General features: G+C 47.6%; 1 protein-coding gene and 2 non-coding genes across 3 annotated transcripts; 1 reads left to right on the top strand and 2 right to left on the bottom strand.

Moving 5' to 3' along the window:
- Positions 1–25326: 25326 nt before the first annotated feature.
- LOC140421206 (protein Wnt-11b-like) lies at positions 25327–45875 on the bottom strand. The gene is made up of 6 exons (XM_072505736.1): positions 45532–45875; positions 45291–45440; positions 44909–45141; positions 31507–31784; positions 28736–29028; positions 25327–26520 (listed from the first exon to the last, which is right to left on the bottom strand). The coding sequence occupies exons 2-6, from the start codon at positions 45362–45364 to the stop codon at positions 26346–26348; spliced, it is 1053 nt and encodes a 350-aa protein (XP_072361837.1). The 5' UTR covers positions 45365–45440; positions 45532–45875; the 3' UTR covers positions 25327–26345.
- A 16350-nt stretch (positions 45876–62225) lies between these two features.
- trnap-ugg (transfer RNA proline (anticodon UGG)) lies at positions 62226–62297 on the bottom strand. The gene has a single exon. It is a non-coding gene; the product is annotated as a tRNA-Pro (tRNA).
- Positions 62298–63069: 772 nt separating this feature from the next.
- trnap-agg (transfer RNA proline (anticodon AGG)) lies at positions 63070–63141 on the top strand. The gene has a single exon. It is a non-coding gene; the product is annotated as a tRNA-Pro (tRNA).
- The last annotated feature ends 8948 nt before the right edge of the window (positions 63142–72089 follow it).

Raw genomic sequence — 72089 nt, 5'->3', positions numbered from 1 at the left:
GGGCGGCCCTTGACCCTGAGTCCCAAGTGATTGGACTTGTTCCCAATCACTGGGTTCGATATGTCCAATAACGGGGCGATTCCTCGATCGAGGGGTGGTCGTTCTCCTGTCTTTGTTTCGGCCACTGCAGGCGCCGACAGGTCTGGCCCGGCATTCAATTGCTAATATGTTGCAATTGTTCCCGGGGATAGCCGATTAAACTGCAGATGTCTGGGTTGATGCGCTGCTAATAGTCTTGAGTATCGATCTGGACCGACTACCCCAGAGCCGAATACGCTATTCTGTCTGCAGCTTTCCGTTTGTGTCCTGTTGGCTGCTTTTCCCATCAGCCTTTTCGGTTAGCCATTTTAAATCGGGTCTTGGCCAAATTAATTGGGAATCAGCCATTTTAGGTGGCTACAGACCCTCCTTGTGATCCTAACGCGAAGCGTGAAGGATCACATCAATTTTGTCCTTTCCGTTCCCTGACCGGGGGGGGGGGGAACGGGACACCTTCTACATGGCCACTACTCTGACCTTAGCTATGCACAAAGATTTACCTAAACAATTCTTGAGGGCGCTATGTCAGGCAGGGGCATGTATCTACAAAATAAAAACTTGGAACCTCTAATTTTACCTAAATACACTCATCAAGCATTGCATCATCCTATCTCTCTAAAACATACAACAACAATCATAACATTCCATATATTCTTTCCTGGCTTGGACGTCAAGCTCAGGAACATACATTTTTTTTTCATGAAAGTTTTGTACATCTTTTTATTTACAGGAAAACGCAAGTGCTTGTTCTTTATTTTTGTATTATAGGTCGCGGGGGTCTGGGGTCTGGTCATACCCAAACATAGGGGATTGGATCCGATATACCGGGGTTCGAGCGCGGTACGCTCTCCTTCTCCACTTGCGGAGGCGCATAGTCTGTACTGCACAGCAGAGTATGGCCAACGCTAATAGTGCTTCAATTACGTACGACAGGGAGTACCAAGTTATGAACTTGGCACACCAGGATAATGCAGCGTGGCTGGTGACTGGGCCCTCGGTACTGCGGGGCAGTGAAACATTAACGGCAGGGGGGGTTTGGAGTAATGGGGTCCGCGTTCCCGCGCAACCAAATGTTCAGTATAAAAATCTTGATCACGATGAAAGAAGTCCTCATGGCTGTCCTCTTTCTTTTTCTTTCTTTATGTTCTGTTTTCTCCGGTCCTGGAGCTTCTGGAGTTCTATAAAACAGGCATAGTATCTGTAACTACCTTGGTATAATATCCGGTATGTTAGTGTGTCTGTCCTGCGGGGCCAATTATTCCCTTAGAATTGGTCACTAATTGTGATTCCCTCATTTCTTTTTTTCAAAACAAATGTTAGGACACGGCACACTTCCCAATGGTGGACCAGTGCTGATTTATCATCCAAATGTTCTAGGATGTAAATAGCATTTGGCAGCAACCCAAAGGTTGCCTAAATAAATAAAACTGTTTTTGAAAGGAAATGGTTGAATGAGGTGAGTATGGGCCGCGACGGATAAGATTTAGATGGATTCCCCGGGTAGGACGGCTACCAATACCGTATCTCCCCTACCCGAGCGTTTTTGACCAACGGGGGGGTCCCCAGGCAGGGCGGGTCTCACGCCGTTTCTCCACTGAATGAAATGACCGACAAGAACAGGCAAAAATGTAGTCATCATGGTGGGGTTGCTGCTGTGATTCTCCCGTCAAATCAGATCGGGCATCTGGCACTTGGACCAGTACCAGCTGAAAAGCTAGTGCTGTGCTTCTACCATCGAATCAGAACGGGCGTCTGGCACTTGGACCAGTACCAGCTGAAAAGCTAGTTCCTCTGAACGAGCGTGTGGTGCTGACCAGGTATCTGTGGACAAGTTGGTAGCATTGTGGTATCTGTGGACAAGTTGGTACCATTGTGGTATCTGTGGACAAGTTGGTACCGCTGAAGAAGCGTCTGGCCACGGTGGGTCTCTGAGGCAAGTCCTCAGAGGTTTCGGCAGAATGGGCGTGTGAGAAAAATTCTCCTGTCGGACGAACAACACTTAAACAAACATACAAACAACGTAAAACATCCTGCAGGTTCCATCAGGAAGGACAACACTTTTCACCAAGTGTCCCCTTTAAATCATCATGTGGACACCTCAGTTCTCTGTTGCGAACAGGGTCGCAAAGGGGTTGGCGGATTGGGGGTCAGAGTCGGGGTCGTCCCCTTCTCCCGGGTACCAAATTCTGGAGTGAATAATGTTGAGAGGGCTGCGTGGTATGAGTTGGGGTTGCTCTCGTCGTTGCGGACGAGTCTGTAGTTCGTCAAGTTGAGTGGGGATAAAGTCGGGGTCGTCCGTGTGGTTCGATGGTCAGTGGTGTAGTTTATTTAAGAAAGTGATGAGGAAGGGGTCACTGGAGTCAAACTCGGGTTCGCTGGGTGTGGGACCAGGGAGGCGTGCTGTGGCTGTCGTCAGAGTCACAGTCGCTGTCTCTGCTGCTGCAGTCTGTGGGCGTTCCGGGGCGGAGTGTAAAGTTTGTGGGTAGAGTCGGGGGCGAGTCCGTGTCTGGGCTGGACGTGGAGGGGGTTGGTGTGGTCACGCTGGCTGTGGGCGGGGTGTGGTCTGCTGCGTCAAGCATGACGTGGTGGGCGTGGTTTGACTGTGCTCCATAAGCCTTTAACTGGTTTATGTGAAACCACACAGTCTTACCATTTTGGTATTTGATTTTGTATACCGATGGGCTTACTTTATCCGTAATGGAGTGCGGACCCGAGTATTTCGGAGACAGAAATGTGCTGGGGTTATACACAGACAACATCACTTGTTGTCCTATATTATACTCCGTTGCATGTACTGCCTTATCAAAACAGGCCTTGCTCTGTTTTCTCTTAGGGAAGGGGCAGTACTGGACCTGGTATTGGGGAATGAGCCCGGCCAGGTGGTAGATGTTTCAGTAGGGGAGCATTTCGGTAACAGTGACCACAATTCAGTAAGTTTTAAAGTACTGGTGGACAAGGATAAGAGTGGTCCGAGGATGAATGTGCTAAATTGGGGGAAGGCTAATTATGACAATATTAGGCGGGAACTGAAGAACATAGATTGGGGGCGGATGTTTGAGGGCAAATCAACATCTGACATGTGGGAGGCTTTCAAGTGTCAGTTGAAAGGAATACAGGACAGGCATGTTCCTGTGAGGAAGAAAGATAAATACGGCAATTTTCGGGAACCTTGGATGACGAGTGATATTGTAGGCCTCGTCAAAAAGAAAAAGGAGGCATTTGTCAGGGCTAAAAGGCTGGGAACAGACGAAGCCTGTGTGGCATATAAGGAAAGTAGGAAGGAACTTAAGCAAGGAGTCAGGAGGGCTAGAAGGGGTCATGAAAAGTCATTGGCAAATAGGGTTAAGGAAAATCCCAAGGCTTTTTACACGTACATAAAAAGCAAGAGGGTAGCCAGGGAAAGGGTTGGCCCACTGAAGGATAGGCAAGGGAATCTATGTGTGGAGCCAGAGGAAATGGGCGAGGTACTAAATGAATACTTTGCATCAGTATTCACCAAAGAGAAGGAATTGGTAGATGTTGAGTCTGGAGAAGGGGGTGTAGATAGCCTGGGTCACATTGTGATCCAAAAAGACGAGGTGTTGGGTGTCTTAAAAAATATTAAGGTAGATAAGTCCCCAGGGCCTGATGGGATCTACCCCGGAATACTGAAGGAGGCTGGAGAGGAAATTGCTGAGGCCTTGACAGAAATCTTTGGATCCTCGCTGTCTTCAGGGGATGTCCCGGAGGACTGGAGAATAGCCAATGTTGTTCCTCTGTTTAAGAAGGGTAGCAAGGATAATCCCGGGAACTACAGGCCGGTGAGCCTTACTTCAGTGGTAGGGAAATTACTGGAGAGAATTCTTCGAGACAGGATCTACTCCCATTTGGAAGCAAATGGACATATTAGTGAGAGGCAGCACGGTTTTGTGAAGGGGAGGTCGTGTCTCACTAACTTGATAGAGTTTTTCGAGGAGGTCACTAAGATGATTGATGCAGGTAGGGCAGTAGATGTTGTCTATATGGACTTCAGTAAGGCCTTTGACAAGGTCCCTCATGGTAGACTAGTACAAAAGGTGAAGTCACACGGGATCAGGGGTGAACTGGCAAGGTGGATACAGAACTGGCTAGGCCATAGAAGGCAGAGGGTAGCAATGGAGGGATGCTTTTCTAATTGGAGGGCTGTGACCAGTGGTGTTCCACAGGGATCAGTGCTGGGACCTTTGCTCTTTGTAGTATATATAAATGATTTGGAGGAAAATGTAACTGGTCTGATTAGTAAGTTTGCAGACGACACAAAGGTTGGTGGAATTGCGGATAGCGATGAGGACTGTCTGAGGATACAGCAGGATTTAGATTGTCTGGAGACTTGGGCGGAGAGATGGCAGATGGAGTTTAATCCGGACAAATGTGAGGTAATGCATTTTGGAAGGGCTAATGCAGGTAGGGAATATACAGTGAATGGTAGAACCCTCAAGAGTATTGAAAGTCAAAGAGATCTAGGAGTACAGGTCCACAGGTCATTGAAAGGGGCAACACAGGTGGAGAAGGTAGTCAAGAAGGCATACGGCATGCTTGCCTTCATTGGCCGGGGCATTGAGTATAAGAATTGGCAAGTCATGTTGCAGCTGTATAGAACCTTAGTTAGGCCACACTTGGAGTATAGTGTTCAATTCTGGTCGCCACACTACCAGAAGGATGTGGAGGCTTTAGAGAGGGTGCAGAAGAGATTTACCAGAATGTTGCCTGGTATGGAGGGCATAAGCTATGAGGAGCGATTGAATAAACTCGGTTTGTTCTCTCTGGAACGAAGGAGGTTGAGGGGCGACCTGATAGAGGTATACAAAATTATGAGGGGCATAGACAGAGTGGATAGTCAGAGGCTTTTCCCCAGGGTAGAGGGGTCAATTACTAGGGGGCATAGGTTTAAGGTGAGAGGGGCAAGGTTTAGAGTAGATGTACGAGGCAAGTTTTTTACGCAGAGGGTAGTGGGTGCCTGGAACTCACTACCGGAGGAGGTAGTGGAAGCAGGGACGATAGGGACATTTAAGGGGCATCTTGACAAATATATGAATAGGATGGGAATAGAAGGATACGGACCCAGGAAGTGTAGAAGATTGTAGTTTAGTCGGGCAGTATGGTCGGCACGGGCTTGGAGGGCCGAAGGGCCTGTTCCTGTGCTGTACATTTCTTTGTTCTTTGTTCTTTGTACCCAGTATAACAGCGGCTGCTAACTGAGCCGTTTTAAAATTTACAAGTAATTGTTCAACGGCTTTCTCGTGGGTGAGGGCCGTAACTTCAGGGCTGGTCAGGTATAAACCCAACAAGTACTCTGTCCCTTTCATGGGGCGTCCGGTCATGAGTGTGTGTGGGGTGTAACCTGTGGAGGTGGAAACAGTGTTACGCAAAAACATCAGCGCAAAGGGGAGGACAGAATCCCAAGTGGTGTTCTGCTGGACCATTTTTCTAAGGGTGGTTTTTAGGGTCTGATTCATGCGCTCCACTATACCACTCGATTGAGGGTAGTACGCAATGTGAAATTTTGGGGTTATGCCAAATATCGTGAGGACGTTCTGCATGACCCGTCCCATAAAGTGAGAACCTTGGTCCGACTCAGTACTGCGGGGGAGTCCCCATCTTGTAAAAATGTGGTGGGTTAGGATTTTGGCTGTGGTTTTCGCGGTGTTGGTGCGGGCTGGAAATGCTTCCACCCACTTTGTGAAAGTGTCTATGACCACCAGAACATATTGATAGCCATTCCTGCAAGGGGGCAATGGACCGATAAAATCGATCTGGAGGTTAGTCCAGGGGCCGTTAACGGGTCGGGTGTGGCTGAGATGTGCCTTTTTGGCATATCTATCTGGGTTGTTCTGAGCGCAGATGAGGCAATTCTCAATGTAATGGGATACATCCTCTTTGAGATTAGGCCACCAACAAAGCTGTTTGAGGTGGGTTTGATTCCCTGGTGTCCATGACCATCATGGAATAAACAGATTATTTGGTTCCTATCCTGCTCAGGAACTACATAAAGGGTGTCCTTTAGCACCGCACCGTCATGTGTGGTTATTGTATTTCTGTACCTCTCGTATGAGGCTGGAAACTTCCCCTTCACGATTTCAGTGAGAGCGCTATCCTGCTTCTGGGCCTCTACTAGATCTTCGATCCTGGTCTGTGCGACATGAACTTCACTCACTGGCGCACTCACTGGGGCGCACTCGGGGGGCTTCCAAAAATACCCATGCCTGGATCCTGCCTTAGCCAGTGCGTCGGCTTTTACATTTCCAGGGGGGGAGGAACGATGGTGGCTGCGGACTTTTATAATGCCAAACGTCCGGTTCTTGGCTTTTTTCAAAATATGGCGGAGTAATGGGGCTGAGGGGAGGGGTTTCCCATCCGCGGAAACAAATCCTCTCGTTTCCCAGAGGGGCAGAAATTCAGTGAGGCTGTTGCACACGTATAGACTGTCTGAATATATGTCTGCTGGGCTGGGGAAGGAATCTGGGTGCTCTACAATGTAAGCGATGGCCGCAAGCTCTGCTGCCTGCGCGCCTAAGTGTCCGGGTAATTTTAATGCGATTTCCTCGAGGCCGCGTCCCTGCGCGTCCTCCACATAAATCCCACAACCTGTTATGCGTTGCCCATCCAGGACTGTGGAAGATCCATCCACATAGATCCTAATGGGGTCACACGTGTCCGGGTGAGGGGGGTTCTGAGATGGAGTGGCTAATTTTCTGGGGGGTGTTTTAGCTATAAAGGGGCCTGTATTATGGTGGGGCGAGATGATTTCACACTCATGGGGGGTTCCGGGGTACTGTAGATTGTCCGCTAAGTATGTGAGTGTTTTGGTTCGTTTGACTGTGATGTCCCGTCCTTGTAAGAGAAGGGTCCACCTAGCAGCGCGGATTTGGCTGACGGTACCGTCTTTAAGTCGTCCGTCTAGTAAAAGTTGGGTGGGGGTGTGCTCGGTCAAAATGGTGATGGGGTTCAGTCCGGTAATGTATGAGAAGTACTGGACTGCCCAGAAGACTGCGAGCAGGTGCCTCTCACAGGCTGAGAATCCCTGCTCCACAGCATCTAAAATTCGGGAGGCATGAGCCACGGGTCTTAGCTGGTCGTGCCGTTCCTGCAGGAGCACGGCTGAAAGAGTGCGGTCTGTGGTCGCTACCTCTATGGCGTAAGGGGAAAGAGGGTCGGGAACTATGAGCTATGAGCGCCTATTTTAATGATTCCACAGCATTCGTATGCTGCAGAAGTCATTCCCAGGGGGTTCCTTTCTTTAGGAGGTCTGAGAGGGGTGCTGCCTTGCTGGCGACCCCGTCAATGTGGTTTCGGCAGTAGCCAACCAGTCCTAAAAACGACCGGAGGGCTGAAACGTTCTGGGGAACGGGCAATTTAGCGATCGAGTCAATTCTTTTATGCTCGATCTTGCGTTTGCCGTGTGTGATAATAGTACCCAAATATACCACTTTCTCTTCCAATATCTGGGCCTTTTTGGGGTTTACTTTACAGCCAATGGAATGTAGTAATTCCAGGAGTTCGGACAGAAGCTCAATGTGCTCCTCCTTCGTGTCTGTCTGCAGTAGTAGATCGTCTACATACTGTACCAGACATTCGGGGCGAGACAATTTTGCGAGTCCATTTGCCAGCTGTCGGTGGAAAATGGAGGGGGTGTTGTGGAATCCTTGTGGCAGGCCTGTCCACGTGTATTGCTGCGCTCTGAAAGTGAAGGCAAATTTGTACTGGCACGCCTTTGCCAATGGAATGGACCAGAACCCATTACTGACGTCCAAAACCGTGAAATATCGGGCATGGAGTCCCTGTTTGAGCATGGTCTCGGGACTTGTTGCTACGGTTGAGGCTGCTGCGGGGGTGACTTTATTGAGTTCCCGATAATCAATGGTCAAGCGCCATGATCTGTCGGGCTTCCTTACTGGCCAAATCGGGGCATTATTAGTTGAGGCTACCGATCTTAGGACGCCCTGCTCTAATAAACTTTCTATAACCTTGAGGATTTCTCCCTCTGCTTCTAGGGGGAACCCGTACTGCTTTTGGGGTCTAGGGTCTGGTCCTGTTATTTGTACGGAGCCAGTCATCCGTCCACAGTCGTGTTTGTGGGTTGCGAATGCTGCCCTGTTCTTTTGCAGGACTGCCCTAACCTGTCGGTCCGTGCTGAGTGTGGTGGGGTTGAACCAAAACTCGCCTACTGCGCTAATTTTGTTCATATAATTCCCTATATTGAGCGTTGCGGGGGCTCTAGCGGATTTTGCCATCTTCCAGACACACTGGTTGACTGGATCGAAAGAGAGGTGATGAGAATTCATGAAGTCGATCCCCAAAATGTGCTCTGCTGTTGGGGGCAGGTCGACTAACACTACGGGGTGTTTTGTATGAATGGTTCCGATTTGGATGGGTACAGGGGTTGTGATATGTCCCTGTTGTGAGTGGCCTGTGAAGCCGCTGAGGGTGATAGTGATTGTGGTGGGCCACGTGTCCTTACCAAGGGTGGAGGAATTTAAGGTTGTGGGGGACCCTCATGTGTCCCAGAGAAGCTCGATCGGCTGTCCCCTAACCTTTGCTGCGACTACGGGTCGTCCTGACCTATCACAAAGGGTATCGCAGACCCAGCTGGGGGAGCCTGTACACCGTCAGTCCGTTCCGGTCAAGTCTGTCTGATCGGACTGGGCGCTAACGCTATGTATGGGTTCTGCTTTTTTCTTATTGATCGTGCCTGTCTGTTGGGCTCTCTGTGGCTTTTTAGGGCCATTACATTCTTTGGCAAAATGTCCCAACTGTCCGCAATTGTAGCATTCTTGCGGTTTTGCTGGGGGGCTGCTCTTTCCCTCGTTTACCCAGGCGGGGTTGTGAAGAGTGGTTCTTACTGCCTGCACGTCTGTGGCGGCTTGTTTTTCCTCAGGGGTTCTAGCTGCGGGTTTACTGTGAGCCGACTGTTCCCAAACGCGGGACAATCTTTTGACCACCCACTTCTCATTTTGAGCCTCCTCTGAGGGGTCATAATTACTACAGGCATTCTGTCCTGCTTCCATGGCATGGGAGATAAGGGCGCGGGGTCCATTTGGCCATATTGTCTGCGGACAAATGGGCACGGTCTACATTTCCGAAAACTGCTTCAAAGTGAATCCACAAGCGTCCTGCGAACGCTGTGGGGTGTTCAGACTTTTTCTGTCTGCACTTATTTAGACCGTCTACGGGGTCGCCCCGGTTATACCCGATCGCATCCAGGATCGCGGTATGCATTTCTGCAAGGGTGCCTCCTCCTACATTCTGTGGGTCGGGGAGGGCTGCTGCGACCGATGGGTCTAAGCTGAGGACCGTGAGCTTTACCTGCTCTTTCTCATCCAGGCCGTACATGGTCGCCTGGTGTTTGACGGTGGCAAAGAAATGGTGTGGGTCTGAAGCGGGGAGGAACGGTGTGATTTTAGCACACGCGTCCCGTAATTGGGTCACTGTGAGGGGGGTGGAATATAAGATTTCCGCCTTGTCTGCTGTGGCGGTGCGGTGGGTTGTTACAGGGTTCATGGGAGCCTGTATTACCTGCTGTGTGGGGGTTGGAGGTGCTTTCCTCCTTTGGGGCTTTCCCTGCGCACATGTTCCCTGAACATATCTCTGCGCTGTCTCTTGCAGTTCTTCCCAATCAGGGCCGTCTTCCTGTTCTAAACTTTCCCCAAAGGTGTCTTGGAATCATTTTTGGACAGAAAGCATTGCTTGCAGGTCTGCAATTTGCTTTCGGCACTTCGCATGGTCTAAGGTACTCTGCCTTTGTTCCGTGGTTGCAGCATGGAGCGCTCTCAAGGCTGCCTTGAGATCACTACATTGCTTCTGTAGCGTTTCCACCTGCTTCTCTGTCTCTTTCTTAACCAGGATCTACGCCGGGTCTCTGCTTGCCCCCTGCAGGGCTAGGAATATGTGGCCCTTTCACTCCCGTTTTTCTGCCGTGAAAGTCCGCAGTCTTTAAGGCGACGTGGGGACCTAGTCCCAATAATAGAGAACCCAGACCCTGTTTTTTCCTCTGACTCTCAATAGACTTATTGTCTCAACACCAACTCATCTAATAAGAAGTCTTTCCCTTTGAACAAACTTTGACTTTCCACAGATAGTTTTTGAAGCACGTTTAATTTAATAAAGACCAGGGCTAAAAGTTCTCTGCCCCAATTTGATAAGTAAAAGTACGACAGAAGGACAATCCGTGTTTTATCTCTTGCTCCTCATGGCCAGAATGGGTAGGCCTACCGGACCTCCTGCCTCCTCACTACGGCTACCAACCATTCAGGGTTGGCCTGGAGCCTCCAAGATTTGAGGATCAATCTCCTGGACACTGAAGTGCGGGGTGGAGGGGTGGGTGAGGGGGGCGGGGGGGGGGGGGGGGGGGGCATCATCCAATTGGATAATGAGTCTTTTTAATTTGCAGTTGGTGGAGGAAGGCCTACATCACGAAGGTGGATGTGTTGGCAGACGAGTGACTGGAGTGTGGGGCAAGTCATGTGATGAAACCTCCAATAATCCACATGGTCATAGTCGGCAACCCAAGTCTCAGGCCTCATTGTAATGCTGGCACTTGCTGCATCATCGAAGGCAGCTCCCCAATGAGGGCAATAATCCTTGGGCAAGTTCTGGAAGATAGGGGCTGATTATGAGGTGGAAATAGGGATGTGCTGTGGAGCTGGCTCCATATGTTTGGTGCTGCCTGCTGCCTGCTCTGCTTGTTGCTGACCAATTTAGTGCAACACCTTTATCCCCGCACCCCCTCCCCCCTCCCACAATTATATATGTAAGAGGCTTAACATTTATATCAGGCTGGCACCACGGGCACTTGGGCAGTTCTCGATGCCAATGTAGCAGTGTTCATAATTATGCTCATCGGAACTGTGCTGATTCCCAAAACTGGCCCTTGCAGCATCCCTTTTTATATCAGTAAAACTGGCCCAACAGGAGCCAATTTGTATTCCACCCTCTTGAGAGTAGAATACTGGCAGAACAAAATTTCCATTCACCACTTCGAGCCTGTCCCAAACCAAATCCATTTTCCGGGCTAGGGCATATTATTGATGCATTACAGACTCTTGGGATGATTCCCATTGCCAATAGGGAGGCAACCTTCAGCTCCAAGGAAAATCCCGTCAGCACTGCAGCAGGAACACCACAAGCTAGGAGGTGAGGTTGGGGAGGTCGGACAAAATTAATGGGGCAGCAGTGCCTGAGGACAGCAGGAGTTGCAGCCTTGTAGACACAGGAGAGAACAAAGCCAAAAAAGGTGAGTTCTAGGAATGGAATACAAGACAGAGGACCTTTACTTGGCCCACTCTCTAAAAGGGGTCACCTCTGGCAATTATTGCTGCTGCCCAGAGTCTGCTCCCTCCTTCCCCATGGCTTTTCACAGAAGTAGTATTAACATGCATGATGCGACCATCAATTCACTGAGACACACGTTGAGAAGTAAACCGTGGTTTTAATCAGCTTACAACTGAGCCTGCCTGTGACCGGTACAACAATGAATGCGGCCCTGCATGTCAGCTGCCTTTATACTTCCTGTAAGGGGTGGAGCCATGGGCGAGCCTGTACATGCCCCGACATATCCCCCTGTGGGTGAAGCCGTACAATGGCCCGTAGGTGGAGCCCACAGGGTTAAACACATAACGTAACACGATACAGCAGTAACATGATATCACAGTGCACTGGTGAATTAACAGTAGTTCCATTCACCCCCTGTTTAAAAAATGAAGTCCGGCGGGGGTGACGGGTTTACAGATTCAGTCGGTCTAGTGCCCGGATCGTACGTTGCGATCGCCGAAGCACTGGTGTTGCAGCCGTTTTGGGTGGTTGTGGAGCTGGGCCCGGAGCAGGCACAGGCGTGGACTCCTGGAGCGGCTCTTCCGGAGCTTCATTCCTGTGGACCGGTGCGGCGGGTGGGAGAGAGCGCGGGAGCCGTATAGGGGTGGGGGCGCTGAACATGGGAGGTTGGATAGGGGTAGGGGCGCTGAACATGGGAGGTTGGATAGGGGTAGGGGTGCTGAACATGGGAGATTGGACGGGACCTAGTGTGGAGGATGCAGTAGTGGTCGTGGTGTCGGAGCCTGCGGGCGCCAGGTCCCGGAGGGAGGCGGTATCCTGCCGGCCTTCGGGGTGCCTGATATACGCATAGTGTGGGTTGGAGAGCAGGAGCTGGACCCTCTCTACCAGGGGGTCGGTCTTATGGCTCCGAACATGTTTTCGGAGGAGGACTGGACCTGGTGTCATCAGCCAGGGCGGAAACGAGGCCCCTGAGGTAGCTCCCCTAGGGAAAACAAACAAGCGGGTCATGAGGAGTCTGCTTTGTGGCAGTGCAAAGGAGGGACATAATAGAGCGTAGCGCATTGGGGAGGACCTCCTGCCAGTGAGAAACCGGGAGATTCCTGGACCGTAGGGTCAGTAGGACGGTCTTCCAGACCGTCGCGTTCTCCCTCTCCACCTGCCCGTTTCCCCTGGGGTTATAACTGGTCGTCCTGCTCGAGGCGATGCCCTTACTGAGCAGGTACTGACCCAGTTTGTTGCTCATGAACGACGAGCCCCTGTCGCTGTGGACATAGCTGGGGAAACCGAACAGGGTGAAGACACTATGCAGGGCTTTGATGACTGTGGGAGTGGTCATATCGGGGCAGGGAATGGAGGCTCGGAAAACGGGAGAACTCGTCTATGATGTTCAGGAAGTACGTGTTGCGATTATTGGAGGGGAGGGGCTCTTTGAAATCGATACTAAGGCGATCAAAGGGCCGGGACGCCTTTACCAGATGGGTCTTATCCGGTCGATAGAAGTGCGGTTTACACTCCGCACAGATTTGGCAGTCTCTGGTTACAGCTTTGACCTCCTCGATGGAGTAGGGCAGGTTGCGAGCCTTGATGTAGTGGGCAAGCCGGGTGACCCCCGGGTGGCAGAGGTCATCGTGGATAGCACGTAATCGGTCATCTTGCGCGCTGGCGCACGTGCTGCGGGACAGGGCATCTGGGGGCTCGTTCAGCTTCCCAGGACGAAATACTATATCGTAGTTATAGGTGGGAGTTCGATCCTCCACCTCAAGATCTTGTCATTCTTGATCTTGCCCCGCTGCTTATTGTCAAACAGAAAGGCAACCGATCGTTGGTCGGTGATGAGGGTAAACCTCCTACCAGCGAGGTAGTGCCTCCAGTGCCGCACGGCTTCCATGATGGCTTAGTGTTCTTTTTTGACCGAGGAGTGTTGAATTTCAGAGGTGGTGAGGGTGCGGGAAAAGAACGCTACCGGTCTGCCTGCTTGGTTGAGAGTGGTGGCGAGAGCAACCTCTGAGGCATCGCTCTCCACCTGGAAGGGGGCTGACTCGTCCACCGCGCGCATTGCAGCTTTGGCGATGTCCGTCTTGATGCAGTTGAAGGCCTGGCGAGCCTCGGCTGCCAGTGGAAAAATGGTGGCCTTAAATAGTGGGCGGGCTTTGTCTGCATACTGGGGGACCCACTGGGCGTAATAGGAGAAAAATCGAAGGCACCTCTTCAGGGCCTTGGGCAGTGAGGGAGGGGGAATTGGAGGAGGGGGCGCATACGGTCAGGGTCGGGCCCTCAGACCCCGTTTTCCACGATGTAGCCGAGGATGGCTAGCCTGGTTCTGCGGAAAATGCATTTCTCCTTGTTGTAGGTGAGGTTGAGTTTTTGGGCGGTTTGGAGAAATCGGTGGAGGTTGGCGTTGTGGTCCTGCTGATCATGGCCTTAGATGGTTCCATTGTCCAAGTACGGAAACGTGGCCCGCAGCCCGTACTGGTCCACCATTCGGTCCATTGCTCGTTGGAACACCGAAACCCCGTTTGTGACGCCAAAGGGGACCCAGAGGAAATGGAAAAGGTGGCCATTTGCCTCAAACGCCGTGTAGTGGCGGTCCTCCGGGCGGATTGGGAGCTGGTGATATGCAGACTTCAGATCTACCGTAGCGAACATACGGTAGTGCGTGATCTGATTTACCATGTCTGCAATCCGGGGAAGGGGGTACGCATCGAGTTGTGTAAAGCGGTTAATGGTCTGGCTGTAATCATCCACCATCCGGAACTTTTCCCCTGTCTTGACGACCACCACCTGAGCTCTCCAGGGGCTATTGCTGGCTTCAATGACCCCTTCCCGCAAGAGACGCTGGACCTCGGACCTAATGAACGTCCTGTCCTGCATACTATACCACCTGCTTCTGGTGGCTATTGGCTTACAATCGGCGGTGAGGTTCGCAAAGAGGGGGGGGAGGGTCGATTTTTAGGGTCGCGAGGCTGCATATGGTGAGCGGGGGCAGGGGCCCCCCAAATTTAACAGTTAGGCTCCTGAGGTTGCACTGAAAATCAAGTCCTAAGAGGAGAGGAGCGCAGAGGTCTGGGAGCACATATAGTTTAAAATTAGTGTACTCAGCGCCCTGGATCGCTAGGGTTGCAGTAGTGCACCCTTGGATTTGCACCGAGTGCGACCCAGAGGCGAGGGAGATAGTTTGTCGCGTTGGGAATATTGGGAGTGAACAACGTCTTACCATGTCCGGGTGAATGAAGCTCTCTGTGCTCCCGGAGTCGTAAAGGCAAGGCGCCTCGTACCCGTTTACCCGGACGGCCATCATGGAGCTCCGGAGGTGCTTCGGTCGCGACTGGTCCAGGGTGACCGCGCTGAGCTGGGGGTAGCCGGTGGCGTGATCGGAGGTTCTGGGGCGGCCCCGCGATGCCTGCTGTCCATGTCGCTCGTACATCTCGGGCGGTGTAGCAGATGGCGGCCAAGCTGGCGGCCCCCGTTGGTCAAGCATGGCGGGCGGTGAGGACGATGGCGTCCAAGATGGCGGCACCCGTGGATTGCATGTGGCCGGCCGCGTGGGGGAGGATGGCCAAGGTGACGGCCCCCATGAGTCGCACGTGTTGTGCGGAGGCAGAGTCGGCAGACACACTGCCACTTTGCGGGATCTGCGGCCTGTGGGTCTGGCGATCGGGTCTGTGAGTTCGAGTTTTTAGGCCTGGCCAGGCAGGCCTTGGTGGTGTCCTTTTCGCCTGCAGTTACTACAGTTCGTGTTGCGGGCCGGGCAGTGCTGTCGGAGGTGTTGGGACTGGCCGCAAAAATAGCAGGGCAGCCCCCCCATGATGGGCGGGCGGCCGCGCGGCACAAGCCTGGGGTAATCTCTGGTCAGGGGCCCACGAGGGGGTCGCGTGGTCGGCGGGGAACGCAGTAAGGCTCTGAAACGCAACCTCCAGGGAGGTAGCTAGTGTTACCGTGTCCTCCAGGTCCTGGGCCCCTTTTTTAAGCAGGCGCTGTCTTACATAGTTCGATCGGACCCCCGCCACGTAAACGTCTCGGATAGCAAGCTCCATATGCTGAGGGGCCGTAGCGGCCTTGTAGTTACAGTTGCGCGCGAGGGCTTTGATGTCGCGTAGGTAGTCATCTAGCGACTCCCCGGGGCGCTGGGGGCGAGTGGTGAAGATGTGTCGCGCGTAGACCTCGTTCACGGGCCGTACATATATGCGTTTGAGTAGTGCGAGGGCCTCTGTATAGGACACGGCGCCGTTGATCTGGACAGAAATACGATGGCTCACCCGTGTGTGGAGAAGACTCAGTTTCTGTTCGTCCGTGACGGATGGCATAGACGACGCGGCGAGATAGGCCTTGAAGCATCGAAGCCAGTGCAAAAACATTTCTCTCGCCTCCGCGGCCTGTGGATTTTATTCCAGTCTATCAGGTTTGAGGGCTGATTCCATAGTAGCATTTTAAGCTGATTAAATTGATGCGACCATCAATTCACTGAGAGACACGTTGAGAAGTAAACCGTGGTTTTAATCAGCTTACAACTGAGCCTGCCTATGACCGGTACAACAATGAATGCGGCCCTGAAGGTCAGCTGCCTTTGTACTTCCTGTAAGGGGTGGAGCCATGGGCGAGCCCGTACATGCCCCGACATATCCCCCTGTGGGTGAAGCCGTACAATGGCCCATAGGTGGAGCCCACAGGGTTAAACACATAACGTAACACGATACAGCAGTAACATGATATCAAAGTGGTCTGGTGAATTAACAGTAGTTCCATTCACCACAATGCACTGACAAATGATCATTCTTCCAGGGCACTGGGCAGTCATTTGCATGCGGCACTTAAGAATTAGGAGTAGTAGGCCATTCAGCTCCCAGAGCCTCCTCCGTCATTCGATACGATCCTGCCTGGTCTAATCGTGGCCTCAATTCTTGTCTGCACCCCATAACACTTGACTCCCTTGTCGATCAAATATCTTCTTGAATCAGCCTTGATTACATTCAATGACCCAAAGTAGGGCAACAGTGGTCAATGGGTGTCACAGTGTGGCCACATAAAGGAAATTACTGCCTGAGTAGCTAGGAATATAAGAACATAGGAGCAGGAGTAGGCCATTCAGCCCATCGAGCCTGCCCCACCATTCAATACGATCATGGCTGATCGGGGGGTGGGGGGGGGGGGGGGGGGGTGGGGGGCTGCCGGCAGGACCTGAATATCCCGCCGGCCGCTAACAGCCGAGGAATTCCGGCCAAACATTTTCAGTATCGACAGTATGTGTTCCATAAAACGTGAGCTCTGCTATTGTGCTCGACAGCCGCAGTATCCTCAGAGCTTGCAATTGATTAATAAGATACCTTCCAATGGAATGAGCATCTTTTATTACACTCCTGCTTGGCTGCTCCAGAGTTGGATGGTGGAATAGTTTCCGACAAGCAAAATGTTAAAACAGTTTTGTATCACTATAACAAACTGGGAGAGTGTGGGAGAAGCCGGGAGAAGGTCTGTCGTGGCCAGGAGTTTGTAATTTAGAGGGAAGATCGAGTGAGAAATTGAATCTCAGGGAAAACAGCCGCATGAATTCTGAGATCTAATTCTCCTGCTGCTTTGCAGTGTTCCTATTTAATTACTTGTTCTTCTCCTCCTCAGTGACATAAAAGCACAAATTCCATCCAAGTTGGAGTGCAACACACTTGCTTCGATTGATATTGCCCCATAATCTGGGCAAACCTTCAGAAGATCTCCTTTCTTCAGAATATCTGAGGAATTATCTTGATGGTCACAGAGGATAAATGTACCAGCCGGTGTGGTAGGAAGGAATGCAGGCTGCCTGGCTGGACTCAGTATGCAGAATTATTTCCTGGGCAGGTTACATGGCTGCCAGCACGCAGGGAACCATACTCTGGTCAGAGTCAGCACCATCAGGATAGGAAAGGACACAACTGGATTTGATTGAGGGGAGCAAGTGCGCATAAAACCCAAACTCATTCACCTGCGTAATACTTACTGTGTTATTTCTCTGACCCAAGAAATGTATTTCCACAGATGCTAAGAGTCCAGGGTCTCACCCTTGTGGTCACTCTTCATATGACCATACTCTAGCTGTCAACAGTGTCATGTGAGAGTACCTTTAAGAAATGGATGTTTAAGCACTATACCTTTAAGAAATGGAGCTGGGCAGCACGGTGGCGCAGTGGGTTAGCCCTGCAGCCTCACGGCGCCGAGGTCCCAGGTTCGATCCCGGCTCTGGATCACTGTCCGTGTGGAGTTTGCACATTCTCCCCGTGTTTGCGTGGGTTTCGCCCCTCCAACCCAAAAGATGTGCAGGATAGGTGGATCGGCCACGCTAAATTGCCCTTTAATCGGAAAAAATGAATTGGGTACTCTAAATTTAAAAAAAAAGAAATGGAGCTGATCATATTACTGAAGTGATGTCAGAGGGTGGGGGGAGCTGAGCTTACTTCTGTTTTTTGAGTTTCAGTTTGAGAACGCAGCTGGGAGTGTCTGTGTGTTTTGCTGTGAGCTGCAGGAAGAAACACAGAGCTGGTCTGTTGATTTCTGCAATCCAAAGACTATAAATATATTGAATGTAACCTAATGTGCTCCTATTTTTGAAGGTTTGAAGTCTTTTGAATGTTTAAAGGAACAGTTAGAAGGATTATTTAGTGTTGTAGTCTTTTGAGGTTATCTTTGAAGTAATGGGTGTTAAAATATTCAATGTTTGTTTTAAAAGGTTAACTTGAGTTCATAGAATAAACATTGTTTTGTTTTAAAAAAAACCCTTGTCCATTTCTGCTGTATCACACCTGGAGAGTTTGCCGTGTGCTTCCCACACAACAATCGATTTAAAGTTGTGGGTCGGTTGAACTCCATGAAACACTTTGGGGTTCTGTAAACCCGGACCCATAACAACAGGTTGAACTATGCGCACATCATAATTCAGTTTGGTCCGAGCATACGCTTCCCATGAGGGAATCAATGTGATCAGGGTTGGGAACTCCGCCTGAATTTTCTCCCCCTCACCCATCAAGTCTAGGAACACACAGGGCCGGGTATCACTCTGTATCTGAGGAGTAGTAACCGCGGATAAATCAGAGGTTAAAATTGCAGGAATTGAAAGGAAATCCGTGCCAATTTACTTTTGTCCAGTTTGGCAGCATTTGGACACCAGCCAATCCTACCTAATGGCGCTGATCGCGCAATTATTACTCAAAATGTCGATACTGTGTGAGAACACCCTCAGAAAGTAAATGACATTGACTGGTAAATTCTAACAGTTCCTGTGACACTTAGCAGAAGTAGAATTGGGGAGCAATATTGACAGTGAGATGCTATTAATCTGTGTCAAAGATACAACATTTTCCAAAAGACCATATGATTATTTTTAGAAACCAGTAAAGTTTATTAGGCCATTTGTTCTTGATTGCAGTATTCAGCACCATTCATAACTCCTCAGATGATGAAGCAGTTTGCGGCCTTGTCAATTCCAGACCTCCACGGCATTTAAGCTTGGGCTGAAAACCGGAAAGTAACATTCGCACGACACAAGTGCCAAACAATGCCCCCAGTAGAGTCTTAAAACCTCCCTTTGACATTCAATAACATCACTGAATCCAGCAGCATCAGCAGCTTGGGGGTTACAATTGAGCAGAAACTTAACTGGACAAGTCGCATAAATATTGTGGTTACAAGAGCAGGTCAGACGTAAGCAGTCTGAAAGCGATTATCTCACCTCCTGACTCCCCATTGCCTATTCACTAATTACAAGACACTGGTCAGGAGTGTGATGGAATGCTCTCCACTTGCCTGGGTCAATGCAGCTCCAACAACGCTCAAGAAACTTGATAGCATCCAGGACATCGCAGTGAAGCATTCTGGGTACAGTGTCTTGCAGTCAACTTTGGTTGAAAAAAAGTAACTGAGAAGCACCAGGGATAAGTAAACGTCAGAGGCAGCATAATAAAGTAATGTGGTGAGTAATTATAATAAATAACGCAAGGGTAAGTATGCCAAAGTACAATTAGACAAGGGGACTAAGTTAAGGTAAGAGGGGTGTCTTTTAAGACTGCCCCTGTTGATGTTCGTTCATCATCACTAGTTCAAAATCTTGAAACCTCACACTAACAGCACTGTTCGAACACCACCACCTGGAGGTTCCCCTCGAAATCACTCACCATCCTGACTTGGAAATATATCGCCGTTCCTTCACCGACGCGGGGTCAAAATGCTGGCACTCCCTCCCGAATAGAACTGTGGGTGAAGCTACACCACAGGGACTGCAGTGGTTCAAGAAGGCAGCTCACCACCACCTGCTCAGGGGCAATTAGGGATGGCCAATAAATGCTGGCCTTGCCCGCGAAGCCCACATCCCTTAAAAATTGATTTTTTTTAAAAGAGATAACACAGCACTGCCAAATAGGGGTGGCCAATAAAGATTGGCTCTCTAGTGGTTCTCACATCCTGTGAACAAATGGAAAAAGCCTTCCTCTGCAAACATTAGACTAACTGAAATTAACTCATTTATTCCACACGCATATTTCACAATCTAATCATTTGATGAAAAGCTTTTACTTGACCTCCTATAATCCTAAATTTCTCACTTTTAATTTTTCTTTCATTGCTGGGGGAAAATATACCTGGCCTGGAATAATAATCCTGGAAAATTCATTCGAGAAGCCTCTTTTTCCAAACAAGTGACATAATCCACTTCCTTCATAACCAACTCCCCAGAACCCTCGGAGCTATCATGGCTGCTTCTTCTTTAGTGCCCTTCTTGACCTCATAAAAAATAATTGCAAACCCAGCTGTAAAATGTTTCTGAAACGTCTGTGGAAGTCCCTTTAAGGACCAGCTGGTTAGGTCACTCCGGGTCGGGTAGCAACAGGCGGAGCAGGCACCGTCCCTGCTCCACCCATTGGGGCTTCAAAATTGTGCTGGTGTCACAGGACCTCAATTTTTGGGGGGGCCAATGAGCCTCCGCCCCCGGCTGCCTGGACCACCCACTTCAAGGCCCCGCAAATATGGTGGCAATTCAGACTTTGGCGGGGAAGGGGCGCAGAACGCTGCACTGAAATGAAATGAAAATCACTTATTGTCACAAGTAGGCTTCAATGAAGTTACTGTGAAAAGCCCCTTGTCGCCACATTCCAGCGCCTGTTCGGGGAGGCTGTTACGGGAATTGAACCGTGCTGCTGGCCTGCCTTGGTCTGCTTTCAAAGCCAGCGATTTAGCCCTGTGCATGGTTTGATCGTGCTGCCTATTGCTGAGCCAGTGAAGGGAATGGCAATGAACCATCTCCACAACGCATGTTAACGATTGCCAATCATCCATGAAAATCAGTGCCTTCATGAGGAAAGGGGAAAAGACTGGAATAATATGGAACGATTTGAATAAAAGCACTGCACATCAAACAAAGAGAAAAAACAATGCCTGGATGTTATGCACTGTAACTCTTCAATTAACCACTTGGTGGTGCTGCAACAAGAATTATAAATAATTGTAGAGTTTTATTTATCATTAATGGGCCAGGCATATTTTTAAACTTTACCTCTCCCCTCTCTTGCTGTGCTGTTTCACAGCAGACTCCCTCCCAACGCCTCCCACAACCACACTCATTGCATCCGTTATGACGACCATGAAGGATTTGGGGGGTTGTTGATTGATATCCCCAAGATGTTCCCCTATTGAGTGGGCAGGGGCTCGCCCGAAAGGAATCATTCGGCAGGAGTTTAAATCCCGCAACCGGGACCGGCGTTCCCGCTGGTCCCCGGGCTGGGGAGCCAGCACTCTGCACCGCGGCAGTGGTTCGTTTCATTGTTTGAATAAGCAAGAGTTTTCGTGTGAAGCCTGACCTTGGTGGAGTTATTACACTGGTGATGAGGAGTATAAATGAGATTCCCAAGCGGTCTTCAGAGTGGAACAAACAGCTCTCAGTATCGGCAATGCAAATCAAGGCTTGGACACAGAAGGATGCAACGTTATCAAAGCAGGATCCGAGGACAACCCTCTGATGACATGAAACTATATTAACTAAGAGAGATGAACTCAAGTGTCGAGGACCTTATAATCTTGTGGAGATGCTGGGTAATTTGTTCCCCAACCAGGGCAGTGCCCAATCCTAATGGAATTACATAACGGCCACCCTGAGGTTTCATGGGAAGATGTTCGCCAAGAGCCACGTTTGGAGGCCTGGGCTCAACATGGACTTTACGGACCTGGTTGAATAATGTAAATTATACCAGGAAAACCAGAAGCTCTCTCCCCCTCACCCCCGGCATCCCAGCCCCCATGGGAGTGGCTAGGCCAGGTATTAGAGTGGGTGCACGTAGAATTCTTCGGGCCTTCTTTGGGATCTATGTTCCTTATCTTGGTGGATGCGCATTCTAATTGGATGGTTATACATCGTATGAACTCTACAACTTCCAATGCTACCATTGAAAAACTTCCATTTTACCACACACAGCATACTGGAGATCTTAAGTTTCCGACAATAGCACGGCCTTCACTAGTGGAAAGTTCGAGGCCTCCATTAAATCAAATGGCATCAAATACATTAGGTCAGGACCATAATCACCCGTCTTCCACTGAACTGGCAGAGCGGGTAATGCACTTTCAAGAATGTCATGAAGAAGCAGCTGGCTGCATATATAGAGACTAGGTTGGCATGTTTCTTATTTGATTACAGGACCACTCCCCATACCATAACGGGTGTTGTCCCGGCAGAACTATTGATTGACAACGGCTTTGCACCAAGTTAAGCTTGTTATTTTCAACTTGGCAGGGAGGTTGGCGTTCCAATAGGAAAACCAAAAATAAATCACAATGCCGTAAGATCCGTGAGAGTGTTCAAGACTGGTGAGCCAGTCTATGTACGGAATTTCAGAGGTGGGTCCAGTTGGAGTCATGAGAGAGAAAATGGGGCCTGTATCCTATAAGGTCAAGGTCCATGACAAGGTTCTGAGGAAGCACCTAGACCACTTCAGAAGTAGGGACACTGCCCCTATTGAAGCCTCGTCTCAGACTCCAGTGGTGACCGTCACTGGTGCAGGACTACCATAGAGTACCCCATGTCTGTCTCTCCCGATTGTGAGGACTCTTGTTCTGACATGGAGACCGAGGAATCAGGTTGTCTCCAATAGCCAATGCCATAGAAGAACTCACATCGGTGACCCTCAGGCGCTCCCTACAGAAACAAAGATCGCAGATTTATTTCCCACCTCCTGATCCAGCTCCACCCACTATGGACTAAAGGCTGAGTGCAAAGAGCTGGAAGAGGTCCCCTCATCGTGGACTCACCGGAGATTAAACCGACTTGAGCAGGGAGGGAAGTTATGGTGACCACAAAGGATTTGGAGGAGAGTCAGTTGGTCTCCTAGTGGGGTTTGTGGAATACGAATTCCCCTATTGAGTGGGTGGAGACCCGCCCAATAGGAACTGGGGAAGGCAGTGGTGTAGTGGTATTGTCACTAGACTAGTAATCCAAAGTAACGTTCTGGGGACATAGGTTCGAATCCCACCAGGGCATATGGTGGAATTTGAATTCAATAAAAATCTGGAATTAAGAGTCTTATGCTGACCATGAAAACATTATCTGGCCATCATCATTATATTGCTGTTTGTGGGGGCTTATGGTGTACATGCAGGCTGCCACACCTCCTACACTGCAATAGTGACTACATTTCAAAACAAACTTATTGATTATAAAGCTGTTTGAGACATCCGGTGGTCATGAAAAGATACTATACTAAAAAAGTTTCATTTTTAATAAATGCGGGTTATTTGAGTGTCAGCTTGCAGTTTGGTTACATGAACTAAGCATAGTCCTTGGTCATAAGCATCCCTACCTATGTACTATCTGGCAGGAGTCACTGGAAAGCAACAGAAACCCTGCCGCAATTTCCCATTCCTTCCTTAAATGTCACTGGGTCTATACCACCCAGATCAGACTGCGTGTACACAATACCTTCCTGATCTGATTACTTTCAATGCTGCACTATATACTGCTTTAATCACTGACAGCGCAAGGAAGCCGCTTATTTTTTGTTCCCTAATACATTACAGCTTTTTTATTTATTTGGACAGATGCTTTAAAATATCTTTAACGCAAATTGCTGTGTAAAGAAGTGCACCACGTGTGAAATGCTCAATCTCCTCACAGCGTTTAGACATCACCAGCTCTGTTGAATTACACTTTTTACATTCGTAACTCTATAATGCCGGTTACTTTATAGACAGCAGTGCAAAAGGTCAATGTTTTCCTCCAAGCAAATTACTTCACACACTCGTTTCAAAAAATATCAATCTATAAAGGGAAAAACGTGGGTTAAGTTTGAGTATGCAGTATTCATACCCCTTTCCTTGCAAATACTGTTGGTATCTGTTATGTATTTCCACCATTTTCGTTTTTCTGATTTCTTTTTATTTGAACTGCCATTTAGAAACATATTCCTCTGGGCAGGTGAGACATTAGATTGCACCATCGTTCCTTCAGAATGCTCCACCCTTTTAGACAATATGTGTAGGAACCAAGAGAGCTATGTGTATAACAAACATTATCTGCACTGTGACATAAACATGGCATCTTGATGGCTCAAAGCATTTTTTTTTTATTTTAAAAATAAATTTAGAGTACCCAATTCATTTATTTCCAATTAAGGGGCAATTTCGCGTGGCCAATCTACCTACCCTGCACATCTTTGGGTTGTGGGGGTGAAACCCACGCAAACACGGGGAGAATGTGCAAAGTCCACACGGACAGTGACCCAGAGCCGGGATCGAACCTGGGACCTCGGCGCCGTGAGGCAGCAGGGCTAACCCACTGCGCCACTGTGCTGCCCCTTCAAAGCATTTTATAACCAATGAAACAATTTTGAAGTTTTTAATGGAGACACAAAACACATTTGCACACTGTGTGCTCCAATCATCGCTGTGATAATGACCAGATAAGCTGTTTTTTAAAATGTTGGTTGAGAAATGAATATTAGTCAGGTCAACAGGGACACTTCTGCTGCTCGTCAAGGTAGTGCCATAGACTCCTTCACACACCTTTAACCTGCTGAATCAGGAGGCAAGATCACTACCACTGAGCCATAGCTGATGACCTGCCATCCAGATTGCTCAAAGCACTGAAAGGGATAAATTGCCAATAAGAATTCTGCTTAAATGATCCCTGGCAGCTTATAGGAGGGACTGACACCTGCACTCATGGTGCTTAATGTAATGGCATTAAGCCATAATGTAATGGCATTAAGCCATTGGTGGTCCTGACAGCAGGCCAGAAAGCCAGGGGGGTATTTCCTGGCCATCAGGCAATTAACTGCATGGCATCGGGGCTTCTGTCCCTTTAAGGTTGAAGGTCACATCTACAGGAGCTATTGGTCAGATAATGGGCAAGTTCTTCAGATCCGGCAGTGCCCCCATGAGTGGTGGCCACTGCCGGTACTGTTGCTAGCTGGAAGCAGCCACCATGGAGGTGGCCACAGAACCCAGATAAGTGGATCAGGCTCGCTGAGCCAGTAGCTTCAGTTGGGAGGGGGGGGGGGGTTGGATATTATTGAGGGTAGGGTGGGAATCTTTCTCAGAAAGCTGTCCTTGCCATTGGGGAGGTTCTCCATGGGCCACAGGGTGCTTGATTAGGAGCACCCGCCCCCTCACCCCCACCCACTACTGAGCCCGAGGACGGCACCAGCTTTTAGGCTGCCCACCATTCTAACATTCACTTAAGGACTGGAAGGCTGTCCTCGACCTTTCCTGCCCCTGCCCGGCATGAGAGTTGAGCGGACGAAAGTCAATAAGGCAATGGGCTCTCTCAACACCCAACTCAAGATGCCATGGTTCTGCTGCCACCTCCTCCCACCGTGTGTCCGAGGACAGGATTAATTAATAAGGTAATTAACTATCCCAGTGAAAGAGGGACAATGTAGTTCCACAGCTTGTGATACCTTATAATTATCATGGTAAACAGGAAAATAAATTATCTTTATAAATTAATAACATATAATGCCACTCACATATCCTCTAAAATGACTTGCCACAGAATTTCCGACCAGTAGAATTTTTTTATTTAGGAAAATAAATAATAACCAGACATAAATCAAAGACAGAAAGTGGAGATACTATAGCTGGTTGCTACAAAGTTATAAAAGTGACAGAATGGTACAATGCTGCCTTCCCCTGTTCATGTCCATAGGGAAGTGTCCTCACCAAAGGTTGATACTCCAGCCAATGTGAAAAATCTAGCCCGCCCTCTCCCAACACCAACCACCCTCCACCGCCACAAAAAACACACTTCTATAAATAAGAATGGCCAAGTACTTGGCAATGCTGAAACCTTTACAAAAAATCCTTTTCCAAATGAATTTTGCCCGTCATGGTAGGATGGCACATTTATTGCACATTGTGATAAGCTCTAGCAGATAGGAATTTGTAATCTTATCAAGGCTTTGTTGGATCACTCCCAGCGAGGTGCAATGTCTGTTATTGTAATGCTCAAGGTCTGCTTTGCTGCACTCTACTCACAGCGTTTCAGTGCAAAGATTCAGAACAGATGGTCCGCCTCCAGGCCATATTTATTCCCTCAATGCTGTGAAGTGTGCCCTGTTTAATGTTTCCCAGAGTAAGCAGCACTTCTCCTGGTTTTGTGCTTCAATTTTCCATCCCTTCAACAATCGATCATTGTTGGTCGCAGTTCTCCCCTTTCTCAATGCCATTCTCTTTCCTCAAATCACTGGCATTCATCGTAAGCTGGTCCTTCAGGCCACTGAGCATAGCAAAGGGACAAAAGAATCTTTTTGATAAATGAAAATGTGTCCATTTGCCAATCTTTTTGAAGATAATAACCTGAGTCCGTTCTCTTGGCTCTTTAGATTTTGCTAGTCTTTTCTTTCAATACGGAGGTTTATCTCAATTCCACGCATTCTTCCAGCAGTATCCAAGGAATATTGGTCTTTTTTGGCAACCAGTCTCCAGGCTTTTTAAATTCTCCCTATAGTTTATCTTCTCAGATACTGCTCCTTTTAGTCTAAGGCTATGCTGCCATTTAGTGAGATCCTTGCCAGTTATTTACACACATACCTTTCTGCAGTCCTCTCACACTTTTTGCACGTTACGTAACAGCACCAGTGATACTTGCAACTACATCTCTCTATAATTGTTTCTGTATATGCATTGTATCCCCGACCACAGCACATCAGGTTACAGCTGTCGCTGCCGACAGACGTCTTGTTGCATTGTCTATAGGTGAAGCAAATAAGGAAAGCAGGTTAAAAATCATTTCGATCAGCAACATACTGGACCTGTAAAACTCAAGGTAATAATAATAATCTTTGTTGTCACAACTACGCTTACATTAACACTGCAATGAAGTTACTGTGAAAATCCACCAGAGGCCACATTCTGGCGCCTGGTCGGGTACACCGAGGGAGAATTCGGAATGTCCAATTCACGTAACAGTACGGGCGGGATTCTCCGACCCCACGCGGCAGAATCCACCCAGCGCGGGGGCGGAGAATAGTCGCGCGTGCGGTCGACGCGTCGCGAGTCGGGGGCCGCTGAAAAAGGCTCCCGCGGCGATTCTCCTCAATCGACCGGCCGAACTGCCACCGGCACGGTTCACATCTGGTACCACCCGGCGGGAGCGCGGACCTGCGGCCGCAGTCCTGGCGGGGGGTAATCTGACTCCAAGGGGGGGGCCTGAGCGGTGGCCAGGCCCGCGATCAGGGGCCATCGCGATCCGGGAGGGGGGGGTTCCTACCTTATTCCGCCCGGGCCCGCTATGTGGGTCTGCCATGTCCGGGGTGCCTGTGCCGAAGTGGCCGCCATGCGCATGCACAGACCCGCTTGCGGCTGCCATGGGCATGCGCGGCCGCGCAGTCTGGAAAGCGGGGCCCCACCGGCAGCCAGAGCCGCAGGACGCACACCGGGGGCCCTGCTAGCCCCCTGGAAAACGGGGAATCACCCCGGAATTTTGAGGAAAAAGTCCGGAGTGATTCTCGCCTGTTTTCCGGCAGGCGTGAATCCCACCCCAGGTCTTTCGGGACTTGTGGGAGGAAACTGGAGAACCCTGAGGAAACCCACGCAGACAGAGAGAGAACGTGCAGACTCCACACAGACAGTGACCTAAGCCGGGAATCGAACCTGTGGCACTGTGAAGCAACAGCGTTAACCACTGTGGTATTGTGCTGCCCATTGACTCATCTACTCATTAGAGTAACAAAGCTACTAGGCGTCCTACAGTCTCAGTCCCATGTCTGGATTGGATTGGATTTGTTTATTGTTACGTGTACCGAGGTACAGGGCAAAGTATTTTTCTGCGAGCAGCTCAAACAGATCATTTAATACATGAAAAGGAAATACATAATAGGTCAACACAAGGTACACAATGTAATTACATAGACACCGGTATCGGGTGAAGCATACAGGGCTGTAGTATTAATCAGATCAGTCCATAAGAGGGTCGTTTAGGAGTCTGATAACAACAGGGAAGAAACTGTTTTTGAATGTGTGACCCTGAATTAATAACTGGTAAAAGAAACCCTCATATAAACGACATATCACCAGACAGATCCCAGGTCTGTGCTGTCATCGGAGTTTAGGAATTGACGTTACAATTTGTTGCTGTGACCCGTAACTATTATGGGGGTAGGCGAGTAATTTTTTACACTCCTGAACAGTAATTTAGAGTACCCAATTAAGGGGCAATTTAGCGTGGCCAATTCACTTACCCTGCACATCTTTTGGGTTGTGGGGGTGAGACCCACGCAGACACGGGAGAACAGTAACTCATTATCCCTGTTCGATAGTACAAGTGTGCAGGCATCTGATTAAGAGTTAGCTGTGGTTCCATATTCGACATTGCTAATAGTCAGTCAGGAGTTTTATACAAATGTTGCTAAAAGACACAAGCTGTTATCTATCACATGGGCATCAGGGGTGGTCAAATAACATTCAGATATTTTGCCTTTTTATCTCTCTATTGTTTCCTCTCTTTCTTTTTGCAATTCCTATCTTTGTGAGATCTGAGAGCGTAATCACAAATAATTAAGTTTTGCCCATTCAGTGTAACTTTGCACTTACGAGTACGGATCTCTGTAAATGCTTTTACACCCCTTGTGATGGCTGTTAGGTCAGACCTCAGCGCAGTAGAGATCTCCTGTTCTACTCCAAGGTGTAATGCTGAGTTATTGGTGCAGGGAATTTGGTTAGATTGTTGTTTCCTTCAGAAGGGGACAAGATATATTGAAACTATTGCCCAAAGTGGGTCAGTTGATAAGCTGTTGATTCTCACCATCTGAACTCACACATGAGGAATGGTCATTGGGTCGAGGCCTGGATGGGCGAAGGGCACCTTTAGAATTGCGTTTCAGCAGGACTAAATCCCAATGGAGAGGAATAGTTCAGTAGAGAATGAATCAATGCAGAAAATGAAGACAGTGCGAGAAGCCCTTACCTCTCATGTGTACCATAGGAGCCTTGCTTTTCACTTGTTGAGCAGTAATCCGGTGAGCCCACCAGGTATATCAGTTCACTCTCTCTAACCGGTCTTATATCGAGTTCTTTTGGCACCAGCTGTTTCCTGGTGCCAACGTAACGGTGAATCACTCTGGTGGCTGCCAGGTACTTTGACTTCAGATTCACAGCAATTTTGCTTAGTTCCTGTAATCCCTTCCAACAGGTTTTGACTGAACATGAGCCAGAAACACCATGGCACTTACACTTGGTTTCCAAAGAATTAATCAATGTCTGGTAAGAGAAAATGCATGTTAGCAAGGCTAAGTAACAATGCAATTATTTTCCTACACATTATACAAGAGACACCAATACTGCGGAGAGTTACTTAAGTTGGAATAAGGAGACTCATTTAAACCCAGACCATGCACTTGCCATCTAGCCTATACTTTACCCATTTAACCTCCCACGGTAAAGGTCTACACAAGCCTTCCTAGTCACTACTAAGCTTATGCATCAATTCTCACAACTCCACTATTTTACTTTCAACTGTGCTTGAAGCAATATCCTCTCTCCCTATTCCTTCCCTGGCTCCCTGGGCAGAGGAATCTTAGTGTCACAGAGTGTTTGTACCATCTGAGATTCAGGAAGGAATCAGCCTACTCTAACACACTATGGGCACGATTCAGCCACTGCATTGTGCCCAATGCGGAGCCGGAAGCAATGGGTGAATCCCAGTTGAGCCCTAAATCGAGCTCCGCGCTGGTCCAATTGTGAGTTACCTGACTCGCTACGCCCGTCGCGATCCGGATCACACCCTCGCTGGGCGTGATCTACATAATGATATTTAAATGAGCCATTCTACTCATTTAAAACCTCAACTGAGCACCCTTTAGTGCTGGTTTCCACAAACATGGACCAGGCATGATGGCATCTCGGGGGTCTGGCAGGCTATTGGACCTCCGGTGGTCGGGGACAGGGCAGGGTGGTATCCTGGCACTCTCCCTGGCAGCCTGGCACAGACTATTGTTCCCCCAAATTAGGTTTGTATCGATCTCAGGTGACTCATTATTCCTCATTGACAGTATAATTGAAGATCAGGCCAGATATCTCTGGCAATCCTTCTTTTGGATTAAGGCATATCCCGCAAAGGCTCACATGCTGTGATTTTGGATTATGTTTTGGCCATTCAGTGACAGAGTGTAACCTTGCACTTAAGAGTACAGATCTCTGTAAATGTTTTTACAACCCTTGTGATGGCTGGTAGGTCAGACCTCAGAGCAGCAGAGATCTCCTGCAATTTTGGATTTTTCCTTCTTAAACTTCTGTAAGCTGCACCCCTGGGAAAGTATAACTAAGGACTGATACTTACTCAGGAGTGAGGCTACCCCAGGGTCACTATATATTCTCAGTATATGAAGGTGCTTGGTTATGCTGCATATCGCATGTAAGTGAAACTGTTCTGTATGCTCTCAATAGGTGGGAACTTTATATACTCTTACAGGTGGAGCTGTTACATTATGCAGTGTCCTCTTGGGAGTGGATTGATTCGAGTTGCCCAGATCATGGGTATAAACGGAATATGAATCTGACCAGGGGATATTTCACCCTCCGCAATGCTCTCCTTAGCTTCCTTCTCAATTCCTCCACCCTACATAATTTCAACGTATCCAAACCGCTACTGCTCATGCATTGTGGAGACGGAGATATCCCCGGGGCCGGCACAGGGGCAATGGCGCCCCATAAAATCCGCCCCATATATTTAATTTTTTTTTTTAAATCCTGATACTTTTGTCTTCTGCCTTAATCCCATGTGTATGTCCCAATCCTTTATTTGCTCTCTGTAAATTTTTAAAATGGGATTCAATGGATTTGACCTCCTGATTTATTGTCTGTGACAATACCTCCAAATGTGATTGGCTGCATACCCTGCTTGATGGCATCACTGTTGCTAGTTACTGGAGATCCTTTCGACTCGGTGCCAGTTACAACCTGAGGGCTGGTTTAGCACAGTGGGCTAAACAGCTGGTTTGTAATGCAGAACAATGCCAGCAACGCGCGTTCAATTCCCATACCGGCCTCCCCGAACTGGCGCCAGAATGTGGCGACTAGTGACTTTTCAGAGTAACTTCATTGAAGTTTACTTGTGACAATAAACAATTATTATTATTACATTGAGTAAAGGGGATTTCATACCACTAGATCCTGTCGGCAGATTGCTTCCAAGATGTCACGATGTGCGGGGAGCACAGAATCCGGGCCTACACTTTGTTCTACTTATACATACTGAGTTAGTGTAGCTGCTCTGGTTGGTTTGTAAGTATTCAGTCCATGGAGTGACCCGAAGCCCATGGTGAAGTGTCCCTGCGTAGAGCTGCTAGGTTAAACTCCGTGAATCTGATTCTGGATTGAGGGAGCCTTCCTTGTTTATAACTCAAACCCATGGCTGGGTGGAGCTTCCCAGGTGTGGTGTTTGATCTCAGCAGTGAATTGAGGGGAGTTGCCATGGTTATGCTATGTAGAAAGAAGAGTTAATTCTCATCCCATGCCATAGATTAAGTAAATGACAGCATTTGCTGTTCCAAATCATGAGTGAATTTAACCTTGACCTGCAAATTGACAAAAATTTGAAGTTAGGTGTTGAAACAAGGCTTGTTTACACTGACACGATTTCGAATACATAATGATGGATATTAGCATAATTTTTTAAGGTGCAGTTTAACCATGGAATATGATGCAGCAAAAATATGCTTCAGCCCATTAACCATTTACCTGCCGACCAACGTCATTGTTGTGCTTGATCATTAGCCTATTTGCCTGTGTTCCAGCCCTGTTGCCTTTCACTGGTGCGTCTGCAAAAACAGAGCCTAGCTGCAGGCCATAGCGGAGGTTGTCACCACAACCACCCCACCTGAAGTCAGGCCCGGCAACCTCTGCTGGAATGAGACCACAGGAGCAGCTTGGCAACTCGCCAGAGGCACAGTACCGTGCGATGGAGTGACTGAGTGCAGCAGAAGAGAGGGCGTACACGAAGGATGACTCCCTTGTCCCTGCAATACATGCAAAATATAGAAATCAAAGATGCATGAAGACCAGTCAAGCCTCAGTTAGTAGCTTACAAACATGTATGTTAGGACATGAAACCTGTCATGTGGATGTAAAAAAATAATGGCACTATTTTGAGGAGCAGGTCAGTTTCCTCCCTCAACACCAATAGTATTAAAGCAGATTAAATGACCATTAGGACTTTGCTCTCTGTGTGCAAATTGACTTATGTTTATGGGTGGCATGGCTGCTTCACAGCACCGAGGACCCGGGTTTGATCCTGACCCCGGGTCACTGGCCGTGTGGAGTTTGCGCATTCGCCCCGTGTCTGCTTGGGTCTCACCCCCACAACACAAAAGATGTGAAGTGTAGCTGGATTGGCCATGCTAAATTGAAAAATCAAAGAATTGGGTACTCTAATTTTTTTTTTTTAATTTCCTGCATTAAAACAGGAACTTCAAAAGTACTTATTGCCTGTTGGAAGGTGTTAGATAAATGCAAACATTTTTTTTTTAAGACAACTTTAAAATTGTTTTTATTGACCACCAACTCTCGGAATTTTCAGGTTTGTTACGTAAATAAAACATAATTACTGCCCTTTTCTCACAACCCTCTCCTCACAATAGATCCCCCAGATAAGTGCATGTCGCTTCACTGATGGCCATCACCTATATTGTGTGAACATATGCACACTTACAGCTATATACACTGATCCAATGATCTAACTGGAAAGGAAAAATGATAAATCAAATCACTAGCTTTCGGAGCACTGCCCCTTCCTCATGATGATTCCTTCCTTCCGATGATTCACCTGAGGAAGTGGCAGTGCTCCAAAAGCTAGTGATTCAAAACAACCCTGTTGGTCTTTAACCTGGTATTGTAAGACTTCTTACTGTGCTCACCCCAGTCCAACGCCGGCATCTCCACATCAGAACTAAATGATTAATATTAGGCATTGAATCAAGTACCATTCCGGTTCATATATTTGTGTGTTTATTCTATAAATGTTCTTGGCTCCATCACCAATCACTTGAAAGTGGAAAATGTCAGACAAACAATTGTTAGAAATTATTGTGTGATTTGGATAGATGCATTTTGGTATTTGCTGGCTTTTATGTAAATCGAAGTTCTGCCCCTACACTGCTCATTCTTGTCAATACTTCTGATGTGTTCACATTTAGTAAATCAAACATGTGAGTAGTAATTAAACAGGTTGAGCCTATCCCAATGTATTTGCCCTACTTTGATGCTTCAAATGTGTGCTGCCTTGATACCACTCCCAAACATGAGATTTCCTTTATACACTTGAAGTATGGCTTTTTAAGAGTTCATTCACTTAGCTTGTAACTGTTGAATCTGACCTTAATGCAGCCTGGGGAATAGTTTCAAAGGAAAATAAAAGGGATAAATGATGTTTGTGCACTGCATAAACAGTTGTTTTTTTTAGTGCTTTTCAAAAGTGCTGCCAAAACATATCCCAAAAGCAAGGAGTAACAGGAATGTATTCCTTCTACTGTGAAGCATTTCTTGTTATTTGGTATGGTGCTTCAGTCCTTATAAACCGGAGGAATTCACCTGAGGAAGGAGGAAGGAGCAGTGCTCCGAAAGCTAGTGAATTGAACCTGGTGGACTTTAACCTGGTGTTGTCAGACTTCTTACTGTGCTCACCCCAGTCCGGCGCCGGCATCTCAACATCAGTCCTTATAAAATGTGATCAAATATAGAATAAACAACACCATGAAAGAGCCACTGGTATTTATAAAGAGTATATACAAAAGAGAATGAACAGCAGCACGCTGACATTTCCTTGCGATGGTTTCAACAGCCAGGTCCTGGACATTCAGCTTTCTTTTAAATTTGAAATACATCAAACATCCCCCTTTTCTTTTCGCTGCAATATGGAGATTGCTGCTTGATTCCTCAATGTAGGACTTCACAGAAAATTGGGGGCCAGATTCTCTGCGCCTGAGACAAAGTGTTGACACTGGTGCAGTGGAGTTCTAGACAGGAAAACTGGCACCGCGCCAGGACACGATCGATTCCAATGAGCCCCCCCCCCCCCACTCTCACCATCCCAGCCAACAAGATGGCAGCAAAACGAGCAGCACCCAGGTTTACCGATGCAGAACTGGACGTCGTGGAGGAGAGGCGGGCAACCCTGTACCCCAGAGTGGGAAGGAGGCTGCCTGCCGCCGCCATTCGCTGAGCCTGGGCGCAGGTAGTCATTGCCGCCCGGACCAGTCAGCAGTTCCGAAAGAAACTGCACAACCTCCTCAGGACGGCCAGGGTGGGTAGGCAGCAGTGCCCCTGGCATCAAACCCCGTTCCAGACACCCATATCCCACCCCCTCCCGGAGGTGGGCGAACCCCCACCCTGCACCACGTGCCGGCACCCATACCATCTGCCATGACTGGGTGCCCTGGCCACCAAAGCCACCCCCTGGGCTGCATGCGTCGGACTGCCTAACACTGTGCGTTTTCTGTTTCCCCCCTCGCCCCCAGGAGAAGGCCATTCATAATCACGGCGAGCGGGAGAAGAGTGGAAGAGTGGAGGGGGACCGCCGGACCTTCGGACCCTCACCGCAGCAGAAATTATGGCCCTAGACATGGTCGGAGGGCCCGAAGTCGCCGGGAGAGAGGTCGGCATTGGACGAGGAAGTGATTGTGATCCCCATGGCACTTACCTCTCCCCCGCCAATATCCACCAGCATAATACCCCCACAACTACGTTATGCGGCCTTCAGTGCCCACCCGGGCCCCATGTCCTACCCATCCTTTCCCTCCCCCGTGTCCTCCTCGTCGGACGAGGACCGGCATTCATCCTCCTCCTCCAGTACATTGCCCCTCTGCTGCACAATGTTGTGGAGGACACAGCAGGTCACCATGATGTGGGAGACCCTCCCAGTGCTATACTGGAGAGCCCCTCCACAGCAGTCCAGGCATCTGAACGTCATCTTCAGGATGCCGAAGCACCGCTCCATCACGCCCCTGCTTGCGCCATGGGGGTCATTATCTCCGCATCAGTCCATGGTGTCTGGATAGGCTTCATCAGCCACGATCGCAGTGGATAACCCCCGTCACTCAGGAATCAACCCCCAACTGGGGGGCATCTCCAAGAGGCCAGGAACTGCCGAGTGTGCCAGGTTTAAGGCGTTGTGCACACTGCCTGGGTTATGAGCGCAGACGTACATCGCATGGTCACACACTAGCTGCACGCTCATCAAGTGGAACCCCTTTCAGTTTGTGAAGACTGGCCGGTCATCTGCAGGTGCTCGTAGGGGACATGAATATCGTCGGTCACCCCCTGGATCTGGGGGCGATGGCGGCGAACCCCACTGCCCGGGTATTCTGGTGGGCTTGGTCCACATTGAGTTGGATGTATTGTGCCGACTGGGCATATAGGACTGCCATGACAGCGCGGGTGCACCTGTGCACCGAGGTCTATGAGACTCCAGACAGGTCCCCAAATTACGGTTAGGGTTAGGAAGGAACTCCTGGCATAGATGTTCAGGGTGACCGTCAACTTGATGGTCACCGGGAGCGGGCGTCCTTCCCCAATTCCTCTGTGGTGTCAGGTGCACCGTGATCTGGCAGGTATGTCGCACAGTTCCGTTGATCAGCTGGCGTCTTCGATGGCATGCCCGCTCCGGCAGGTCCTCGAATGACAGGCGCGGCCGGTACACGCGAGGCCTCATGTGGCGCCTCCTTTGCATCTCCTCATCCTCCTCGGCCCTTTAGGCAGCCGGCTCTCATTCCTCCATGGCTGCCTCCTGTCCCTCTAGGGCAGGCTCCTCCTTGAGCAGTTCCAGCTCGTACATCCCCCAGGGTCGTGGTGACTAGCAGGAAGGCACCATTGCTGGTTGGATTTCCAATATCCATTGTCTGCATGGGTGAAAGGCCAACGTGTTAGCACAATGCGTACCCCCGTTCCCAACCTGGTCCAGGGCTACGTGGTGGTCCCGGTTGGCACTACGGACCCTGCCCCTGCATGTCACCCTCCACATCTCCGCACCCCAGGCCCCGTTGATGCTTAGCACAATGTGGGCATCTGGCCCTGGTGCCCATCCCTGCTGCCTGGGGTAGCATCAGCTGATGCTCTGTGACCACCATTCGGTGCCCCCCGGGTGGGCCACATGCTGCCCCACGGGCGGGCGGTTGGAATAGGGGTGGAGAGTGGGGCTGAGGTGTGGGGGTGGTGGCATCCATACGGCCGGTGTCGCTCTGTAAAACCATGGGCCAAGGTATGTGGTCAGTGGGATATGCAGCAAGGTGGCTGCCTTACAGGTCGCGGCAATGGCGGTCCTTGCCTGGACACTCTCGTCCCATGGGGATTCTCCCCGGCCCCACAGCTGGTCCCATGGTCACTCCCCCTTCCTCCCTCCACCTCCCCGATCTGCTCTGGCAGGGCGCCCTCCCAGCCAGCCCGACCTGTCTCAGGATCGGCAGCGCAAGGTTGCGTGTCCTAGCCCCTCTCTCTCTCTCTCCCTCATCAGCCACGGGGCCTGCTTCCCAATTTTTAATAGCACAAATGAACCTCATCGGTGGGAATTCCCTCGGCAGAGGTGGAGCCTCACAGAGGCCCCAGAGAATACCGGGTCAGGCCCACTAATTATATGCATATATATATATATACACATGCAGAGTGGAACGCAACGGCACCGCTGTAGAGTCCCGGGAGAATTGCGATCTGGCGTGAACTAGGCGACCGCCACGATTTTGGCGTCAAGACAGATCCTCCGCCCAATCGCGTTCCGCGACCCTGGTGTCTGCCGACGGAGAATCCCGCCCCCTTATGACCTCATAAGATAGCAATTTATTTATTTGTTGACTTTTATAAATTTAGAGCACCCAATTCATTCTTTTATCCAATTAAGGGGCAATTTAGCATGGCCAATCCACCTACCCTGCACATCCTTGGGTTGTGGGGGCGAAACCCACGCAAACACGTGGAGAATGTGCAAACTCCACACGGACAGCAGTTTATTAAAAAAATATATATATTTATTAAGGTTTTTTAACATAATTTTTCTCCCTTACAAACAATAACCCCCCCCCCCCCCGTAACAAAAAAAAACGAGAAATCGCGCAGAGCAAGATATATACATGGCAAAATGATATATTTACACAGCGTTGTACACTCGCCCTCACCCGTACGTGCCAGTTTCCCCAACCCTTCATGTTATCTCTTGCTCATCCACCCTCACAGGCAGTCCCCCCTTTCCCCGCGCCCTCCCCCCCCGCTCCCAGGACGTCTCCCCCCCCAAGGTTGCTGCTGCTGCTGACCGACCTTCCTCTAACGCTCCGCGAGATAGTCTAGGAACGGTTGCCACCGCCTGTAGAACCCCTGCGCAGACCCTCTCAAGGCAAACTTAATCCTCTCCAACTTTATGAACCCAGCCATATCATTTATCCAGGCCTCCAGGCTGGGGGGCTTTGCCTCCTTCCACATTAGCAAGATCCTTCGCCCGGCTACTAGGGACACAAAGGCCAGAATGCCGGCCTCTTTTGCCTCCTGCACTCCCGGTTCATCCACTACTCCAAATATTGCTAGCCCTCAGCTTGGCTTGACCCGGACTTTCACCACCTGAGATATTGCTCCCGCCACTCCTCTCCAGAACCCCTCCAGTGCCGGGCATGACCAAAACATATGGACATGGTTCGCCGGGCTCCCTGAGCACCTTCCACATCTGTCCACCACCCCAAAGAACCTACTCAACCTCGCCCCCGTCACGTGCGCTCTGTGGACCACCTTAAATTGTATCAGGCTGAGCCTGGCACACGAGGAGGAGGAATTAACCCTACCTAGAGCATAAGCCTACAGGCCTTCCTCGATCTCCTCCCCCAGCTCCTCCTCCCATTTACCCTTCAACTCTTCTACCAGCGTTTCCCCCTCTTCTTTCAACTCCTGGTGTATTTCCGACACCTTGCCCTCCCCGACCCATACACCCGAGATCACCCTATCTTGCCGGACAGCAGTTTATGTTGGGCAGTGAATTCGGGACAAATTAATTATCCTCGTTATAGTATGACTTTGTAATTTACTTGCTAACATCAATGGCCACTCAGTCTTGGTTTCTATAGCTTACTGCTGTAGGCAAATCCCAAACTAAAGGCGGCCGATTTGAGAATGTTGTTTCAAGGCTATACTGTTGGTACAAGACGGGCTCCCAATCCCAAGAGGTTTAATTTTCATTTATTTCTTTTTTTTTTTAAAATGTTTTTATTCTTCTCCTTTTCACATTTTATCCCAAATTTACACCCACCAACAATAAACAATAATCAGTCACAAATATGTAAATCCCCAGATCAATAACAACGATCCCATCCTCCCACCAAACCCCAGACATTAGCCCGCATGTTCACATAAACAAATGACAAAAAGGAATCAGGAATCACCCATAGTCACCATTAACACACACCGTCCCCTCCCCCCCCCCCAACTAATGTTCGATGTTATCCAGTTCTTGAAAGTGCATAATGAATAATGCCCATGAATTGTAGAATCCTTCCATCCTTCTCCTCAGTTCAAACTTAACCTTCTCAAGAGTCAAGAATTCCAACAGGTCCCCCGCCACGCCAGGGCACAGGGTGGAGAGGTTGATCTCCAACCTATCAGGATCTGCCTTCGGGCGATCAACGAGGCAAAGGCTACAACATCTGCCTCCACACCCGTTTCCAACCCTGACTGGTCCGACACCCCGAATATGGCCTCCCGGGGGCCCGGTCCAGTTTCACGTGCAACACTAAAAACCTCCTTCCAGTAATCCTCTAGCTTTGGACAGGACCAAAACATATGAACGTGATTACCACCCCCCCCCCCCCCCCCCCCCCCCCCCCCGGTAACGTTCATACACATCTTCTACTCTTTCAAAGAATCGGCTCATCCGCACCCTCATGACCACCTTCAGCTGTATCAGCCTCAACCTTGCGCATGAGGTGGAGGCGTTCACTCTCCGGAGCACCTCACACCAGAACCCCTCCTCCATATCCTCTCCAAACTCTTCCTTCCACCTCGCTTTGATCCCTTCCAGTGGTGCCTTCTCCTCTTCCAAAATAGCTCGGTAAACCACCTTCTCCAGTCCCCCTGTCGTCAGCACCTCCTCCAGCAATGAGGGGCATAGACAGAATGGATAGTCAGAGGCTTTTTCCCAGGGTAGAGGGGTCAATTACTAGGGGGCATAGGTTTAAGGTGCAAGGGGCAAGGTTTAGGGATGTACGAGGCAAGTATTTACACAGAAGGTAGTGAATGCCTGGAACTCACTGCTGGAGGAGGTGGTGGAAGCAGGGACGATAGTGACATTTACGGGGCATCTTGACAAATACATGAATAGGATGGGAATAGAGGGATATTGACCCAGGAAGTGTAGAAGATTTTAATTTAGACGGGCAGCATGGTCGGCACAGGCTTGGAGGGCCGAAGGGCCTGTTCCTGTGCTGTACTTTTCTTTGTTCTTTGTTCAATGTGGAGGCCGGCTCCACCGGGAAGCATGTATCTAAACATTTCCCCCTGCTCCAGCCCATATTTCGCTTCCAGCTCCTTCAATCCTGCAAAATGACCCCCAAGAAACAAATCTTTTAGTGTCTTAATCCCCTTCTCCTCCCAATTCCGAAAATTTCCATCCCACTTCCCCGGCTCAAATCTGTGGTTCCCCTGAATCAGCATTTCCCTTGACCCTGCCGCCAACCCGAAGTGTTGGCGAAACTGCCTCCAAATTCTCAATGAAGCTATTATTACCGGATTCCCTGAGTATTTCCCCGGGGCCGTCGGGAGCGGCGCTGTTGCAAGTGCTTTCAATCCCGACCCCCTGCACAAACTCTCCTTCATTCTGAACCACTGGGAATCTTAATTTTAATCTATGTAGCAACTTTACCAGGTCGGTGCAAAAAGCACCAGCGTGAGCTTAAATGATAAAAAAAACCAATCTGCTTGTATTCTGTGACTTTTATGTAATAAATTATCTCAAGTCGCATTTATGGAATCGCAGCAGGAAAAAAGGCAGGATGTGTTTAAAGGCATAGTTTCAAGCACTGAAGCTGAAAGGGGGCTCAGTCGAGGGAACGGCAGAAGGACTATGCAACTTGGGGGATGGAATTCCAAACAACAGGGGCATGATGACGGGAAGCTTGATTGCAAATGGTGGTGCAAAGAGTACTGGAATTCTCAAATGTCCTGAAATTGCACTGTTTCTAAGTTGCAGAACTGGAGGTTCAACAGTGGAGCAAGACCGTGTAAGAATTTCGAGATGAGAACAATGATTTTTAAAAAGCAAACAGATTTCAGGAACACAGCTTCCTGAAATCTGGATGTAAAGTTTTATGAATATCCATCGTCAAGAAGGATCTACTTATGCTTAAGTGAAGAAACTCTTACTTTCAAAACTCTTGACAGGGACATTCAAGACTATTTTGCAAATCCTTTTAGGAGTGATCAATTGAATGTCACAACCAAATTCTGGGTTGGCTGTGCAGTGATTTTGATAAAACCAGACAGCAAGAACAAAAGTCTGTTCTTTGATTGCTGCCCTTTATACAATCCCATGCACAGGCACAGTTGAGCACGTTTCCCATTTCACTCATGCATGACTAAAACCACTTCACTCATGCACCCATTGTTTTAAATGTCCTGTCTTATTCCAGCTTTGCAGAGTGTAAAAGGTTACCGGGCTTTTGTATTATTTTTAAAAAACATCCATTCAGTGGCAAATAATACGATGAAAGACATTATTCAGTGTGATTCTATCTAAAGCAATAAATAGTAGGTGCACAGCTTTCATAAGCTATGTTTAGGTACCAACATGCTATTTTAATCTAACCTTAAAAATGAATATTTGACTTGCATTTATGTAACATGGAATATTATAGAACAGCACAGAGGAAACGCACCGAGTCGGCACGGTCTTTTCGAAGAGTAATCTTATCAGTCCTTTCATCTCTGCAATTTATTTTCCTTCATGTATGTGTCCAATTCCCTTTTGAAAGCTGTTATTGAATCCGTTTCCACCACCCTATCAGGCCGTGCATTCCAAATCCTAGCCACTCATTGCATAAAAAAAGCTCTGTTTCATGTCGCCTGTTTTGTTTTGCTAACCGTTAATCTGTGCCTTCTGGTTATTGATCCTTCAGTTGCTTAAAACAATTAGCTTTATTTCCTTTAACTGAACCTTCCAACATTTTGAACACATCCCTCAAAACTCCTGTTAAGCTTTCTGTTCTCTAAGGAGAACAACCCCAGGTTCTCCAGTCTATTCATATAGTTCCTTGTATGTTAATATATACTCATATGTTTCCTCCCTGGAACCATAAAAAAGTTACAGCCCATCTTATCCATGCCAGCCCAAGGACACCCAAGTGCCCTTTCTAATCCCACCTTCCAGTGCCCGGTCCATTACCCTTTAGCTTATAGCACTTAAGGTGGCGATCCAGGTACTGTTTAAAAGAGTTTAGGGTCTCTGCCTCCACCACCAACTCAGGCAGTGAACTCCAGACTCCCACTACCCTCTGCGTAAAAACGTTCTTCCTCATGTCCCCTCTACACCTTCTGCCACTTATCATGAATCCATGTCCCCTGGTTCTAGAATTTCCCACCAAAGGAAACAATTTTATCGTGTCCACTCTATCTCTTCCCCTCATCATTTTGTACACCTCAATTAAGTCACCTCTCAGCCTTCTTTGTTCCAAGGAAAATACCCCCAACCTATCCAAACGCTCCTCATAGCTACCATTTGAGTAAATCCCTTCCTCTCCAAAGCCCTCACTTCCTTCCTAATGTGGTGCCGAGAATTGGGCACAATAATCCACCTGGAGTCGAAGTAAATCAATTTAGCATAACTTTCTTTGTTTATTTATAAAATCTAGGATTACAGATGCTTTACTAACTTGGAATGGCTGAGGAATTGTGCAAGTTGCTCTTGCACTCCCTTTTAAAGTTGTATCATTTTGCTCATATTGTCTCTCCTCGTTCTTCTTACCTAAATGTATCACCTCATACATTTTTGTATTGACTTCTATCCATCATTAGTCCACCCATTTCAGCTCATTTATGTCCTTTTCTTCGTTGCTTACTGCAGTTCCAAGTTCAGTGTCATCTATAAGTTTTGACATCCAAGTCCAAGTCATTAATACATATCAGAAACAGCAATATTGAATTGTGGGGAGCAACACTGTGTGCCACCCATGGCCAAAATACAGTCTATCCCGACAAATGTCTGTTTTCTTACCATTTAGCCAATTTAGTGTCCATGCTGCTACTCTTAACACCTTTAATTTTGCTGGCAAGCCTAAATATTATTACATTTTAAAACTAGCACTAATCAAAGAATAACTTCTTTCAAAGAATATCAGCAACCTACTGGTTGGTAAATAACCTCCACCCTTTGTACATTTAAACCTAACTAACATTCTGCAGCCCATATCCTAGCCCACACTCAAGCACACCTCACCATCACACTTGGCCTAGCTGACCTAGATTGGCTGCCAGTCCCCAATGCCTCAGATTTTAAATGTTCACCTTTGTGTTTAAATTCCTTCATAGCCTTGTCCCTTCTCATCTCTATGGCTTAATCAGCTCCTACAATAGTCTCTTAAAACTCCATTCCTCTTGTCCATCATCCCATCCCATTAGGTGGATTGGCCATGGTAAAATTGTCCTTTATGGTGCATGGATGTGCCGGTTAGGCGAGGTTATGGGGATAGTGCTCGGGAGTGGGCCTAAGTAGGGTACTGTTTCAGAGGGTTGGTGCAGACTCAATGGGCAGAATGACCTTCTTCAGCACTGTAGGGATTCTATAATTTTATCCCAACATGCTGGGCCTGTTCCTGTGCTGTACTTTTCTTTGTTCTAAAGATGTTAAATAAATTCAAGTTGTGAGTGCTGCATTTTTGTAAAAGGCACGACTTTAATCTATTTAATGCCTTTCACAACCACCAACATCCCAGGGACTTTATAGGTGTGATGCACAAAATGCTGCAGGCAATTGGAGCGCAACAAACTCCCCAAAACATCAATGTCACAATGACCAATCTGTTTTCCTAATATTAACTCAGAGATAAATTTTGATCAGGATAGTGGGGAGAACACCATTGCTCTTCTTCAAAATGGTGCCATGGAATCTCATACATCCACCGGAGGGGGCCTTGATTTAAAGTATCATTAAAAAGGTTACGGGTGCGATTTAACAAAAAAAAAAAGAGTCCCATCGAAGGCAGGTTTAGTGGGACACTTCCCGGCACTTGTAGCGCCAGGAATGACCCCGCTATCGAACGGGACTGTTATTTCTGGGGCCTCGGCGGGCAAGCCCATGCTGAGGCCGCACTTACCTTAATTTCCTGCACTGAGGAGGTCTGTTCCTATTGGGGGATCCTCAGGGCCGCTGCCTCATAAGGGGAGGGTACCCCCAGGTCCAACTCCCAGCATGGCAAAATACCATCGGGGCAGCCAGGCAGTGCCAGAGGCCTCCAATCACCTGGGAGACTCCCCCAAATGCCATTCTGTCTCGTTTGTGGACACTAGTGCAAAGCGGCACGTGGCTGAGGCCTCCTCAGCGAGCTGGGTAAATTGCATCTTGAATTGGGCACAATGCGGCCGTTAGATTATGCCCTACACCGCTGACAGTGCAGCACCCCTTCAGTACAGCACTGAAGTATTAGTCCTGACTTTTGCATCTTAAGTCCTAGGGTGGGGCTTTAGTGTCCCACTAAACCTGCCCTCGATGGGACTCTTTTTTTGTTAAATCGCACCCGTAACCTTTTTAATGATACTTTAAATCAAGGCCCCCTCCGGTGGATGTATGAGATTCCATACATCTTACAGCTCAGTGACAAGAGGGCTGGCTAGCAGCTGAACATTGGAGCTGCAAATGATAATGAGCAAGATCATAGAATTTACAGTGCAGAAGGAGGCCATTCAGGCCATCGAGTCTGCACCGGGCCTTGGAAAGAGCAACCCACCTAAGCCCATACCTCCACCCTATCCCTGTAACCCCACCTAATCTTTTTTTTGGACACAAAGGACAATTTAGCACAGCCAAACCACCTAACCTGCACATCTTTGGACTGTGGGAGGAAACCGGAGCGCCCGGAGGAAACCCACACACACACAGGGAGAATGTGCTGACTCCGCAAAGACAGCGACCCAAGCTGGGAATCGAACCTGGGACACTGGAGCTGTGAAGCAACTGTGCTACCCTTATGTTAAAGCTGCTAAAAGACAACCATCTGTTCAGCATAATTTTGAAATTCCCAGGTGACAATAACGGATGATCAGCAAACTTTCCCAATGCCCCAGCCAACACGTCTCACTCAACCAACACTGCCAAAAAACAATGTTTTCATCTACAGTTTGTTGAAGCTTACTGTGTACAATTGGCTGCTGTACACAATAATTATTGAATAAATTAAATAATAGATAATAATGATGAAGTTCTATGAGATACTGAGTCTATAAGGCACTATATAAATTAAAGTCCCATAGAGACATGAAAGATATTAATTATATCAATTGTGGAATGATCGCCAGGAGGGCACCCTGCCCTTCTTCAAAATATGAAGTCTTACAACACCGGTTAAAGTCCAATAGGTGTGTTTGGAATCGCTAGCTTTCAGAGCGTAGCTCCTTCCTCAGGTGAGTCCAACCCTGTTGGACTTTAACCTGGTGTTGTAAGACTTCTTACTGTGCCCCAGCCCAGTCCAACGCCGGCATCTCCACATCATGGCTATCTTCAAAATATGTCCTGGGAGTGCTTAACTCCTTGGTGTCAGTGGCAGTACTCTCATAAGGTTAAGAGTTCAAAGGGCGGCACTTCTTCGACCCCACAACCCAAAGGTGTGCAGGGTAGGTGGATTGGCCACAATAAATTGCCCCTTAATTGGAAAAAAATAATTTGGTATTCTAAATGTATTAAAAGAGTTCAAATCTCTCTCTCCCCAAGGACACCGAGCACACGATCTAGGCTGGTATCCTGTGCAGCAGTGAGGGAGTGCTGCAGAATGAAACTGAGGCCTCTTTTTAAAAAAAAATTAGAGTACCCAATTCATTTTTTTTCAATTAAGGGGCAATTTAGGTGCTGAGAACAAAACTTCTAACTGGGAGGACTGCCGCTTACTCTAATCAGGGAGACAATAATGTACTTCACCTCTGTTGAGGTCTGGATTGAAGTGGGGTGCCAAGTGGATGGAGGAGCAGTTCCACCTCATGTCTGACATGCTTGCCTGGCACGCCAGCCGCGTCTGTTTGGCCGCGAAGACGATGCTGTGCATGAGCTCCAGGTTCCGCCGGCAGAGCTGCTGCTGCTCCGGGACCAGAGGCGCCAGTTTACAATGTTGAGTCTGGTTCCAGCCTAATGCAGTGCCGCTCACAGCGATGCCACTGTTTTGAAGAAGAAAAAACACACAGAAAGGACGGGTTACAAATGCGTGCGATGCCATTCAAAAAAAAATGCTCCGACTTCCCTAGGGAAAGGACACTAAAAAGCCAGCCTGTCTCTATTTTAATATCGCTGAAGCTGGTGTACTCACAGCCATTGGATACCGCCGCATAGCCGCCACTCAAACACTAGCAGCAGAAACATGCAGCCAGTTCCCATCTCCATTTTCAGTCTGAGCTGGCGAGAAGCTCGCTCTCCCGGCACAAAATCCCCCCTGCCTGGGGTGGGGGGCGAGAGAGACCTGGAAATAATGGAGAAAGTTTGTAAATAAGTGCAGGAGCTGCTCTGACCCCCTGTGTGTTTATAGGCTGGACACAGCAAAGTGTTGTTACCCCTCTTGTTGAAACAGGCTCTGATCAATATCTGATCAATATCCCAATGAAGGGAGATGGGAAAGGATGCAGTCCCACTCTCGAATCTCTCTCTCTCTCTGTCCGATTGATTCAGCTGCAAAACGTGTCCCGAGTTGCAAAAGGCACAACAGTCTTGTATTTTGGAGTTTCCTCTGCGTGGATTTTTTTGGTGAACTTTCGCCCAGGGCAGTTGTGGGTCCGGTGGATTTGGTGACTTTGCAGCAGGTACGAAGAGAGGTCGGTACTCGGGGAGCGGGCGTCAGCTTGTGACAAGGATGAAGTTTGGAAGAAGCCCGGGATTTCCCCACCCCTCCTCCCTTGCTTTTATAGCTGAGCGTGACGCGAGCTGTCTCTCATTCCCGTTCACCATGTGGGATCAGGTGGAATGAATGGGGCTGACGGCAGCTGCGGGACATCAAAGGGTTGGGAGGGAGAGACGGATTCCTGTTCATTTGAATCTGGCACTGGGCAAATACACAAAGTGCAGCTCCTGTCACCCCCCCCCCCCCTCCCCTCCCCATGGGGTTTGCCCCAGGACAAGACCCTCTGTTTATTGTTCGAGAGGAACGGAATCTGACTTTGAAATTCATTCACAGTTTGCAAAAAGCACTCGGATGCACTCGGCTATTAGCCAGAGAGCACAGTTCAATAAGAGGGCCAGCGCCCTGCACTGCCCCCTGTTCCTCTAGCACAACCCAATGTTAGGTCTATTTTGCAGACGTTTTTGATACGCGCAACCTCCTCTCGGCAGTCAAAGTGTGAAGAGGAAGTTAAACAACCCCCCCCCCCCCCCACCACACACACACACATACACTTTAACTATCTTCCGTATTTTACAATCAGAAAAATCACTGAAATCACTCCCAGTACCAGACTGAAGTTATCCAATGTTAATATTGTTTAGTTTCCTTTACTTTTCCTATTTTAAAGAGAGCGCATCGTTAGTGACAGACAAAACGAGGCTTTAGGTCTGTTCCGATGTACACTTTTGACTAAAGCGGTACTGAATCCAAACAGTAACCCTGATTATCTGCTCCACAGTCAATGTCCCTCTTGGGCTATTTTGTGTCAGGTTTGTGAGAATGGAGGCCTTTTTTGTTGTAAATATATACTTTCTTCATAAAACACCTAAAAGGATATTATAAAACATATCAAGTTGTCGTAACAGGAATGTGCCACCATATTCACAATTTCTACATATTGCGCTCTGAGGCGCATTTAACTGTTTTCCAGCCAAGAACTACAGTCCCAGGGGCTCCACGCAGGGGGCTTTGACAATGTGGAAACTGAGAGATTGTTCCCCCTTTTGGGAGAGTCAAGGACCAGAGGGCATACTCTCAGAGTAAGGGGTCACCCATTGCAATCAGAGATTAGGAGGAATTTCTTCTCTCAGAGGGTAGTGAATCTGTGGAGCGAGCTCACTCGCGGCTGGGTCATTAAATATGTTCAAGACCCAGTTGGACAGATCTTTAATCAGTAAGGGAATCGTGGGTTGTGGGGATAAGGTGGGAAAGTGGAGTTGAGGATTATATGAGATCAACCATGATCTCATTGAATGATGGCACAGACTCGATGTGCCGAACGGCCTAATTCTGCTCCTCTGTTTTATGGGCAGTTACCAGTCCCTGGACCATACCAAAACTGAAAGGCGTCACACTCTAGTATTTCGCCATTGCGAGAAGGGCTATTTCCAGTGCAGTTGCCTCATTAATCGATATGATCCGGCAGGTTCAGTGAGTGGAGATACCCGTATAAGCCAATTAATGGGAATATGAATGATCATATCTGACGCCCCCCCCTCCCCCACCCACAAGTTCTATCTCACATATCTGTGTCAGGCAGGAGAGATTTGGGAGATCTCACTTTGAAGGATGAGCGCGGTGCGCTGCTCTGATCTGCTTGTTGTACCTTTGAAGTGTCTTTGAACTGAAGGTTGTCAAACTCAGAATTAGCATGAGAATGGCCCAGAGATGAAGCAAACAGCGGCGGTGTTATCACAGTAAAAAGCAGCAGACATGCCCAGCATCTAATACATATTAACAATATCAGTATTTGTTCTGACCAGATTAACTGTAGACAGGTTGAAGGAGGGGCGGGGAGGGGGGCCCAATATCTTTGTAAAGGAAGGTAAATTCTTGTCACATTCCCCCGAGTGGAAAAGAGATGTTTAAAGATTCACTTTAATTTAGCGGGGGAAATCCCTTTTATCTTTTTCCATCGTCGTTTCCCCTTTGACGGTTACAGAAGGGAAAACTTCAACGAAAAATTATTGTGCAAATGAAATTAAAACATTTAGTTTGTGTGTGTGTGGGGGGGGGGGGGGCTGCAGAACAATAGTAAGGAAGACATTCTGAACAGAAATGCATTGGTTCGTGTAACCTCACGTTTTAAATGTTAATGTTAATCGTCTTGTTAATAATTCCTCCTCCTCTGGCACTCCCGTTCATCCATTTCAAAATCGCCGTCAGCACCCGGTCGTCGATTGCTTCGTTTCTAAGCTCCAGTTCCTCTCCAAAGTCTTGAACGTGTCACCACCCAAATGTGCGTTCAACTTTCCAACTGCACTTGTTGAATCTCTCCAAAGAGAGATGTAGCAACAGTGTCAGGAGTCACGAAATGACATGTTTAATTGTGACATGCTCAATGCGGAGGATCCCTCCTAACCTTTCTTGAACTCTCTGAAGCTCTTGGTCCAGTCGTTTCAACTATCTTCCCTCCCTTATCCAGCTTAGCGATAATTTTCTCAATTGATTCCACACAAATATCTAGATATCGCCACAGTGTGACTTGCAATGGCTTCTCTTCCTTCGCCCCTCAGGGTGACCAATCAGGGGTATTGATCAATACGTGCTGATGGTAAAGTGTTTGCCTTTCTTTCCCTTACAGAGCCCACAGGCTGTGTGTGGTCTACTGACTGGCTACTTACAATTGGTGGGCATCTGGAACAGCATGGCACTTCCTACAGGGCATCTGTGACCTGTATGAACAGGACCAGTAACATCGTACAGCCTCACGGCAGAGCAAATCACAACGTATCTCTCCAACCATTTATATTGAAGAGTCTTCATTGTGAAATTAGAAATAGAAGTGAGAATGTTTAATCCAATGTAAAATCATATGCTGAAAGCAAGGTGCATAGAGGAATAGAGTCATAGGGACGAATTCTCAGTTTGAAACTTAGATCTTCCTAAAAGAGAACAAAGTTCCCTAGCGAGCGCGTTTAACCATGTGTTTCCCGACACTTGCAAACCTGGCACAATGGCGGTGCCACCTGGGCATCTTGGCAGTGCCAAGATGGCACCCAGGTGGCACTGTCAGGGTGCCAGGCTGGCATTTTCTGCGTGCTCACGATTAGGCTGGGGTTGCCCACCGTGAATGTTGAGGTGCTGGTGGGGGGGGGGGGGGGGGTGTTCGGGTGTGTGGGGGAGGCAAATGCTCCCTTGATGCATTTGGGCTGGAGGGAGATCGTTTTTTTTGGTGGGCCTCGGAAATCTCTCGCTGCATCAGGGAATTCCGGCGAGCAGAGCTCCCCATTGTAAAACACGAGGCTATGTGCACCCTCGGCCTCGCATTTCCTGTTCAGGCCCCTTATTCAACACGAGTAGCGTTGAATAGCCATGTGTTTCTCGGCACTGCGGGTTCTGGGAAACAGCAGCTAAACACCTCGCTAGAGAACTTTTGGGACGATCACGCCCTTGGCTAATAAAAGCAAGTATCCCAAATGCCTTCTTAGCCACCTTATCTACCTGTCCTGCTGTCTTCAGGGATCTATGGACATGTACCCCTAGCTCGCTCTGGTCCTCCGTACCTCCCAGCATCCTGCCATTCATTGTGTATTCCTTAGCCTTGTTAGCCCTCCCAAAATGCAATACATCACACATTTCACGGTTAAATTCCATTGGCCACTGTTCTGCCCAGCTGACCAGCCAGTCTATATCGTCCTGTAATGTAAGGCTTTCCTCCTCGTTAGTTACCACACCACCAATTTTAGTGTTTTCTGCGAACTTACTGATCATACCCCCTACAATCACGTCTAGATCATTAATGTACATTACAAACAACAAGGGACCCAGCCCCGATCCCTGTGCCCCATTGGGCACAGGCCTCCAGTCACAAAACAACCTTCATCCATCAACCTCTGCCTCCTGCCACTAAGCTAATTTTGGATTCAATTTGCCGAATTGCCCTGGATCCCACGGGCTCTTACCTTCTTGGTCAGTCTCCCATGCAAAACCTTGTAGAAAGTCTTACTGAAGTCCATATAGACAACATCAACTGCACTGCCCTCATCTACACACCTTGTCATCTCCTCAAAAAATGCAATCAAATTTGTTAGACATGACCTCCCCCTGAAAAAGCCATGCTGGCTATCTCTAATGTATCCTTGCCTCTCTAAGCGGAGATGAATCCCGTTTCTCAAATTATTTCCAATTATTTCCCTACCACAGATGTTAGGCTCACTGCTCTGTAATCATCTGGTTTTCCCACTTCCCTTCTTGAATATTGGTACCACATTAGCTGTTCTCCAGTTCTTTGGCACCTCTTCTATGGCCAGAGAGGATTTGAAAATTACTGTCAGAGTCCCTGCAATCTCCTCCCTCCCCTCACATAGCAGCCTGGGATACATCTCATATGGATTTATCCACATTTAAGCCTGCTAAAACCCACTAATACCTCCTCCCTTCCAATGCTAATTTGTTCAATTGTATCACAGCTCCATTCTCTAATTTCTATACCTAAATCATCCTTCTCTATAGTGAACACAGATGCAAAAAACTAATTTAATATCTCACCAATGTCTTTTAGCTTCACATAGATTGCCATTTTGGTCCTGAATGGGCCCTACACTTGCCCTGGTTACCCTCTTGCCCTCAATATACTAATAAAATACCTTGGGGTTTTATTTTATTTTGCTTACCAGTGTCTTTTTCATGCCCCCTCTTTGCTCTCCTAATTTAATTTAAATATCCTCCTGCACTTTCTATAGTTCTCTAGGGCTTCCACTGTTTTGAGTATCTGTATCTGCCATAAGCCTCCATTTTTTTCTTCATGTAATTAATAGAAAAATATATAAGAGACATAAAAAGATCAAAAACATTACGAAATCTCCAACAATAATTAACATTTGAAGGAATGAGAATCCATTCTTTTGAAAGTAAATTTTCAGTGCGAAAGAGGCAACTATTAAGACTTATCACTTTGTTAAAAATGCACCTTCAGTGAATGGATAAACCTAACCTTTTCTGTAGTAAGTAACTAGTGGCTAGGTACTGCAGATTCATGCACATAAAGGCATTTTAGTGACTAGTCTATCAATAAGGTATCAAGCTTTTCACAGTAACTTCATTGCAGTGTTATTGTAAGCCTACTTATGACAATAAAGATTATTTATTTATTTTATTAATCAAGCTTGTAGTGGAACAAGGTAACTCGGACATTTAACTGTGCACATGTGGATGTCAGAATGTTCTGCATGAGAGCAGTAGGGTGGCGCAGTGGGTTAGCCCTGCTGCCCCATGGCGCCGAGGTCCCAGGTTCGATCCCAGCTCTGGGTCACTGTCTGTATGGAGTTTACACATTCTCCCTGTGTTTGCGTGGGTTTCGCCCCCACAACCCAAAGATGTGCAAGGTAGGTAGATTGAACACGTTAAATTGCCCCTTAATTGAAAAAAAATGAATTGGGTACACTAAATTTATTTAAAAAAAGAATGTTCTGCGTGATATTCTCCATTCATAGAATTTACAGAGCAGAAGGAGACCATTCAGCCCATCGAGTCTGCACTGGCTCTTGGAAAGAGCACCCTACCCAAGGTCAACACCGCCACCCTATCCCCATAACCCAGTAACCCCACCCAACACTAAGGGCAATTTTGGACACTAAGGGCAATTTATCATGGCCAATCCACCTAACCCTTACATCTTTGGACTGTGGGAGGAAACCGGAGCACCCGGAGGAAACCCACGCACACACGGGGAGGATGTGCAGATTCCACACAGACAGTGACCCAAGCCAGAATCGAACCTGGGACCCTGGAGCTGTGAAGCAATTGTGCTATCCACAAGGCTACCGTGCTGCCCATGATAATGGCAAATACTGATAGCTTCACATTTTTTTATTACCTCAAAGTCTGGACCCTTGGTTTAAATCCCTTCATGACCTGGCCCTACCCACCTTTGTACAACCCTAGAAATCAGCAACAACTGCATTCCTCCAGCTTTGGCTTCCCGTGGATCCCCACTCCCTTCATCCCATGAGTGGCAGCCATTATTTCAGTTGTCTGGGCTCAACGTTTTTGATTTCCCCCATAATCCCGCACTTCGCACTTCATCACCTCCTTTTGTTTCCTTAAGTCCATTTCTTTGACACAGCTCTCAGCCATGTCTACATTGCCTCATTATTTGAGTCATTATCGATTTTTATCTAAGCTTCCGTAATGCATCCGGGGATGTTTTACATTTTAAAAGTGCCAAATATTTCTGTTATTGTTGAATGTATTGCGTGTTTCACAATCATTGTGAAACTGCTGTGTGAATAACATTGACCTGACTTTGTGGCCAGTGATGAATGATGTTTACTTTTTGTTATGCTTCCAGCTGCCCACAAACGTTTCATGGATTTTTGAGCAGCAACTTATGCTCACCGGGTGTTTGGTACAGGGTTTTGCCCAGAACAAGCTATCTTGAACCGGTTGGAAAAGGACAAACTACAATGAGGCTCTTCAACCAATCAGATTGAAGCATCATCACTGAGACACACAGTCTAAACCAGGACATATAATACAAGAAAAAGAGAAAACTTCAATTCATGTACAGGAAGTGACCCATAGAGGGAAAAATAAATAATAAAGAAAAATAGAAAAAGCAAAAGTAAATATTTAATTTTATTTTTAAATTCACAACAATAGTTGAAATCTGTAGGAATCAGACTCCACACTTGTGATTTTTCAGTGACTGAAATGGTGTTCGGTAGTAAATCAGAGTTATTACACCAATATAAAATCACATATATTTCAATGGAGAAACCTTAACCTTTTGGGGGATGTTTATGCAGTCAGTGGAAAGTACAGCAAATTTCATCTCCTCATGTATTTTAAATCCGGATCCCTTGGCAAAATACTGGTACAGCACAATGTGTAGAAGGGCTGAGCAAATGGGACACTGACCTCCTCATTTACACAATGTGTGTGCAGATGGCAAAAGTTGCTGCCCTTATGACAAAATCTGGACCATTGCATTTCTCAGGCAAAATATAAGTATTTTTGTTCTTGCATTATACATTTTTGTCAGTACATTGTTCAAAAGGGTCACCGGTTATGAAAAACAAATCCAGAAGTATGATGTGACAATCTTACTACAGTGATTGTAATCACCACACAAAGATATCACTGTCCTTTACATTGCTCTTATTTACATGATTGAAACAGAATTTGTGTCAAATAAAAACAATACGCTAAACTATTCCTTTGTTAATGTGCGGTTGAATATTGTGTGCTGCTTTGCGCACTCAATTATACGGAAGACATAAAAACATCGAAACATGCTGTGTAGATTCACTCGGATGTTAACATGGGCAGAGGTTTACTATTATGAAAAATGATTTTTAGAAATTAGAGAATTAAAGAATTAGAGAATTAAATTCAGGGGAACTGAGAAAGACAAGGACAACTTGTCAGGGACTTCGAGGCACAATGGGGGAAGGTCGCTATCTGAACTTTCAGCCCTAGTGCACTGAGGGGCTGGAATGTGTAGAGACCTCTCGGGCTGTATGACTCACATTGAATGTATACGGTGAATATTACATCTATTGGAATTGTATTGAAGCACCTCAGAGTACAATATGATCTATGTAGAGAACCTGAATATCATTGAACTTTGTATGATGGCCACTTTGAAATGTTTGTAATGTTCTTTCAGATATTTTATGGATAAAGAAAATGTTTTACAATAAAGAAAAACTTGTAGGGTCTTTAGGATTGGGAACGGTCAGGTTATGTTCACAGTGAAAGATTTTTTTCCACTGATTGGGGCGATGATAACAAAACAATTCTCTGTGACAAACTGTTGCTGAAGCTAAGTCACTCAATTTATTCAACATGGACGTATAGTATATACAAAACAGAGGAATATTTAAGGTAATGGGGATTGAGTAGAGGAGCGGTTTTAGAATTATTACATTCTTGTGGAGAAAAGTGGTGACACAGACTTGATGGGTTCAAGGCTACTTCCATACACATGGATTTAAACCCAAAAGTCAAGACTGAGACTCCAGTGCAATACTGAGGGAGGGCTGCACTCACAGATGGACTGTCTTTCAGATGATTGGTAAACTAAGGCCCCTTCTGCCCTCCCAGATGGGTGTAAAAGATTCAATGCCACCTTTTTGAAGAAGAGCAAGGAAGTGCTCCCTTGTGCCCTGGCAAATATCTATCCCTCAACGAACTTCACAAGAACGGGTTACCCGGTTATTTTCATCTTGCTGCTTATCAGAGCTTGCTGTGCACAAATTGGCTGCCACATTTCCTACAAAACAACAGTGACTATAATTCAAATGTACTTCAAAGGCTGTAAAATAGTTTGGGATAGCCTGTGTCAGTGAAAGGCGCTCTACAAATGCAAATCTTTCTTTCTGCAACATTTGTTGATTCATGGAAACAAGTAAACTGTTGAAAGTGTGATAGGTGTCCCAAATGCCATTCTTCGTGTGAGAGTATAGACAGTGAATGTGAACTTCATAATAGATATATAAAAATGAATGCTGTGAAATTGAAGGTCTGTTTCAGCCTGAGGGAGTGAGTTGGATGGCCGTGAATGGTGTGGGGAGGTTGTGTGTAGCAGGGATAATGAAGGCTGTGACGAGAGCTCCTTTGCTACAGTGCAGGCACTGTGGAAAGGAAGCTCACATTCTCTGGTTTGAGAAGATGTGAGGAAATGTACTCAGTCAGACTATCAATCAATATGAATTTTGTCAACTTCAGACTGGACAGTCAGTCAGATCCTCCAGAGTGCTGATGACTATTTCTGATTTTGTGGCATCTAGATTCTTTAAAATCATACACGTAAAAAGGTTTATTTTACCTAACAGGACAAAAGAGCAAGATACACAGTTGCCGAAATAGCAGATGAATGATCAGTGTGCTCACATGACTCTTCTCTGCTATTTTAACAGGTCAACATCATTGTTACAATATTGCACAGAGGAATATCATAAAAACATGCAAAGTATTCATGCACCATTATGGCCAACATAAATAGCAAACCTCATGTGCCTTAAGGTTTTAAAAATAGAAAATGTCTGAAATGAACAGGTTGATCAACAACTAAAAGAGGAAGAGGTAAGTTAATGCTTTGCCAACATCATCTGATAACACGTTACATTCCGTGTGTACATTGATGACACCCAGCTCTACCTCATCACTAACTCTCTCTCGATTTCTCCAGCGTCTATTTGTTGTCAAATTGCTCTTACCACATCCAGTCCGAGGCGACCCAATATTTCTTCCAATGAAACATGAGGAAGACTGATGCCATTGTCTTCAGCTTCAGCCACAAACTCCATTCCTTGGGCACTAATCCATCTCTGATTGGACACTGCCTCAGGTGTTGTGGTAGGGTCTGGTGCGTATAGGGTTAATGTAGGACTGAGTACAGTACTGCCCACACAGTGATGTAAGAAGCGGCCGATTTAGTGCAGTTGGCTAGACAGCTGGTTGGTGATGCAGAGCAAGGCCAGCAGCATGGGTTCAATTCCTGTACAGGCTGAGGTTATTCATGAAGGCCCCGCCTTCTCAAACTTGCCCCTCGCCTGACCTGAGGTGTGGTGATCCTCAGGTTAAACCACCACCAGTCAGCTCTCCCCCTCAAAGGGGAAAGGAGCCTATGGTCATCTGGGACTATGGCGACATTACCAATGTAAGAGGAACATGACCCAGAGCCAGTTCCAGGGTCAGTCTAGAAAAGGACAGATATATGGAGAGAAAAACAGAAAATGCTGGAAAATCTCAGCAGGTCTGACAGCATTTGTGGAGAGAGAAGAGAGCGAACATTTCAAGTCTGGAAGACTCTTCATCAAAGCTAAAGAAGACTGGAAATAGGGTGACATTTATACTGTTGTGAGGGTGGAGCAGTCGGGTTGGATGAAGGGCCAGCGATAGATGTACTCACACTTCTGAAAATCTTCAAAATGGATCACAATTTCACACTCAAGGCTCCATTGGGATTCAGCCATTTCCAATCCCAGTCACAGAATTGGAGTCACTGGAGGGATATAATTTATGGGACAGAATTTCTCCAGGCTTCAGGAAAGATTCTGAAGACCTGTAAGATAGAAACTATCTTACACAGGACAACCCTGTGTGAGATGGGTGAACAACACAGGACCACCCTAAGCAGAGTGAACACTACTTGGGGTGAAAACCAACATTAGGTCCACCCCATCAGGTCACAGAAACACAGAGACCATCCAGGTCAAGGAAAAGCAGTTCCTCAGCCGCCCAGCACAGTCACCTTACCGGCTGTGCGATACAAAGCACCCTCATTAGGAAATATCAGTGTCCTGCGGGCACTGCCCAATACTTCTACTTGAACTGACTGCGACACTACTGTGCAAGACAAAATCCCAGCACCTCACAGGTAGGCCAAAGGTCATCCACGCGGTTGAGACCAAAAATCCAGAAGACCCACGGTCATGCTCCTTGGAGGTGATCAATGAATATGGCACTTCATTTTGGAATGCTGACATCCTGGTAAATGGTCATCTAACTAATTTTAAATTAGATTTTAAGCCAGCATGATAGTCATGTCAGACAATGATCCATGGCTAAAAGACCTCAAACTTCAAACAGTGGTCACTCCGCTCCACATGCCAGAACTCCACCTTCCAGGAAAGGGCACCCTGCAGACCACTCTGTGGGACAAGAACAAAAAAAACAATCCAAACAGCCCTCTTTGTGGTTCACAATCAGGACTATGCTCTGTAAAGCTGCAATGCCTGTATCGAGCTTAACCTCTTGCTCAATCAACCGACAAGGGCCTGGCTCCAAATACAGACAAGAGTTTCCAAAGCTCGTCACAGGACTGGAGTGGGGGAGAGGGGTGTCGGGGGGTGGGGGGGGGGGGGGGGGGGGGGTAGAGCAGTAGGGCTGGATGAAGGGCCACTCTCAGTGGTGATGCCAAGTCAGAATGCCTCTTCATTCCACAAAAAGTCCCTCAAGGAGAATGTATGGCGACAGCTGAACAACAAGCTCAACACGGGAGTCATTTCCCCAGTCAAGCAACCGCCACATGGTGCTCAGGGGATAGTCCCAGACCAAAACCTGAATGAGCCTCTCCGTATCTGCATCGACCTCTTACAGCTTAGCAAGGGCATAACCCGGGAGTTCCATCCCAGGCCCCTCAATGGACCAAAGCTTTCATGGAGCACAGTATTATCTAGACCAGACACTAACAGCGGGTTCTGGCCGCTTCCCCTCAATGAGGACTCCCTCCTCTGAAACTAAATGTATTATCCCTTTTGGAAGATTTTGCTTCAACCTCCTGCTCTTTGGGATTGCATTGGCACCGGAGATATTCCAATGCATGATGTCAGATATCCTGCTGGGTCTTCAGGGAACCATTTGCCACTAGTACAATATCTTGGTTCACAGAATCACGCTGGAAGGACATGACAAAAGGCTCTCAGCAGTCTAGGAGCATCTGCAAGAGGCAAGGCTGATGTTGAATGATAAATATGAGTTTACCAAAGCTTCCATCCACTTCCTGGGCCACATTGTTAGCAATAAAAATGTCACAGCAGACGCACACAAAACCAAGGTGATCACCGACTTCCCCACCAATTCCCCGAACTCCAGCGTCGCCTATGATGATAAACCATCTGGTGAAGTTTTGCCTTACTTGGCACATTGAGACACCTGCTCAGGAAAGAAAATGCGAGGCATTGGGGCTCCAATAAAAGCATGTGTTCACTCTTATCAGGAGGATGTTGCTCTCCACCGACACCTTGGTCACTACGACCCGATCCTGCCTACCACCATAGCGGATGATGCTTTATCGATAGACCCTGGGGCAGTTCCCTTTCAGGACCAATTGAATGGCACTTTCTGTAAATTTAAGAACAAAAGTGCTATTTGGACTGCAACAAATAAATCACAGGCGCTTCCTCCCATCTGTATTCAGTAATTTCTAAGTCCACCAGTGCTGCATGTTTCTGTACTTTAGATATTCTCACTCTGTCGTAAATTTGTTTTTAAGATTTGGAGTCTCCAATTCATTTTTCCAATTAAGGGGAAATTTAGTGTGGCCAATTCACCTAGCCTGTACATCTTTGGGTTGTGGGGGCAAAACCCACGCAGACACGGGGAGAATGTGGAAACTTCACACGGACAGTGACCCCGAGCTGGGATCAAACCTGGGACCTCGGCGCCATGAGGTAGCAGTGCTACCCACTGCACCACCGTGCTGCCCTACTCTGTTGTAAAATTGATGGATTGTCGAGTCCATCTTATCTTCTGACGTGCATCTTCAGTGTACATCCTTACTTTTACTTGTTAAAGATGAATACAGTCAAGACTATTTCTGAACTAGCAGCGTTTGGGTAGTAATAGCTTCTGCCAGGTCTCTGGGTGGGAATATTAATAATGTAATATTAATGCGTCTAGATAAATGACCATGCCTCATGGAGGTCATTGTATATACTGACTTGTGTTCAGTCCTTGGTGCAGAAGGGGAAATGGGTTAGTCAGAGTCAACTTCTATTGTGGGAATAATTTCTGGAAGCAATTTTACAGACCTCGGAAGGCTACTTTTTAAATTCTCTGCACTTTTAAAAAGCATACACATTCACCTTTTGTTCTAGTCTTTGTTCAAAGTCTAATTTCCTATTTTCAGGGGGCCTCATTGTATTTGATTAATTCAGGAATATAGCGCCCTCTAGGCTGAGTACACAGTTATAGCACCAGGAACATTCTTCAGCTGGATCATCTGAAAATACCTTTGAGATCCCAATGGTACGAAATACATAATAAACATTACATTCGTAGCAATGGAGGGGGAACGCCTGCTGGGATGCGAAAGGAGAGATTGGATGACAGAAATTTCCATCAGCTCAAACAGAAATATGGGGAATGCGTTGGGGTTGGAGGCCAACAGCATTTGGTTGGGAAGATTCTGAAGAGAACTGTGGTAAACTGGAACCATTTACAAAGGGATTCTAGTGAATCAAAGTGAAGGCTCGGCCTCCATAGTGAATTAGAAGAAGGGGAGACACAGAAAAAAAAGACCAGAGTTAGCTTGGAAGGGTGGACAGTGCACTGAGAAATACAGCTGGAAAAATGTGCAGCAGTAGCATGAGGGACTTAACAGGAATGAGGAAGTCAGTATGAAAGGTCAGAGGCATGGGCATATATGCTTAAACTGTACAATACTTTGATCAGATCATACCATCAGCGTGCAGTGTACTCAATGATACCCAAGACAAATATTTAAGCTTTTGATACTGTGGGACTGATTGCCACTGTCATAGGACTGATTTTGAAGAAAGACAGGAAGTAAGTGGACTTTTAAGCACAAAATGGAGTGGCCGACTAGAGATCTTATAGATTTGGAAGAACATACATTTTTTCCAATGCTCGTTATATACAAAGCCACCATACTGATGTGGAAATAGGTCGCCGTTTCTTCACTGTCGCTGGATCAAAATCCTGGAACTCCCTCCCTAATATCACAGTGGGTGTACCTACACCTCATAGACTGCAGTGGTTCAAAAAGGCAGCTCACCACCACCTTCTCAAGGGTAATTAGGGATGGGCAATCATTGCTGGCATAGTCAGCAACACCCATATCCCTTGAATGAATAAAAATGCATTCTTTATAACTCTGGGAAAATAAAAGAGTGGATGCTAAGCAGGTTGGAAGGAATAGTATAATGGGAAGCTTAGTAAGTGAAGGCACAACTGAAGAAGAGGGTTTTGAAGGTGGGAAGGAAATAAAGAGAAGGTAAACACCAAAAAGGAGTAAACTCAGCAAATTAAACAGTAGGACCAGGGTTTATCAACTTCAGAATATTATTTGACCTGAGTTGGGCTTCTCCCTCTTTACCCGCTCCATCACAAAGACCATCAGCTTCCACCTCTGTAATACAATATTTTAGGATGTTACAGGGAAAAGTTCACCCCTCCTTAGCAGATCTACCGGTAAAACCCGCGCTGTTGCATTTTACATCCATCTTCTCTATTGCCTGGCATTGCATCTTCCACCTTCAAAACTGCTGCCCATATCCAAACGTGCATCAGGTTCCTCTTACCCATCACTACGCGTTTACTGATCTACATTTGCTCCTGGTCCAGCTACACCTTGATTTTAAAACGTTCTTATCCTCAAGTTCAGATCACTCCATTGTCTTACCCCTCCCTATATTTGTAACATCCTTCAAGAACTCTATGCACCTCCAACTCTGATCCTGCTTATCCCTCACCCCTATCACCTCAACATTGACATCTGTGCTTTCAGCTGTGCAGATCCGGAGCTCGAGGTTCCCTCCCTAAACCTCTCTGCTTCTCCATCTCTCTCTTTCCACTTTGATCTATCGTAAAACCTACCCCTCCAACCACATTTTATTCACCCATTCCAATTTATCCTCCCTAAGGCTTGGTGTCAAGTTACATCTGACCACATTCCTATGAGGCACCTTGGGACATTTTCCTATGTTAAAGGCACTATGTAAAGTTGTCGTGTGTTTCAAGGCACATTGAAGCTATTACTCTGCTTTTTCTGATACAGGAGGTTGGATTATGAGACTCATAGTCCCTGACAGAATCAATGTGTACGGACAGTAGTCATTATTTTGATGCCGGGTCACTCAGCGGCTTCATAGAATTCCCACAGTGCAGAAGGAGGGCATTCAGCCCATTGAGTGTACACCGACCCTCCAAAAGACCCTCCTATCCCTGTAACCCCATAATCTCACCCAACCTTTGGATACTGAGGGGCAATTTAGCATGGTAACCTAACCTGCACATGTTTGGACTGTGGGAAAAAAGTGGAGCACACGGAGGAAATCCACGCAGACACGGGGAGAACGTGCAAACTCCACACAGTCATGCAAGGTTGGAATCAAACCCGAGTCCTGGTGCTGTGAGGCTGCAGTGCTTGTCTATTGTTCTTTATTATGGTAAACTCACATTCCATACGTTTATTATTGGTCCAAAGCTAAAAACCATTTAACACTCATACTAAATGTAAATCAGGTGTAATGAGGTGAGTTTACATCTCTCCCAGAGAGTTTAATTCCACATTATCCCAATGATTTCAAGAGCTTCACTTGAGATTTGGGCTGCATTCACAGTGCAGTTGCTAGTCACCATAGATAGTTATAGAATTTACAGTGCAGAAGGAGGCCATTCGGCCCATTGAGTCTACACCGGCCCTGAAAGAGCACCCTACCTCAGCCTCCATACCTTCAACCCATCCCCGTAACCCAGCAACCCCACCTAATTTTTAGACACTACGGGGCAATTTAGTGTGACCTATTGACCTAACCCGCACGTCTTTGGACTGTGGGATGAAACCCGAGCACCTGGAGGAAACCCACGGAGACGCGGGGAGAACGTACAGACTCTGCACAGACGGTGACCAAGCCGGGTCCCTGGTGCTGTGAAGCAACAGTGCTAACCACTGTGCTACCGTGCCACCCAGTAACCAGTACTACATTCGTATGAATGCCCCCTCAGGTGTTCATCAACGTGATGTTCATTTTGGGAAAATTGACCAATTTTATACATGAATGTGGATATTATCAATCAGTTAATGAACCTCAGTTTTCTCTTATATTTTTTTTAATGTTTCCTTAATTGTAAAGTTGATAAATTGTTTCAGTAATAAGTTGAATAACTACAACTTGGATAGGGTATGGAGTAAGGGGCCTGCTATGTTGCAGAACACAAATTACTACATAACAAGAGTGGGGATGGGAAAACGAGCTGTCAAATTCGGCTGACCTGGGTCTGATCAAAGGTTGCCGCCTTGAAACGTCACTTCAACATTTCTCCTCAAAGTCAACAGATTCTGCTCAAGTGTTTCCAGAAATTACAAAAAAATACTGTACTGTATGTACCTTGCATCTTAAAACAGGGGGGGGGGGGGGGGAAGCAAATTAAACATGCATTTGAAAAAGAAAGGAGCGAAAGTGGGGTTACATTAAAATCCACGCAGTTGCAATTTAACATTAAAATGACAAAGCGGTTAAAATACATGCCAGTGTGACAGGCGCTGCATAACAAAGTGCCGCTCCGAGTTTTAATTGTTGTGCAGAAATGTCTCACCATTACATGAATAAACACCAATAGTTTACTGCAGTGTTATCACAAGGCGTTAAATTCAGATTGAACGGTAATAGAAACAAATCTTAGAATTATTACAACACAGAAGGAAGCCCATCGCCAGCGCTGAGCCCAACATTGCAGAACAATCACTACAATGTAACAATAGAAGGACAAATCCCCTGAGGGACTAAAGTCGAGTCTGCATGATGATGTGCTGACTGTGTTGGTCTAGGGGTAACGTGCGGGCTTACAGTATGATGAATGTTAGGTTCAAATCCCCAACAGCCCTTGCTTTTCTTGTCTTTTTCTTTCGGAAAGGCCCCTTGAAAATAATTATTGGAAGATTAATTCTAAAAATAAGGGCTCGTCCGGGATTTGAACCCGGGACCTCTCGGACCCAAACCGAGAATCATGCCCCTAGACCAACGAGCCGACCTGAAAAGTGTATTGCAGTGCTAAAGTTAACGGTACTACAATGTCAACAGAACGGGATTCTTGCTGCAAGCTTGCAGCTTTGCAGCACTCACTGTCCGGGTCCCGCATACCTATTTCCGGGCTCAACGCTGCATTGTTAAAATGATACTAACTCCAGCAACATTGGAAACATTAGCTTTGTGTTGTTTTGTAATACACTCTGCGCCGCACTCTCAGTCCCGGGGACAGTATTAATGTTCTGGTGCTGTCGTCTCCACCCCCCCCACCCCCCGCATAATCAGTGAAAACCCCAGTTAAATTTTTAAAAGTGGTTTGGGGTTGGACTTGCAGCAGCAGCATCTGGTTTTGGGGAGCTGCCCCACAGACTGAGCACGGTGGTGTTTCAGGGCACTGGGAGCTGCTGCAGTGATAGCAAGTCCTAGGTTGAGGAGCTGCTGAGGAGACAGTACAAATGCAGCACACTGCTCTCTGTCCCCAGCTACATGCACCAATTGTTCACATGGGAAAGATTCAATCACAATCCCAAAACATTCTTTACCGACTGTAATTTAAATAATAAACTTGATCACATTTCGTGGTGTTCGCTGGATTCGGGGAAGAACAGTATTTTGCTTCCCTGCCAAGGGAAATCAGTTAACCCTCTCCCGCCAACACCAGCCAATTTCACTCAACAAAACTAGGTGCATTTCATTAGAAAATACAGATTGCAGGAATATTAACATAGCAGCATAATACTAAAAATGGAATAACCGCAATACATTCTTGCATCGGCTCGTTGGTCTAGGGGTATGATTCTCGCTTAGGGTGCGAGAGGTCCCGGGTTCAAATCCCGGATGAGCCCTGTTTTAATTTCCTTTTTCTGTACTTTCGACCAGACAAGGAGAGCATCGCTGCGGAACCTAATTCAAAGAACAAAGAACAAAGAAATGTACAGCACAGGAACAGGCCCTTCGGCCCTCCAAGCCCGTGCCGACCATACTGCCCGACTAAACTACAATCTTCTACACTTCCTGGGTCCGTATCCTTCTATTCCCATCCTATTCATATATTTGTCAAGATGCCCCTTAAATGTCCCTATCGTCCCTGCCTCCACTACCTCCTCCGGTAGTGAGTTCCAGGCACCCACTACCCTCTGCGTAAAAAACTTGCCTCGTACATCTACTCTAAACTTTGCCCCTCTCACCTTAAACCTATGCCCCCTAGTAATTGACCCCTCTACCCTGGGGAAAAGCCTCTGACTATCCACTCTGTCTATGCCCCTCATAATTTTGTATACCTCTATCAGGTCGCCCCTCAACCTCCTTCGTTCCAGTGAGAACAAACCGAGTTTATTCAATCGCTCCTCATAGCTTATGCCCTCCATACCAGGCAACATTCTGGTAAATCTCTTCTGCACCCTCTCTAAAGCCTCCACATCCTTCTGGTAGTGTGGCGACCAGAATTGAACACTATACTCCAAGTGTGGCCTAACTAAGGTTCTATACAGCTGCAACATGACTTGCCAATTCTTATACTCAATGCCCCGGCCAATGAAGGCAAGCATGCCGTATGCCTTCTTGACTACCTTCTCCACCTGTGTAGCCCCTTTCAGTGATCTGTGGACCTGTACTCCTAGATCTCTTTGACTTTCAATACTCTTGAGGGTTCTACCATTCACTGTATATTCCCTACCTGCATTAGCCCTTCCAAAATGCATTACCTCACATTTGTCCAGGTTAAACTCCATCTGCCATCTCTCCGCCCAAGTCTCCAGACAATCTAAATCCTGCTGTATCCTCAGACAGTCCTCATCGCTATCCGCAATTCCACCAACCTTTGTGTCGTCTGCAAACTTACTAATCAGACCAGTTACATTTTCCTCCAAATCATTTATATATACTACAAAGAGCAAAGGTCCCAGCACTGATCCCTGTGGAACACCACTGGTCACAGCCCTCCAATTAGAAAAGCATCCCTCCATTGCTACCCTCTGCCTTCTATGGCCTAGCCAGTTCTGTATCCACCTTGCCAGTTCACCCCTGATCCCGTGTGACTTCACCTTTTGTACTAGTCTACCATGAGGGACCTTGTCAAAGGCCTTACTGAAGTCCATATAGACAACATCTACTGCCCTACCTGCATCAATCATCTTAGTGACCTCCTCGAAAAACTCGATCAAGTTAGTGAGACACGACCTCCCCTTCACAAAACCGTGCTGCCTCTCACTAATACGTCCATTTGCTTCCAAATGGGAGTAGATCCTGTCTCGAAGAATTCTCTCCAGTAATTTCCCTACCACTGAAGTAAGGCTCACCGGCCTGTAGTTCCCGGGATTATCCCTGCCACCCTTCTTAAACAGAGGAACAACATTGGCTATTCTCCAGTCCTCCGGGACATCCCCTGAAGACAGCGAGGATCCAAAGATTTCTGTCAAGGCCTCAGCAATTTCCTCTCCAGCCTCCTTCAGTATTCTGGGGTAGATCCCATCCGGCCCTGGGGACTTATCTACCTTAATATTTTTTAAGACACCCAACACCTCATCTTTTTGGATCACAATGTGACCCAGGCTATCTACACCCCCTTCTCCAGACTCAACATCTACCAATTCCTTCTCTTTGGTGAATACTGATGCAAAGTATTCATTTAGTACCTCGCCCATTTCCTCTGGCTCCACACATAGATTCCCTTGCCTATCCTTCAGTGGGCCAACCCTTTCCCTGGCTACCCTCTTGCTTTTTATGTAAGTGTAAAAAGCCTTGGGATTTTCCTTAACCCTATTTGCCAATGACTTTTCATGACCCCTTCTAGCCCTCCTGACTCCCTGCTTAAGTTCCTTCCTACTTTCCTTATATGCCACACAGGCTTCGTCTGTTCCCAGCCTTTTAGCCCTGACAAATGCCTCCTTTTTCTTTTTGACGAGGCCTACAATATCATTCGTCATCCAAGGTTCCCGAAAATTGCCGTATTTGTCTTTCTTCCTCACAGGAACATGCCTGTCCTGTATTCCTATCAACTGACATTTGAAAGCCTCCCACATGTCAGATGTTGATTTGCCCTCAAACATCCGCCCCCAATCTATGCTCTTCAGTTCCCGCCTAATATTGTTATAATTAGCCTTCCCCCAATTTAGCACATTCATCCTCGGACCACTCTTATCCTTGTCCACCAGTACTTTAAAACTTACTGAATTGTGGTCACTGTTACCGAAATGCTCCCCTACTGAAACATCTACCACCTGGCCGGGCTCATTCCCCAATACCAGGTCCAGTACCGCCTCTTCCCTAGTTGGACTGTTTACATATTGTTTTAAGAAGCCCTCCTGGATGCTCCTTACAAACTCTGCCCCGTCTAAGCCCCTGGCACTAAGTGAGTCCCAGTCAATATTGGGGAAGTTGAAGTCTCCCATCACCACAACCCTGTTGTTTTTACTCTTTTCCAAAATCTGTCTACCTATCTGCTCCTCTATCTCCCGCTGGCTGTTGGGAGGCCTGTAGTATACCCCCAACATTGTGACTGCACCCTTCTTATTCCTGATCTCTACCCATATAGCCTCACTGCCCTCTGAGGTGTCCTCTCGCTGTATAGCTGTGATACTCTCCTGAACAAGTAGCGCAACTCCGCCTCCCCTTTTACATCCCCCTCTATCCCGCCTGAAACATCTAAATCCTGGAACGTTTAGCTGCCAATCCTGCCCTTCCCTCAACCAGGTCTCTGTAATGGCAACAACATCATAGTTCCAAGTACTAATCCAAGCTCTAAGTTCATCTGCCTTACCCGTAATGCTCCTTGCATTAAAACATATGCACTTCAGGCCACCAGACCCGCTGTGTTCAGCAACTTCTCCCCGTCTGCTCTGCCTCAGAGCCACACTGTCCATATTCCCTAGTTCTCCCTCAACGCTCTCACCTTCTGACCTATTGCTCCCGTGCCCACCCCCCTGCCATACTAGTTTAAACCCTCCCGTGTGACACTAGCAAATCTCGCGGCCAGGATATTTATGCCTCTCCGGTTTAGATGCAACCCGTCCATCTTATACAGGTCACACCTGCCCCGGAAGAGCTCCCAGTGTTCCAGATAACCGAAACCCTCCCTCCTACACCAGCTGTTTAGCCAGGGGCGAACTGAATGGAACAAATCGAGCATGTGGAAGAGCCGTGGATAACGCAGCCTTAGATGATCATGGGAGAAAGAGCAAAGGACAGTTGCACATAAAAAGGTATTCAGGTGGAGGATGGCTGCTTTCAATTCAATTTAATTGATCTAGCAAACAACAAGGCAGATTTCAGGTGGACAAAGATGAAGTTTAAGGTGGTGAGGATGAAAGAAAGGACAAGTTGCACCGACATAGTGTCTTTAACAAAACATATCTTTAAGGCAGGTTAGGACAGATGGCCAAGATGGTTAAGAATGAGAAGACGCGACAGAAGCAATTTTAAAGATGATGCAGGAACAAAGAGATGTTTGTGTACAGAAATCTTTGAAAATTGCAGAAAAGTTGAGAAGCCCATTAAAAAGGGAACAAATCCTTTGCTTCATGAATAAAGGCATGGAGTGCAAAAGCGAGGAATTTGCTAGCCTTTATAAACCACTGGTTCGGCTTTTGCTGAAGGATTGCACCTAATTCCATGCAGAAACTTTGGGAAGAAATCTTAGTTTTGGACAGAGTGCAGGAGCGATTTACCAGAATGAGTCCAAGGATGAAAAATTGCACTGATATGACGCTGGATGTTACCAGCCCTTTGGGAACAGACTGGGATGCAGGAAGGCTGGCAAAATGGCACGGGCAGGTGGGGAATGACATATGCCCTTTGCCTTGCCGTCGCCATGCTATTTAGTCAATGGTAGGCAAGGCGTCAGATGACCCACTCACCTGAAGTACAGTTGAGCTGCTTCAGTTGGTTAAAATTTCAGTTCCAGGACGTGGGCACCGTTGGCTGGTCCAGCATTCATTGCCTATCCTCGAGAAGGCAGTGAGCTGCCTCCCTGTCACCCCTAGAACCCACTAGGTGACTTTGGGGATGGGCATCCATTGATGCGCCCTTATCCTGCCACTGCTAAATGTGATCCCAGGTCCTGCGACCACCAAAGTGGGGTTGCTCCCTCACTATTGGCCCTGGTCATCTCCATAAAATGCAGCCTGTGTTGTGACTGGTTGTTCTCCTGTGAGCAGAGAATGTTAAGGGATTTGATCGAGGTGTTTAAAATCATGAAGCAGTTGGCTAGAGTAAGTGAAGGGAAGCTATTTCCAATTAAAGGGCTATGAGGGAATGCAGAGGAGTAGAACTAATTGGATCGCTCCTTCATTGGAATACGCCAGCAAAGTTCATTCATAATTGCCCTTAAGAAGGTGGTGATGAACTGCCTTCTTGAACCGCAGCACTCCACCTGGTACACCCATCGCTGATCTGCAATCCAACTCCATATATCTTTTGCCTCATATCCTTTTATACAAAAATGTATCAATCTTATATTTAAAATTACGAATTGGTCTGGTGTCTATTGCCATTCGTCGAAGGGTGTTTTAAATTTCTACCATTCTTCGTGTGCAGAAATGTTTCCTAATGTCATTCTTGTAAGGTCTGTTTCCAATTTTGGATTACACACCCATAGTCCGAGATATCCAACCAGTAAAACTAGTTTCTCTCTTCCTATCCTATCCCCTTATAATCCTGAAACCCTGGATCAAATGGCACTTCAACCTACTTAATTCCTGGAATACATCAGCCCTTTTCCCTTCCTGCAGCTTCAGTTCATCCAAAACCCCAAATATTGCCACTCGCGGGCACAGTGCTAGCTTCACCCCAAAATCTCTGACATAGTCTCGAAAAAGGACTCCCAGAAATTTCCTAATTTAGGGCAGGGTCAAAACATGTGCAAGTGGTTTGCCGGCCCCCTTGAACAACACTCACATCTATCTTCTACCTTTGGAAAGAAAACACTCATGGGTGTTTTAGTCATGTGCGCTCTGTGCACCACTTTAAACTGAATTAGGCTCATCTTTGCACACGAGGAGGTAGAGTTTACCCTATGTAGGGTCTCACTCCACACATCCCGCTCAAATGAACAGCCCAACTCTTCATCCCATTTTCTCTTTATCCCCTTCCGTGAAACCCTCTCCATCTCCAACAACTGCCCATAAATATCAGGGAGCATTCCACCTCTTCAAACACTCCGGCCAGGATTCTCCGACCCCGCGCCAGGTTGGAGAATTGGCGGCCGGGGGGGGGGGGAAGAGAGAGGGGGGGGTGGGGGGGAAATCACGCCACACCGCCCCGGCGCTGGCCCGCCGATTCTCCGGTGCCGATTTTCGGCCACCCGCGGGATCGCCACCGCGCCAGTCGGGGGCCGTTGAAAGCGGCCCCCCAGACAATTCCCCAGGCCTCGACGGGCCAAGTGCCTGCTGAGTACGACCGAGTAACCCGGCGTGGGTTACTTATGGTCCCACGCGGTGGGACCTCGGAGTTCTGGCTGCGGGGCTGTCCTGGTGGGGGGGAGGGGGGATCCGACTCCAGGGGGGCCTCCATGGTGGCGTGGCCCGCGATCAGGGACTACCGATCGGTGGGCGGGCTAGTTCCATGGGGGCCTGTTCCTCCGTGCTGGGCCCCTGTACGGCTCCGCCATATTGCCCGGGGGCCAGCGCGGAGGCGGGAGCCCACGTGAATGCACGGACTCGCGCCGGCTGTGGGCCGCATGCGCGGACTCGTGGCGCACATGCGCGGACTCACACGGCTGTGGCGCGCTGTCTTCCGAGCGTCGGAGCAGCGGACACCACTCCGGCACCGTACTAGCACCCTAGGAAGGGGTGCATACCCGGGCCTGGTGGCCCGTTGACGCCGGAGTGGCTCGCGCCGCTTTTGACGCCGGCGTCAGAACTTGGCTGCAGGATCGGAGATTCCCAGCCCCCATCTACCACACCAGCCAGTTTTAGCTTGCACAACAATGCCCAGTTGCTGAGACGGTCTATTACATACACCAGTAAGCCGTCCACATATAGGGACACTCGATGCTCCATACCTCTGCTCTCTATACCCTTCCATTCTGTGGACGACCTCAGTGCATAGCCAGTGGTTCAATTGCCTACGTAAAAAGTAACAGGGAAAGTGGACACTCCTCCCTTGATCCCCTATACATCTGAAAGTACCCTGAGCTTAATGGATTGGTACAAACACTCGCAGTGAGATCCCAGAGGACTGGAGAATAACTAATGTGGTACCGCTGTTTAAGAAAGGTAGCAGGGATAATCCTGGAAACTACAGGCCGGTGAGCCTCACGTCGGTAGCAGGTAAATTATTGGAGAGAATTCTCAGGGACAGGATCTAGACCCATTTGGAAACAAATGAACTCATAAGCAATAGACAGCATGGTTTTGTGAAGGGACGGTCGTGCCTCACTAACTTGATCGAGTTTTTTGAGATGACAAAGATGATTGATATGGGGAGGTCGGTGGATGTTGTTTACATGGACTTCAGTAAAGCCTTTGGCAAGGTGCCTCATGGCAGACTGGTACAAAAGGTGAAGTCACACAGGATCAGAGGTGAGATGGTAAGATGGATACAGAACTGGCTCGGTCACAGAAGACAAAGGGTAGCAGGAGAAGGATGTTTTTCTGAATGGAAGGTTGTGACTAGTGGTGTTCCACAGGGATCTGTGCTTGGGCCTTGTGGTTTGTAGTATACATAAACCATTTGGAGGAAAATGTAGCCGGTCTGATTAGTAAGTTCGCGGGTGACACCAAGGTTGGTGGAGTGGCAGTTAGTGTTGAGGATTGTCAGAAGATACAGCAGGACATAGATAGGTTGGAGATTTGGGCAGAGAAATGGCAAATGGAGTTTACTCCAGACAAATATGAGGTAATGCATTTTGGTAGGTCTCACACAGAGGGGAAATATACCGTAAATGGCAAAAGTCTTAAGAATATAGAAAGTCAGAGCGATATGGGCGTGCAAGTCCACAGATCTTTGAAGGTGGCAAAGCAAGTGGACAAGATAGTCAAGAAAGCATACGGAATGCTTGCCTTCATTGGACGGGGTATAGATAATAAAAACCGGCAGGTCATGCTACAGTTGTAAAGAAACTTGGTACGGCCGCACTTGGAATATTGCGCACAATTCTGGTCGTCACATTACCAGAAGGATGTGGAGGCTTTGGAGAGGGTGCAGAGGAGGTTTACCAGGATGTTGCCTGGTCTGGAGGGTGTTAGCTATGTGGAGAGGCTGAGGTTTTCATTAGAAAGACGGAGGTGGAGGGCAGCACGATGGTTAGCACTGCCGTCTCACGGCGCCGAGGTCCCAGGTTCGATCCCGGCTCTGGGTCACTGTCCATGTGGAGTTTGCACATTCTCCCCATGTTTGCGTAGGTTTCGCCCCCACAACACAAAGATGTGCAGGGTAGGTGGATTGAACATGCTAAATTGCCCCTTAATTGGAAACATTTAATTGAGTATTCTAAATTTAAAATAAAAAGAAAGACGGAGGCTGAGGGATGACCTGTTAGAGATCTACAAGATAATGAGCAGCACGGATAGAGTGGATGGGCAGGCACTCTTTCCCAGGATGGAGGGGTCAGTCACCAGGGGGCATATCCTCTCACACACCCCTTTATCTGCCAACAACGCCACATCCAACCTCCACGGGGCACTGGCGCAAGCCCTCTCTCTTATGCACCATACCAATCCAACCCCACACCCACACCTCCATCCACCCACATTTCCAACCATTCCCAAAAATTGCTTTAAAGTATCAATAACCCATACCCCAAATGCAGGGTAACAGATATTACAGAAATGTACAAAATATACCGGGAAATCCCTGTGAAAAAAAAACATATCTAAAACTTCACCACACAGGTGAAACCACCCAATATTTTCAAACTTATCTGAAAGCACGACAAAAATTCCATAACCGTATGAAGACCCAGACATCCACTGTTCATTGGTACAGGTTTTTGTACCTGGTCTTTCAGACTTAGTGAGCCATTTGTCATCTTAGGTGAAGGTATTATCATCGAATCATTGAATCTTACAACACATTATGAGGCCGTTTGGCATTGACCCCCAGTCCATGTTCCTTGATAAAGTTGCCCTCCGGCGTGATGAGATAATGGTCTCTGCCCCCATGCGTGACCCACAGGCGGGTCGGGTACACCATACCGAACTTCGCCTTGCTCCTAAAATGAGCCAACTTGGCCTTATTAAACCTGACCATGCTTTTCGCCAGTTCCGCTCCCAAGTCTTGGTAAATTCTGATGGTGTGGCCTTCCCAGCTGCATTCTCGTGTCTCCTTTGCCCACCTCAGGATCGTTTCTTTGTCTAAGCAGCTGTGTAGCTAGACTATGATTGCACATGGCGGCTCCCCAAATCTGGATTTCTTCCTCAGTGACTGATTTCAGGAGGGCATGCAAAGTCCCCCTCCCCTACCAGCTGGCCAAACATCTTTGTCACATACTCTCTGTCCTTGGCTCTTTCCATCGGGCAGCTCAACAATCCTCAGATTGTTGTCTGGAGCGATTCTCCAAGTGGCCGAATTTGGCCTTCATTATTTTTTGCGCCTCCACCATCATCATCACTTCTGCCTCCAAGATGGTGATCTGGTCCTCATGATCTGAGACCGTCACCTCCACCTTCTGGAGCGACGACCTCTGCGCCTCCAACCGCTGCTCCACCCTTTCCAGAGCTGCCCAAATTGGCTCAGTCATTTTGCCAGATCGTCCGTGACCACATGCCTTTGCATTTTAAACTCTCCCGTCAGAAACTGCACCAATTACTCAGTCGTCCACTGAGCGGGCAACAATGCCACAGGTCCCTCCGCCATG

Source organism: Scyliorhinus torazame, chromosome 5 (genome assembly GCF_047496885.1).
Source record: "Scyliorhinus torazame isolate Kashiwa2021f chromosome 5, sScyTor2.1, whole genome shotgun sequence".
Lineage (NCBI taxonomy): Eukaryota > Metazoa > Chordata > Chondrichthyes > Carcharhiniformes > Scyliorhinidae > Scyliorhinus > Scyliorhinus torazame.
Note: the sequence above shows the minus strand (reverse complement) of the source record. Positions and strands in the feature narration are given on the sequence as shown.

Bases quoted from the DNA above. Each gene is read 5' to 3' on its own strand.
- LOC140421206 (XM_072505736.1), bottom strand. From the start codon at position 45,364: ATGGAGATGGGAACTGGCTGCATGTTTCTGCTGCTAGTGTTTGAGTGG. The intron at 31,785-44,908 runs GTGAAGTACATT...CATGTATTGCAG, and splicing joins CAATCCAGACCTCAACAGAG to GGACAAGGGAGTCATCCTTC. The intron at 26,521-28,735 runs GTAAGGGCTTCT...CTTCACCTATAG, and splicing joins TCCTATGGTACACATGAGAG to ACAATGCAACAAGACGTCTG.